The sequence below is a fragment of the Alexandromys fortis genome, unplaced genomic scaffold (genome assembly GCF_014885135.2).
Source record: "Alexandromys fortis isolate MF-2015 unplaced genomic scaffold, M_Fortis_MF-2015_v1.1 scaffold_172, whole genome shotgun sequence".
NCBI classification, from domain to species: Eukaryota; Metazoa; Chordata; class Mammalia; order Rodentia; family Cricetidae; genus Alexandromys; species Alexandromys fortis.
This window is the reverse complement of record NW_026068061.1, coordinates 2,079,541-2,151,479: the sequence shown is the minus strand read 5'-3', so window position 1 is coordinate 2,151,479 and position 71,939 is coordinate 2,079,541. Positions and strand designations below refer to the sequence as shown.

Sequence of the window (71,939 nt, the reverse complement as noted above, 5' to 3'; positions counted from 1 at the left end):
TGCTTCTGAAATCCCCCTGGGTTTTGACAGTGAGAGAGTGAGCTGAGTCTCTGCGCTAAAATAACTGTTTAATGGTAGGATTTTAAAATATTGTTTTCATTGTTCTTCTTTTCTTTTCTTTTTTCCCCTACTCACCCCACCCTTTATAATTAAAACAATCCAGTCTTCCATTTTTGTAGAATCCTGGCTACACACTTCAGTCAAGCTGAGCACCTTCAGAAGGGGTTATTATCATTCCGTTCCCTTTGAAGTACATTCCAGCAAGGGCAGGGGCTGGCTGGTGGGAGGAGCCCTGGGAGCCGCCAACCCAGGGATGCTTTCTACCGCTGTTTACTTTCTTGCCTCTTCTGTTGATTTATTCCACAGGAGAACTGCAGGCCAGTGGGAAAGGAGGCTTGAGGCTCTCTTCCTGAACGCCCTCACTCATCGGGTGTCTTTCATTATCCCCCTCAGTTAGGCCTTACACACACAGCCTCCCAGCCATTTCAAATCCACAAACGATTTTTGTTGTTGTTGTCTCAGGGAACTGACAGATGACCACAAACTCACAGAGATTCCAGAGCCCCTCTTGGACAGAGGTTTTCCATTCCCAACTTTTATGTGGAGAGAGAGAAAAAAAAAAAAAAAGAAAGCTGGTGGTGGGGAGGGGGAAGGGCTGGAGCAGGCCTGCCCTGGCAGCTTTTCAGGACTTTGTGAAACTGGCCTTTAAGATCTGAACTTAAAACTTCTCAAAATGTGGTGTGAATTCCCAGGACTCTAGCCCCACCCATATACATTGAAACGGATCCTAAAGCATTTCCAATGCCATCTTCCTCCCATTCGTGGAGGGAAAACTGCACTCAGTACTGTTGAATAGTCTAGTTCATTAATTTTTTTTTCTTCTAAACAGGCTGAATGAGGTCATGGGGTTGGTATTTCCATTTTATAGCTGGGAAAACAGGATCAGAGAAATGAAGTATCTTGCCCAAGTCTCATGGCCAGGACTAGGTGAAAGGGTCTGAATCCGAGCGCTGCCAACTTCAGCCCTCACTTCCTTCTCTCTGCTACGCTGTGGACGGTCCCAGAATAGACTCAGAAGTCAACCGGCCTGGATGTGGATCCTGGCTCTCTCTGTTGTCAGCTGTAGGGCCCTGGGAAAGTCACTTACTCTCTTTGTCCCCCAGTTTCTTCAGCAGTAAAATAAATTAACTGGGTCCTATGTTCAGGCCTTGCATGTAGAAAGCAAAATGCAAAGTCTGGGCTAACACTGCTGTCTCTCCTCCAGTCTTTCATGCCATCCAACACTCCTTTGAATGCATGTCCACTCTGCTTTTTGATCTTTTCATATTGCCCAACAAGATAGGGTTCATAAAGCATTTTAATGAGCTGTCAGAAATTTAGTTCAGGGACTGGAGAGATTGATTAAGAGCACTGACTGCTTTTCCAAAAAACCCAGAGTTCAAATCCCAGCACCCACATGGTGGTTCGCAACCATCTAGAATCCTAGTTCTTGGGGGGGGGGGGATCCCATGTTCTCCTTTGGACATCTTGGGCATAGCATACACTTTGGTGCATAGACATACATTCGGGGAAAACACACATGCACATAATAATAAATAAGAGAATGTCATCCAAATTTTGATAGCTATATTCTGAACAAACTGGGATTTGAACCCCTGTCATTCTTATTTTAAAGTCAATTCCCCTGCATTGTTCTCCCTCCCTCTCCCTCCCCCCACCCTCTCTCTGCCAAGCTCAGGGCAGCAGATCCAGCAGCATTGAATCCTTACCTACTTCTTGAGAGTTCCGTTGGCCAGTAGCCCAGCGAACTGAGAAGCAGGCAGTACCTTAATTGAACTGGTTACAGACTAGACAGTTCTTTCCCGTGCTGGCCCCAGATCTGTGACTAGAGGGATCTTTTGGGTATTAATAGTTTAAGAGCCATTGTGAGGCTTTGAGTTTTATGATATCCCCACTCTTCCCAGACCTTGTTTTCTCCAGTGGTCACGCCCTGTGTGACTTGGAACCTGCCCCAAAGCCTGATACATACAGGTTGATGGCATGACGGGGGGGGGGGGGGTCGGTTGGAGTACCTACAGAAGTAATGATGACCTGGTACTTGAGATGGCTGTAAGATTGGAGGATAGTAACGTGGGGGTTAGATGAACAACACAAAACCTAGCCATTGTCTGTTCTCTGTGATGGTCTGCCTGCCACTCTTCAGACTTGCGGGAAGATGGGGAAGGGTCTTAGCAACTGTTGCTAAGAATAGTACCGATGTTTTGGGTTTATTTTGGATCACGGGTCCAGGTGATACAGTACAGCTCATCACAGTATGGAAGGCACGGTGGCAGAAGGCACCTGGCCCCATTGTGCCTCGTCAGGAAGCAGAGAGAGATGGATGGAGCACAGCTGGCTTCTCGTCTTCTGTGCAGCTCAGGATCCCAGCCCATGAATTGGTACTGCCCATTTTTAGGGTACATCTCTCCACCTGCCTTAACCTAGATTGTTCTCACAGCCCAGAGGCTAATTTTACATAGGTGATTCTTTACAAGTGTGTCAGAGGCCTGTCTCCAGGGCATTCTAAATCCTGTCCAATTGGCAGTCCCAGTCAGGTTGGATGCTGGAGGGGGGTAATAACATTAGGAGAAACCTGAAGATGCTAGGGGGAGCTGTTCTGAGCCCAGCCAATATTAGGTGTGTGTACTTTTGAGGACCAGAAGCGCAGAGTCTGGGAATGTCTTGACCTGATGCGGCTCTGATGGTCTGGAAGAACATCTGGAACACGGCTGTGTAACATGGCTGTTAAAGCTGAGTAGGATGTGTCTGGAGGAAGAGAGACCTGATACAGAGTTGTGGAGAAATCAAAGGCCTGTCTTAGAGGCCCCGGAAGGTTAGAGGGAAGTAACAGAACTGGTGGGGCCCGTGAGTAGGCCTGCTCCTCTAGAGCGGAAGCAGGAAATAGAAGCCTGCTCCCCTAGAACGGAAGCAGGAAATAAAACAACTGTAGGTTGTAGTGTTGCCCTCAGCTCTCACCAGCTGTCCAACTTGGTTAGTTTGCTTTTCTGCTGTAATGAACCGCGGACCAAAAGCAACTCGAGGGCGAGAGTGTCTTCCCAGCTGCTGCCCATCCTTCAGGGAAGCCATGGCTGGAACTCACGGTAGGAACCTAAGCTCTGCTTGGCTCCGTCAGCTTGCTTTCTTATATAACCCAGGACCACCGACCCAGGGATGGCACTGCCACACCTGTCGTTAATCAAGAAAATGCCCGGAGTGTGTGCCTGTAGGCCAGTCTCGTGGAGGCACTCTCCTCTTCCCAGGTGACTGCGGTTTGTGTCAAGTTGACGTAAGCTGACCGGCACACCTGCTTAGACTAGAGAAGCTGATGATTAGTGCTGAGCGCTTTTCTTGGTCTAGGTAAAGGTGGATGTTTGCCGTGGTGCTTATAGAAGGGTCGTGGGTGTCACGTGACCATCAGGCACACCGATTTAAACTTTAATTTTACGTCTAAATTTATTAAAAGACAACAACAGCAATTAACTACAAAGCTTCAAATCCCCCTGCTTTGATAAGGACAGGCTGGTGACAAGCTGTTTTTAGCCTTTGGTGTTGTATTTGTCCACCCCCAAATTTGTGGGCGGATACCGGGAGATTTATTTTAATTTTCAAAGCGGTAGTGTCTTACTTGGGTTTCTGTTGCTATGATAAAACACCATGCACCAAAAGCAATTTGGGAAGGACGGGGTTTAGTTCATCTTCTGGTGTCCATTGCTGAAGGCAGTCAGGGCAGGAGCCCACAGGCAGGAGCTGGAGGAAGCCTGCTTTCTTGTACAACCTAGGACCATCTGTCTGGGGTAGCATGGCCCCCAGTGAGCTGGGCTCTCCCACATCAATTATTAATCAAGAGAATTCCCTCCAGTCTTACAAGCTGTCTGATGGGGGCATTTTCTCTAGGGAGATTCCTCTTTTCAGATAATTTACCATGCACCAAAGCTGAAAGAAGACCAAAGCACAACACAACAACAGAACACCCAGCAGGTTGTCAATGTAGAACTATTATATTATAAAATGTAACTCTCAACCATTCTATAGTTAAAAGGTCCAAGTTGACTAGAAAGAAATTTCTTTGTGTCAAAGTGAATCACTTCCACACAACAGTGAGGAGATTTTAAAGCTGTCTATGTATTCATTGGTCTTGTGGTCCTGGGGATGGAGCCCGGGGCCTTGGCTTGTTAGGGGACTGTTCTACCGCTTATATGCTTATTTGGACTTTTAACCTGTGCTTTTGAGATCAGTACAGGAACACGTGGTGCAGTGACAGCCGTCTACGCGGCGACTTCTGGAGGAGGCGCTCTTCTGAGCATCTTTGTCATCACGGCCGTCCCTTGCACACGTGGTTTTATTATCCTCACTGGGAGACAGCAGGGCTGGGATTCAGTTCCTAGTATTTGGTGCCCCTGTTTCTGCCACTGGCCGTTCAGTCCTGTTCATTTTGTGTTAGGACACAGGAAGAGGATTCAGGCTAACTAAAGGGAGCATGTGCCTGGCTGGTTAAGTTGCATATAGACTCATTTAAGACAGGCAGTGGTGGCACATGCCTTTAATCCCATTACTCGGGAGGCAGAAGCCGGTGGAACGCTGTGAATTCAAGGCCAGCCTGGTCTGTAGAGCAAGTTTGAGGATAGCTTCCAGGAGTTTCCTGAAAAACAAAAGCAAAAAAGATGTATATAGACTCATTTGAGGTTAAAGGTGTGAATTTTTTTCTTCCTTTTTTTGTTACTAGCATAATTTAAAATGTTTCTATTTGAATATGTACTATTTCTCATTTACTTAGTATTTTTTCTTCGAGTATATACTGCATAGTTAGCGTGGTTACGGGGAGTGGGAATATAGGCGTGAGCGTAGTGACGAAGGTCCCTTCCTTGGTGGAATTTAACATTCTATTGGGGAAGACAAGATAAAACATAAAAGTTGCCGTGAAGAAAATAAATGTGGGTTAAGAGACAAACAGTAGGGACCAAGAGATGGCTCAGCAGTTAGGAGCACTGGCTGCTCTTCCACAGGACCCGGGTTCAATTCCCAGCATCCCCACATGCCAACTCACAACTGTTTGTAACTCCAAGATCCGACACCCTCACACAGACACATTGCAGGCCAAACATTAATGCACATAAAAATAAACAAACAAAGAAAACAAACACATAAATAGGGACTTAGGCGGTGATGGGGTGGGGGTGCGGGTGCTCCTTTAGATGGTGGCAGGGGGATTGTCTCTGAGAAGTAGCATTTGTAGGTTAGTAAGTGAAGGAAATGGGACACTTGGGGAAGGTCTCAGGATTGTGTTCCAGATAGAGGGACCAGTTGTACAGATTCAGGAGGTGGAAGCAACCGCAGAGGCGGATGCTAAGCCTGGGAGGCCATGAGTTGTCAGGCTGGAGTGGTGGGTAGATGCCTGGGCTACAGACATGTGCCTCCATGGTCCATTCTGGTGGAGCTGGGGAGGAAGTAGAAGCCTGCCTTGTATTTGTACTTAGCTGCTCTTTGAAATGATCTCTGACCCAAGAATGATCCTACAGGAATCTTAAACAGGTCATTGTATTGTTAATAATAAATGATCCGATTTATTTTTTAAAGCCATTAGGGTTAAAACACCCCTTGAGGTCTCTTGCATTTTCTGAGTCATTTGAAGGAGGTGGAAAACGTGGTCCCGTGTGCCCCCTACCGGCAGAATGTAGCATTTCCTCTTTTGATGATTTGGAGATTGGCTTCTGTTAGGACGCAGTGCTGGAGCGGGCACTTCTCTTGGATCTGAAATCCAGAGGATAGACGGGAAACGGCAGTGAGCATTTCCCTTAGCATACTACATATCCTTCATTACATAGTCTTTAATTTTGTCCTCGGTTAGTGTACAAAGAAACAGATTTCACTGTGACATTTTCATGCACATATATTGTTATGCTTTTTTCTTATTCACCGGTCACTATCCTCTGCCATCTTTCTTCTTCCCCTTATAATTATCTCTTCCTTCCCTCCAAATAGTTCCCTTTTCTGTTTTTAAAAGCGTTTTACAATTTTTTTTTTTTATTTTTATGTGTGCGCGAGCACACTTGTGCCATGGTGCACACATGGAGGGCAGCTATCAGGAGCTGATTCTCTCCACTGTGCTGAGGTAGAGTTTCTTGATACTTCTGCAGTGCTCCGTGTTTCCGGCAACTCTCCTGTCTCTGCCTCCCATCTTCATCTGCCTTTTTTTTTAAATGTAGGTTTAAAGAAATCATCAGGCTTTTATGAAAGTGTTTGTACCCACAGAGCTGCCTTGCTACCCTCTCCTTTCATGACATATGTTATGAAGATTTTAAAATTTTATTTATATATTCTGTCACAAGCAAGCACATTTTTTCTCTCTTTGAAATAGTCTGTGGGTAAGCAAGTTAAATAAAAATGAACATCTCGTGGAACTGTAAGAAATGCAGTTACCTCAAGCTTCCTCATCCCTGGTTCAGGTTTTCTATGTGAGACTTTGTTGGATAATAAAGTTTCTAGGCATGTCAGAATAACTATAAGAAAAAAAAACTTGATTGTTCTGGATCAATTTAGAAGGTACTTTCAAAACGCCATCTATTTTGTGTGTGTGTGTGTGTTATTGAGTTTTGAAATGCATTAATTAAGGATTCTAATTATTTGCCTCCTCAAAATAAAGAGAAGTGAACTAGAGGTCCTTTTCTTGCCTGGTTATTTTATTTCTGCTCATTAGTAGGGCAGTTTTATTTCTTTTTTCTTAATTTTTTTGAGACAGGTTTTCTCTAACAGTTTCTCTTTCTTTCTTTCTTTCTTTCTTTCTTTCTTTCTTTCTTTCTTTCTTTCTTTCTTTCTTTCTTTCTTTCTTTCTTGCCTTCCTGCCTTCCTGCCTTCCTGCCTTCCTGCCTTCCTGCCTTCCTGCCCCCCCTTCCCCCCCAATCTTTCTTTCCAGGGTTTCTCTGTCTGGCTGTCTTGGAACTCTGTAGAGCAGGCTGGCCTCCCTAGTGTGGGACAAAAGGCAGCATGTGACACATGCCCAGCTCAGTGCAGGTCCCTCCCAGTCAGCCCTCTCAGGGTTGGTCAGAGTCATGCCACCTTTGAGGTAGCAACCACACAGCAAACACAGTAACCGACAGTTTTCCAGGGTCACTGCCCAGACCGCAGTCCTTTGAACCATCACGTGAAGGGCTGAAAGAGATCTAACCAGCATCCTGCAGCTCAGATAGCTGGAATGTTCTGTTTGTCATTGCAGCCATGGTTTAGGGATTTTAAGGCTGTGAGATCAATGACTTCAGCTTGGAAATGAAAAAACCGATAGGCATAAATATGTCCAGGACCCAGCCTTGGTTTTGGATGTAAGCAGAAACATCTGAGTATTCTTCTGGAAATCACCGTCCACTTGAAATGCCTCTGATGCCTGGTCATTTCTGGAGTGTGGAGTGTGTCACTGCAGTCGGGTTCATAACATTTTGTACTTATTCTTCTTGCTATTAATGCTAGCTTAAAAAAATCCATAATCCATCAAACATCTAGTTGTCTGTGGGATTTGGTTTGGAACTCCAATTTCCCTCAGCTGTAGTCAACTCAACATTGTTATGGTTGTGTGTATATGTGAGTGTGTATGATGTCTGTACATAAGTGCAGGCGTGCTTGTGCCAAGACTTGTATCTAGAGGACCATTTTGTGGAGTCAGCTCTCCCCATCCACCCTTATGTGTTACACCCTGGAGATTTAATTCAAGATGCTAGGCTTATGCAGTAAGCACCTTTACCTCAATGAGCCATCTCACTAGCTCTGATACGATATTTATTTATTCTGTACATGTACATCCATGATGAGCATTTAGATGGCGGTCAGAGAACAACTTGTAGAAGTTGGTTCTTTCACTGTGTAGATACTGGGAAAGGAACTTGGGTTGTCAGGCTTGGTGGTAAATGTGTAAAAGCATATACCAACAGAGCATCTATCTATCTATCTATCTATCTATCTATCTATCTATCTATCTATCAGCAAATGGTTTAACTGGTTGTCTTATTCACCTGGTGATTAACAGCAGTTGCTAAGTGTAATTTTATTTAAGGCTCTAAACCTTCCATTCACACTGGCATGTAAACGAGGAGAGACTAGCATGTGTATGCTAGTCCAGGGCTGTCTGGAGAGAAAGAATACTAACCTCCCGATGGCCTTGACCTACTAAAATAGGTACAAAGTTTTTTTGTGTGTGTGTGTGTTTGGTGAACAGTCTTCATATGAATTGTATTACGATGCAACCTTTCGTGGCAACTCACTGACGTCCTTTCCCTCCGACTCTGTAGGAAGCTGCCCTCTGCAGACAGCTCCCTATGGAGGAGACCATGGCCCCCGTCAACCCGCCTGCCATGACCACAGATATGCGGTCCATCACCAACAACAGCTCAGATCCTTTCCTCAATGGGTAAGTTCACACTGGGGACCACTGACTTTTGCTTTCTTACCTATGGTTTAGGCTGTGTGGGGTGTTCATTTGCATGGAGAAGGGGCAGGGTTCTTCAGGGATGGGGAGAGGAGGGAGAGCTGCCAGAAGAAAGAGAAAGGAAGCTTTTAGAAAACATGTCAGTTTCAAAACCTAGTCACATGGCATGGAGTTTATTCAGTCAGTGATTTGCATACGAGGACGAGCTTCAAGTTTAAACAGGACAGCACGATTTGGTAATCACTTGTAAGAGTCTTGATGGTCCTGGGAGGAAGGACGAGGTTAAAAGTATACTGTGGCAAATAGAACAAGAAAATTCAGAGGTACTTATGGGGAAAGGTAAGTAAGGTTTCAAAGTTTAGCTAATAGTGTTAATTTTCTGCTGTGCTGTAAAGGCTAGAAAAGTAGAAAGAAAACTAAGGTACCCGCCACCCAGGCTTGCTGTGTGCCAAGCACTGTTTGAGCCCATCTCTACCACCACTAGGTGTCTTTCTTTCCTCCATTCTCCCCCCAGGCACAGCCACTCCTCGGAAAGTGGTGCGTGGCATCCCAGGGAACTTAGTTATTTTTCAAGAGTCCCCATCCTCTTGAGTGTTGGGACTATAGGTATGGACCACCATGACAGGCTATATACATACTTCTTTTATCATTAATGTGCATCTCTATGAGCGTTATTCAGCACTCTTTTTCTGGGTTTTAAAATTTCACATAAGTAGTATCAGGTAGCATGATCTGAACATAGAACAGGGCTCAAACGGTTATTTCGAGGCAAGGAAATCAACACCCATGTATATGGTGAGTAACCAGTTTTATTTGCATATAATTTTATTTGCATATAATTAATATAATTTGCATACGATCACTTAAGATCAGTTATACATTTCAAAATTAAAAGGCCCAGTAGCATTTGTCCCTCTCATCGCCCGAGTTCTGTGGCTGCGTTCTAGCTGTGATGTTCATTTACTGGACTCATGTTAAGGTCTCCACTTACTTTCCTTTCTCCTCTGCAGAGGGCCCTATCACTCAAGGGAGCAGAGCACGGACAGTGGCCTGGGGCTGGGGTGCTACAGTGTCCCCACAACTCCAGAGGACTTCCTCAGCAACATGGACGAGATGGAAACAGGTGGGCACACAGCCTGCAGATACCATCTTCAGATTGTCTCCTTGGTTATTGCGATCCGAAAAACCAATGGGAAACAAACCTAGAACACAAAATGCCAGCTAAAAGCCCACTCAATCCATAGGCGCTATTGCTATATAGCAGACTTCTAAGAGTTTATGCAAATATGGCTCCATATAGGTGGGCTTTTTAAGCCCACCCCCATCCTTTTGGTATTGTCCTTTCCTCTTTTAAAGATTTATTTATTTATTATGTACACAGTATTCAGCCTCCATATATGCCTGCAGGCCAGAAGAGGGCGCCGGATCACCATGTGGGTTGCTGGGAATTGAACTCAGGACTTCTGGAAGAGCAGTCAGTGCTCCTAACCTCTGAGCCATCTCTCCAGCCCCTTGCCCTCTCTTCTTAACCATTCTGTACTTACCTGGAGTGGGGGTGACTGTGCTGTACCCCCTTTTTAGTTGTAATGAATACTCCACTCTTTCTACTGGAATTTAGACTACTTTTGGTTCTCCGAGCACGCTGATCTTTTCATGTTACTTTCTGGTTTGGGGAAGGATTGACAGTAGGTATGTAACTAAAAGCTCAGAGGGTTCTAATTAATTATCAGCGCCAATTTCTAACATAACTCCCTCGGTCAACAATTGGCAAGAAGACAACCAGGGTGACTTCCTAGACCCAGCGTGTACATCCTATAAATTCGTCCGAACTCTTGACATTGTCGTCTGCTAACTTGACATTTGAGAACTGCATGATTGAGGGGGAAAAAACTGGAGGGCTGGAGAGGTGTCTTAGTGGCTAAAGCACTGGGTGCTCTTCCACGGTTCAATTCCCAGCACCCACATAGCAGTTCACAGTCGCCTGCAACTCCAGTTCCAGGGGATTCAACAGCCTCACTCAGACACGCATGCAGGCAAAACCCCAATACACATAAAGTCAAAATAAATAAATAGTTTACACTTCAGTGTTGAGACACATAGTATTTAGCTTTTCTTTTCTTTTAATTTTTAGGCAGGGTCTCTATGTTCTCTGGCTGTCCCGGACCGTGAAATGTAGACCAGACTGACCTTGAACTTTGCCTCTGCCTCCCAAGTGCAACAGTAATAGCAATTAAAGGGGTGCACCCCCATCACCAGCTCACATATATATATAGCTCCTTTGTGTCTTGCTAGCCAAGCCCAAAAGAAATGACAGCATACACATATGCTCTGTGTAGATGACTTTGCCGTTTCTCTTCTATTATTCGCGACAGAGAAGCCGTTGTTGGACTGGAGAGATGGTTCAGCACCAGATATGCTGGCGTTCCACATGCATTTATATGTGCAGAAGCACTCACGCACATGTACGGCTGCCGTGTGCTGCTTGCTGGGAGTCTAAACTGTTGCTCTGAACGTCTGGCTCATAGGCAGGTTTGGAGTGCAGTGCTGCAGAAGGGCGGGATGCTGGCGCAGCACCTGCAGGTCTTGCAGACCTACAGCAGTAGATAGAGGCCATAGTAGAGTTGTCCTGTGAGCTGTTACATAGTGTTTTGCACTGTTGCCATATTCGGTTTATTATGTCACTTCTCCTCCCCGTCCCTTTCATCTTTTCACACGCCTGTGTGTCTGTGTAATTTATTTTGCTTCCCTGAAATAGCCTCATGAGGTGGCTCCTTCCTCTGCTGTTTACTTTTATCTTTTAAACTCTGGGAATCCCGTAAAAAGGGTAAAAAGCAAAATTAAATAAGGAGAGAGGGTGGGCACCTCAGGAGACATTAAAAGGATACATTCTCTCCTGTAGGTTTGTAAAATGATGTCCACTGGGTAAATGGGGGAGTGCTTTTGAAGCCATAACACACAATTAAATGGTGTCTTGAAAAGAACAGTGGCAACGTTCAGCCTGAGTTGAATCTTTGTTTCTCAGTCCCTGGTAACAGTGTTCCCTAGGGATGCTCTGTGGGCCTCAGCCTCTCACCAGTGAAATGAGAATAGTGTGGCCACCTCTGCTCCTCCACTGAAGGATACCGATGAAGTGGATTTGATAAACACTGTGTTCCTATTAATCTGGTTGACTGAGCGTCATCTCATTGAGTTCAGGGTCACTCCTGCGAGGTGTTTGGAAGAAATGGGCATACATTGCTAAAGAGAGACAGTCTTGTAATATTTAGTAATACTTAGTCATTAGCTGAGGAGGGGCTGAGGGCAGGCAGAGCTGGCTGTTGGCTAGAAAAGATAGTTCAGTCTGCTAAGCACATTGACCACTTGCCAGGAGCAAGCTGGCTGAGCACACACACAGCTGGACTTGTGTGGAGATGGAACCAAGGGATATTAACATGATAAGTAAAGGCTACTCAGTCATTCCTCCTTCCAGAATGTTCCGTGAAAATCACATCCCTGGAAGAATTGATCCCCCCACCCCCTTAATCCTTAAGTAGCTTAAGTGGTGAACTTCAGTAGCTAAATGACAAAGGCTAAAAAGACCACAAGGACATTGTAGAGCTACTGTCAAAAGAAATGCTTTGAGATTGTTAACCTCGATGAAGAAGCGTCAACTCATGCTTTCATTTCTGGTGAGAAAGAATTTGAAGAATTCTTTTTTTTTTTAAAAAAGAGAGATTTTGTTTGGCTAAAATATGTATTTTCAAGAATTAAAAGATCGTAATGATATTTTGAACTTCTAAATTTTTGTGCCTGTGTGTGCCAGTGTACACGTGAGCAGGAGTCTTGAGGCCAGAGGCTATCGGATTTTTTGAAGTTGAAGTTACAGGGGTTTGTGGGCCACAGTGTGGGTGCTGGGACTTGAGCTCAGGACCTCTGCTGGCCGACCACTGAGCCATCCCTCCAGCATCTGTAATGATAACTTTAGTAAACAGATGGCATAGCCTTGGATATGGCAACTCTGTTGCTTCTTCCCAACGTGTGCAGGAGACCCAAAAGGTCAAATGAGAGCGAGACAAATTAAGCAAGCCTACGGTCATATAGTAAAGGACCTGTCGAGTGATATCAGGTCTCCGTGTAGTTCCCATAATACTGTTACGTAAAGCACACATTCTCAGTCAAATTCCAGAGGCTTAGCATTTTCCTCCACCATGTCCTGCTGAACTCTAGCCTTACTGGGGTAAACAGTCTTCCAAAACAGGTTGAGGTCGCTAATGTGGCGTCCGTGGGCATGAAATTGTGGGTTATGTTAGTACTTGGAACTATTCTGCCCCCTTCTCAAGAACTTAGAAGAAAAGGCTGGAGAGATGGCTCTGTGCTTACGAGCCCTGGCTGCTCCTCTAGAGGACAAAGGCTCGAGTCCCACTGCCTACGTGGTGGCTCATCACCATCTGTTTCTCTAGTCCCGTGGATACATTTATTCTCTCTCCTGGACTCTCCAGGCACACACGTGTTGCACGGACGAAACATGCAGACACAATACCCATATAAAATAAAATGTAGCCAGGCATAGTGGCGCACACCTTTAATCCCAGTACTCAGGAGGCAGAGGCAGGTAGATTTCTGTGAGTATGAGACCAGCGTGGTCTACATAGTGAGTTCCAGGAAAGCCAGAGCTACATAGTGAGACCCTGTCTCAAAAATAGCAACAAAGAAACAAACAAAATTTTAAAAATTTAAGAAGGCAATAACAACTGTCCTTCTATTACAGGAGAAAATGCAGGTCAGACACCGATGGCCGTCAATCCCCAGCAGACCCGCTTCCCTGATTTCCTTGACTGCCTTCCAGGAACCAACGTTGACCTAGGGACTTTGGAGTCTGAAGATCTGATCCCCCTCTTCAATGACGTCGAGTCCGCGCTGAACAAAAGCGAGCCCTTTCTAACCTGGCTGTGATGGCTCCCATGGTAACGTGTGGCAGCTGTGACCTGACCTTTCCTGGGCCTCGTGGAACAAGCGCTGGAGCCAAGCAGGTCCACAGGTGTACTGCTCCCGGCCTCCGTACCCACACTCCTGGTCCATGCAGCCAGCCAATCATTGCCTGGGCTTGACTTCCAAGAACTTAAGTGACACATAAATAAACGTTCTCTTCATTTTCCGCCAGCCTGCATTTCCGTGACAGATAGTGCAGAATTGATTATGCAGAATAACTCCTTAAAAATCCCCGCTACCCCATGGCTTAGCTTTATAGGCATTAGCTAAAATTCATATGTCAATTGATTCTAAGCCATAAAAGCTGACCCCAGGCAGTGAATTCTGACTGGCAGCTTGGTCCAAGAAACGTGCACGAAGACCCAATTTGCAGTTTCAAAAACTGTACTGATAACCCTAGTAACAAATGGTTTAAAACTTATTTAACTTGATCTTTAAAAAAAAATATCATTGTATAGATAGTAAATTTCTGTTGTGTGGAATACGACACGGTTTGGAATCCATGCTGGCTCTGATGTCTGCTCTCATTTTGCATTTACAAAGGCACAGAGTCCTAATGTCACCCTTCCTTGCCATTTGACTGCGGAGCACCCAGCGGCTCGGTCCTGCATGCAGAAGGGCCGCTGCGGTATTTGTTGCAGGTTTTGCATGACAGGTCGTATGAAAGAGACCAGTTTGGTACTGAGATGAACAATTATGAAGCCAAACTACTTTTTTTTTTAATTGCAACCTGTATTCTTTGCAAAATGCAGCTTGGAATCTGTTTGTTTTATGGAACACTGTCATTTTGTGGCTATGACAAAGGGCCGCTGAATGTTTTTTGATGAATCAGTGGCAACTATTTTTGTCTTTTGACAAAATGTTCGGAAAACATCAGGCCAGCGTAGATCTCAGCCTGACGACACGCAAATTAGCTGTTGCATTTTGTACTCTGAGGCATTTTCAGTTCTGCTTTCGAGGTTTCAAGCGCTTAAAAATGATCCTGTCTGTAGAAGTGTTTGAAGAACGAAACAGGTGCCTGACTGTGTATACAGAAAGGCCTTGACAGGGCGTGTCGTCCAGATTTGTGCTTCTGAGCGGAGTAAGATTGATTCCTAAGTATGTTATCCTAACCCTTTTGCTAAGTTGGTACAAAAAAGGCATAAGATATGTACTCAATACCTCTTATGTAACCAACTTTTTTTTTTTTATTATCTCTTAAGGACTGAGAGCATCGTGTTCATTTAGCAGGGGGTCTGTCCGCGCTAGCAATGAAGTCCTTAGCTCTTTATTATTTTGAACTGACATTATTTATAGTGTATGAATTTAATCTCCTTTTTTATTTTTATTTTTTGAAAGACATCAAGAATCCGAGAGGAAACTTTCAGTGTCCATGAGGGTGAGGGCTTTGTTGTTCCGGATCTTTAATAAGATCCCTTCGGTTTATTGAAATATAGATGCACAGAGTACATTTGGTCGTGGTGGGAAGAGGCAAGTGAAAGGTCAGAGACAAAGCTGTGGAATATGCCAGAAAGGCCAGTCGATGGGAAATGAGCCAGACTCATCAGAACCCCTCAAAAGCGAGGCAAGCAAGACGGGCGAAAAGTGCCCTCGAAGAACAAAGCAGCAATTTTCTCTCAGCCTTCATACCAAAAGACCCTGCTGTCAGAGAGAAGAGGGTTAGGGTGCACTTTACCGGGGAGGGGCAGAGAGGAGGAAGGGGCAGGGCTGTGGCACTCTGATGCTCTCTGTCTCTGTGCTTGCTAAACACGTCAGCAGACAAGAGCATGGGCCACTGTTGCATCCAGCACTCTGAAATGATTTCTCTTTCCTTGGAAGAGCCCCAATTAACGCCCAGTTAACTCCTTGAGCACTCTGAGAGAGGCGAGTTGGTATTTATGTTGCTACTAGGTTGAAAGGGAGCACTCTTTCTTTTTCTCTTTTGTTAGCAAAAATTGCAAAAAGAGTTGTACATTCTTTCTGAGGAAAATCAAAAACAAACCAAAACACAAGGGACCTAACAAAACTCGACAGTGTTACTGTATTTAAAAATATTTTTATACATGCATTTCAGGCTATTAAATGTAAAAAAAGATACTCTTTTTTTTAAAAAAACATAGTTAAATCATTGATGGTTTATGTTGCCAGGTTTTAGAAGCCATTTTATAATAAGCTTGTGGCATTATGAAATATTAGAATAATTTTTTAGTAAATTAGTTTAAACCTTTTTAATGAATATTGTATTTTTCTAGAATAAAATATGGCCCCTGACTGTTTACTAATAGATAAAGCCAGTTATAATTTCTGTTGTTTTTAAGACTATAAAATATGGCTTTTTAAAGAGAGCTAAACCTAGAAATCAGAAGCCAGACCTTTTTTGCTTTCTAGTTCTGATTGAACTCAAGACTTCATGTGTGTTAGGCAAGTGCCTTGCCGCTGAGTTCCACCCCCAGCCCTAAGAACAATCTCAGTGGTTCTCTAGTATTACTGTAAGTATTAATACTCTCTAAGAATTCATAATAAGGTGCTATTCATATACTATCTCATACTCTAAGACGACTTGTCAGACTAGCTAGTCTTTCTTCGTCCTAAATCAATACATTTTTTTTTTACCATATCATCTCCAAATTTTGTCATAGAATAGGCAACTTTAAAAGTTGCATTTAAGAAGAAGAAGAAGAAGCTTTTCCCGATAAGATACACTTTAGTGAAGCATTTCGATAGGGAAAGCATTCTGCTCTTTTGTTAGCATCGGGGATTTCTTTTTTCTAGGCAGCGTTTCAGTGTAGTATCTAGGATGTAAGATGTATTTCTTTCAGTGATTTCCCAGTGTGTGAGAAGCACATAAAACAGAACTAGCTTTAGCCCCCTGGGCACTGCTCAGCCGAAAGGAGCTTGCAGGAGGTGACATGAAGTGGCTGACGAGTCACCGAGTGCTGTGTTCTTACAATGTAATTAGAAGCAACTTCTGAAAGGACAACTTTTGGGAAAAAATGGGGGAGGGGGGAAACAAGCCATTTAAAAAAAAAGAAAAAAGGAAAGCTATAGATTAATTTGATGGGAAAAGGGTGATTGACAGCGACCATTTCCCTGATACTGTATTATACACGTGCTAATACTTTAACTTAATTTTTTTTTTTTTTTTACTTCTACATTTTATCAAATGAGACCTGTGTTGTTGATTTCCAATCCAGTGTGTTCTGCATATGGGAAACATGCAGCCAAATCCACCAAATCAAGCCATTTTATATGGAGTTTGTTACAGGTTTTAATTCTCAATTCTGTATAAAAAAAATAAATACAATTGAACTTCCACTTGGGCCTTTGTCTCTGTCACGTGGTGTGGTTGTTTACTGGGGGCTTGGGGTAGAAGCAGAGAGGCTTCCCTAACCCCTGGCAGTCAGTGAGAGAGGCAGGAAGACGGATTCTGTAGGCAAATATTCTTTTAAAGGTGTGTATTTAAAAAACGGCCAAACCCTCCCCAGCCTTTCAATACCCTCAGCTGGATTATGTTTTTAACAACAGGGTGTGCCTCTCCCCGCTGTTAGAAGTAAACACACTGTCAGTATCTCGCTTTGCTTCCTGTGGATACTGTGGTTTCCCCCACCTACCTGCTCGCCTTACTGGGGGAGGGGGGGGGAGACCCAGCTAACATGCCATCGTCCCAGAACTGGTCTTACGTGCCAGTTTTAAACAGAGCTTTACAGCCATGTTTCTTCAGCATGTTTTCCGTGCTGTGCCGAGGATGAAGTCAGAGTCTTGCACGTGCTAGGTAGATGGTCTACCACCAGGCTGTACCCTCCAGCCCTCTTACTCACTTCTAAGGTTAGAAGGCCTTTTTTTTTTTTTAAAAAAAAAAAAAAACAAAAACAGTTCCATTTATTTTGCTTAGCATTACCATGGCTAATGCGTATTGAGCATGCGCGGCACACTGACCGTTTGCTAAGCACTAAAGCGGATTGTCCAGTGCCGTCTACGTCCCTTTCCAGCAATGCCACTGTCCTCACCTGGCTGCAGATGACGGTGTCACTGTACGACGCTGTTAATTCACACAGGGTCGTGCAGTACACAGCCAGTGTCTGGGGAGCGGCTCTTCCTGCCGTGCTTTGGTATTTTAAACTGTGAATAAGGTATTTCTGTAGGGGTGTCCCTCATTGTTTTCTGTGCTGCAGTGTGAACTGTCAGCTTGTGGCCAGGAGAAAGCTCCTGAGACGGAATCCTTCTTCAAAATATATGTGCCATTGATAGATTCTACTGTTTTTCTTAAAAATGGCTGCCAGTCTACAGCACCCTACAACATGCATGCAAAAACTCTTGTCATTGTGGGGAGGTGGTGGCTCATACCTTTAATCCCACCACACGGGAGGCAGAGGCAAGTAGATTTCTGTGAGTTCAAGGCCAGCCTGGTTTACAAATTGAATGTCAGAACAGTCAGGATTGTTACACAGAGAAACTGTCTTGTACAAACAAACAAACCCAAAACCCTTGTCACCATAGCTAGTGTAGAATTTGGCATTGTGTACCTCTTAAATCTTTGCAGATATGATGGATGCAAAGTATTTTACCCACATGCAGTGCATTTCTTGTATTACTGCTGACAACAGGCTACATACTATTTCTTTAGTGTATGATGTCAGTTCCCAGCTCACCTCAAATCCTGTCTTAGCCTCTCCCCAAGTTCATTTGACCCCTCTCACAAGCAGAGAGCTAGAAATGCCCTTAGCTGCTAACAGGATGTCTGACTCCTATGCAGAGTTCATTGGGGATCCAGCAAAGCCCTCCTTTGGACTTCTGCCTGAGAGCATGCCCTGGCTTTGTTTCTTCCTGTGATAGTTACTTTCTGTTGCTGGGTTAAAACAGCATGACCAATGCAACTTATAGAAGTTTACTGTTTTTACATTTGGGTTTCCTGTTCGAGAAGCATGAATCCGGCTGTCTTAGCAGGAAGGCATGGCATCAGGCATGCTGCTGACAGGAGCAGGAAGCTGAGGGCACACATCTTGAATCACATCTTGTTCTCAGGGCCACACTTAAACTTTCCAAACCGCACCATTAATCGGGGGCCACGTATTTAAATGCCCTAGACTATGGGGACACAGCCTCAAACCACGTGATCCCCTTTGCTGCATTTCCTACCGTCTTACCCATCTGCCTTACCCGCTGTATTAACTTTCCTTGCTGTGACAAAGTGACAGAGATCTGTGTGTAAACGCATGCATACTTAGTTTAGCAGCGTACCTTGGAATCATTTAGGCAGAAATGACACCTTTATCCTACTGAACAATAGTCGAAGAACAGAGAAACAAAACTCCCGAAACCTTTTACTTGAAGTCAGGCACCAAGGCTATTTCAATGAAAAATAAAATAAAAAGTGGGTCTATAACTGTCACCTCTAGAATCCGCTTAACTCTTTGGGAGGGGGGGTCTCATTTCTTATTCTCATAACTTACAAAGCACGTATTTTCCCCCAGAAATGAAATCTGCTTGTAAGTTGTCTTGGTGAGCGTGTTAGTAGATTTTCTGTATCTGGGATATGGGGCATTTTATACACTCAATTCCTTACAACCCTTTAGTCGGTCTCATGGTTGTGACAGATTGAAGGTTGAGAACATGGTATTGTTTTATCTTTGTGTGTGTATGTGTGAGTTGTGTGCCGTTGTGCACATGTGGATGTTAGAGGACAAGCTCAGGTTTTGGGCCTTGTTTGATACAAGGTCCCTTGTTTGCGGTGCATGCGCTAATCTAGCTGGCACAAGAGCTTCTGGGGACTGCCCTGTCTTCACCTCTCATCTCACTCTGTGGATACTGGGATGCTGGGATTGCTCAGAAGAGAAGTGATTGATTGACAGGTGGTCAATACACACCCTCTTTCCTTTCGTCCCAGGCCAGATGCTTACTTTGAGGCTTTTTTTTTTTTTTTAAATGTTTCTTCATAGGAAACTATTGGAGAAAAGTTGAACTCTGCAGGAAGGTAACCAAACCCTCCCTGCCTGGAAAAAAATTGGATGAGCCAAATTGCCACTAGAGGGCAGCAGATGGTTTGGGTGTGATGACAGCTCTAGCTTAGAGCACAGGCTAGGGCATCATAAAAGGGGAAAAGGAAAAGGTGTGTGGGACAGACATTCCGGCTTGCATCCTTTGATGGAGAGATCTGTGGGTTTTTAGTAATAACAAGGTTATTAAAGACAAACTAGGTAGGACTAAAGTTATTCTAACAGCGGCTATAGCAGAGCGAATGGCTGGTCCACTGTAGACATATTAATTTGTTAGCCTAGAAGCTTAGACGTTCTCAGACTTCCTGACTCTACAGGAGGCTGAGGGCTGGGAATCTGCACGGAGTCAGCAAGCCAGAACGCCCTCGTGTTTGAGAACCACGACCCTTGCTGAGGCCAGAAGTGCGTATGTTTGTTTGCCTATTGTTTAGTTTATAATAACTTATATACAACCATGGCCGTTCTAAATGTCAGAGTTCATTATAAAACATTCATAAACAGGAATTAAAATCATAATCACCATATTAAAGTTACAAGGCAACTTTCCATACTGATCTGGCGGACAGTGGCCAGAACAAATATCAATGCTATCTAAGTGGTCCTCCGTTCCTCTGGTGTCAGGATTTTGGTTTTCCAGTAGGCTGTAGGAGGCAGCATGAGCCTCTGTAGAAGTTTTGTTTTTGCTTCAATAACAATGTCATGAATTCTCTTTCTCTCTCCTCTGTTTTCCTGCCATCTTACAATGTTAGCTTTTTAAAGATTTACTTTTGTTTTATGTGTATGGCTGTTTTGTCTAGACGTGTGTCTGTGCACTGTGTGCATGCCTGGTGTCCTTAGAGGCCGGAAGAGGGCATTGGATCTTCTGGAACTGGAGTTACAAATGGTTGTGAAGCTGTCATGTGGGTGCTGGGAACTGAATCAAGGTTGTCTTGAACAGTGGTCTCAACCACCAAGTTATCTCTCGAGTTCCCCATTATTAAGTTTAATGCTTGTTAAATGTCATATTTACTGCATATGATCTTGAATACCCCCCTCCCCCTGCAAACCCATGTATTAAGGACTTTCTTTTTCTCCTGAGCAGGACATATTCTTTAGTGACCACTTACTGTGTGCCTGGCCCAGTGCACAAAAGAAGCACACGTACTGTTGAGATCAAGTCTCTGAGCTCAAGGAGACGAATATAAGAATATAAGAAAGGAAGACGAATATAAGAGTTCTGGGGTCACCAAAGTTTCTACCCAGATTTCAAAGGAAAGGGTGGAGGGCCAGGACATGTGTGATAGGTTCAGAGTCCTTGCAGGCAGTGTACAAACTATGAGAGTTTAGCAAAGACGTTGTGGGGAGAAGCCAGGAATGTGGCATGTCTGTTGAAGAAGAATGCAGGCAGTGGCCACAGCCAACCGAAACAGAGAAGCCATGTGAGCCATAAATGTCAGTATCACAGGAAGCAGGAAAGGAAAGAAGTTTTAGGAGCTGTGACGGTGACCTATACAGGGTGTCATGGGGGACTATAATGGAACTGGCAATGGATATAGAGGTTGAGAAACCCTGGCCTAGATTGAGAAGCAACACAAAGGGCTGGTGAGATGGCTCAGCAGGTTGAGGTGCTTGTTGCCGAGTTTGATCCACACGATAGATAAAGAGAACCAATTCTCAAAGCGGTTCTCCGACCTCTACACACGAACATCCTGACATGCTTAATAACTAAAAGTCATTTTTTAAAAAAGAAATAGCTGATGTAGAGACATAAGAAAACTAAAAACCTCCTTCTTCCTTCAAGTTTGGCATAGCGGCTTTGTAATGTGTAGGAAGCTTGGCCCAGCGGATGACATCCCTTCGTGCCCCCTTGCTGTGTTTCCTGTGATAAGGCTTCCCAGAACGGATCCTTGTGAGTTCTGATGGGCAGGAGGAAAGCAGCAGCTGCCCCGGAGTGCCTGTGCACACTTGCTGATCCTTGGTCTTACCTCCCTGATGCACAAACTGACTGCATCCCTCCGCTACCCCCAGGGTTCCCCTTAGCACCTCTGACTTTGGCTCGGGAGGTACACCATCCTCATGGGCTCCAGCTCGTGCTTGTGGGTTTCAAATTTATCTCCTTCTGTCAGATTTTTACATCCTCATCGGACTGTCTTACTGACGGCTTACAGTGAATACTTCAAGCCCCCAGCGTTAGACATGAAGGGAGCAAGCTGACTGCTTATTGGGTGTTGGTAGTTAACTTATCACTAGTGAAGTTGCTGGAAGAAGTGTGTGTATGTCTACACATACCTAAGTATTTTAGAAGGGTTATGGTTTGTGTTCTGAGAATTCGGGGGCCACTTTGTAGTCAACAGATGATGCTAGGGAAACCACAGCCCCTTCTGCAGGGCTCTCTGACAGGCCCAAGCATAGCAAGCATGGCACCGACAGGTTTTGCCCTCCCCCCCTTCTCTCTCCTTTGCTAAAAGAACATAAGACTACATTCCTAAAGCTAGCCACCGATGTCTGTCCCCTTACTTGGCCACTGTATCATTCCTGAGACAAAATATCATTGGTCAAAATCCATTATTTGGCTAACATGTCCGATCAGAACTTACCAACTCACCCTAGTACAGATAACTCCTTTTTCTCCTTAAAACCCCACTCTGGAAAAAACAAACAAACAAACAAACAGAAAAACAAAACACCTGCTGTTACTGCTGCTGCTTGCTGTCTGCCTTTGACCAATCCAGAGGCAGCCATTCCCTACCCTCATCCCCTCCCTGTCCTGCTCTCTGAGATCACTCCAGCCCTATGCTTAATTGTGAGAAGGATACTTAATCCCCGTCTATCCTTTCTACTCATCTGTGGGGTTCCTCTTCATGTTACGTTAGGGTCACAGTTTCCACCTCACAAGGAATGTGAAAGAATGCACAGCTGGAACTCTGCACCCCTGCTCATGAAGTCATCCTCTCCATTGTGTCAAGACCCCACGGTGGCCTCTCAAGCATGTGTTTGTCAGATGCTGTCCTTGCCTCTGTGGTGGCTTGAAGGAGAATGGCCATTATAGGCTCATGAACTTGAATATATGGTCCCCTACCCATTGAACTGCTTGGGAAGCATTAGGAAGAGTGGCGTGTCACTGGGGGTGGGCTTTGAGTTTTCAAAAGCCACACCTTTCCTGGTATATCCCCCCCCCCCCCCCGCCTACCTACAGATGTCTGTTTGGCTGTTTCCAGGTGCCAATATGACTCTAACCCTCTGCAACTGTGAGTCTAAATTCAACATTATTTTCTAAAAGATGCCTTGGTCATGATTTTTTGTCAGGGCAATGGAAAAATACCTAGGACAGTCTCCGCTTGAACACTAAGTGTAGCAGACTCAGGCACTTGAGTAAGCAACACTAAGTTTGCTGCTACAAGAAGGAAAGTTTCTGGAGTCTCTGAACATCCCTCCATGCCCCCCCCCCCTTAAAGAGCCAGAGACAGAGGGAGGAAGGGAAGGCGCGAGGGAGAAAGGGAGGGTCAGAAACAGGTACACGCGTGTATGGAGAGGGATCTCTCCAGGGACAATGCCTCTCAGCATCTTCTAGCTCCCCCTTCTAAGTCTACTTATCTGATCTTGTGGAGACAGGAATGGAAGCATGTCCTAGGTGAGAGTTTGTCAACTTTGATACTTGTTTCAGTTCTTCATGTGTAAAGCAATGAGACCAGATATGATGATGACGATGGAGAGTCAGTGAAAAGCCCTACATAACTGGTCCTTGGATGCCCGTTCCCATTTCTCTATCAAAGACCTTGTGAATTTGCTATGATGGACAGGCGCTGTCCTGAGCGCTGCCATCGGACCGGGCTGATGGGCATGAGCTCCAAGCAGGTGGAGCTCCTAGGAGCGCATATTTGACCTGATGGCACTTCATCCTGATTGACAGGCTATCATCTAAGACAATGGTGGTGCAACATGGTTGGTCCCAGCATCATCTGAGTGTTCAACTTAAGTAGGGTTTGGAAACATGCAATTATAGACGATTTCCTGGGTACATTTGATATTCAGCCACCTTTCAGAACCAGTGGTATTAACTAATTGAAGTGTGTGTGTGTGTGTGTGTGTGTGTGTATGTGTGTGTGTTAAAATCTCCCAGAAGACCCCAAGGACCCATCTGCCTGGCCAAATGGGCCATATTCCTGCTGTCAACTGAATTTCAGGTCTTGGATATAATCACTTTGCTCACAGTTTATTGCAATACTATGATAAGAGCAACAATAGCACATGGTACTTTGCATCCTCAGTGCCCGATCGTTAGGTGGCTAGCACACAATAGGGGTGTTCTGGTTGGTTCTGTGTCAGTTAACATAAGCTAGAGTCATTAGAGAGGAAGGAGCCTTAGTAGAGGAATCGCCTCCATGAGATCCAGCTGTCAGGCATTTTCTCAATTAGAGGAGGGCCCAGGCCATTGTGGGTGATGCCATCCCTGGGCTGGTGGTCCTGGGTTCTTTAAGAAAGCAGGCTCAGCAAGCCAGGGGAAGCAAATCAGTAAGCAGCACCCTTTCATGGCTTCTGCATCAGTTCCTGGATCCTGCCTTCTTTGAGTTCCTGTCCTGACTTCCTTTAATGATGAACAACAATATGGAAGTGTAAGCCAAATTAAACTCTCTTCTCCCCAACTTGACTTTCGGTTGTGGTGTTTGGTCGCAGCAATAGAAACCCTGGCTAAGAAGGTGGTGAGTGAGTACCTAACCCATGCAGTGCCGTCCACTTGGTTGGTGGCTATGGAGGTGGGACGGGATGGTGATTCCCTCTGAGTTCCTCTGCTTGGTGCACAAATTACACTGACAGTATTGCCCTTGTTTCAAACTTAACTTCAGATTACCCCAGATGAATGTGCTTCAACACTCCTTTAACAGATAGGGAAACTGAGGCTTACAAATCCACTTTCAGGGCCCTCTAAGCTGGTGTGTTGAAGAAGTGAAATTAGAAGCCAAATGAATTTGCTTTCACATCAGTGTCTGACCAATGAAACCAAAATTAACCTATTAGCATCACAGCGCATGGAATTAGCATGACCTCTTAAATCAGTCTTGCCGAATAGGCTGAGAAAATATTATCCAATCAGCTTCTTATGACTTTTTAAATGCTGGAGCAAACAACGTAGTTGGCCAGGCATGGTGGCATATGCTTGTAATGCCCGCCCTGAGAGAGTAGGTGTGGGAAGGTCATGATTTCTCTAGCAACTTAGGTTACATAGCAAGTCTTTAAAAGCCAGAAAAAAAAAAAGCTGAAAAAGTCAAACAAAAAGCAAAGAAGGAATGGAAAAATGAAAAAAAAAAGAGAGTGAGAGAATGCATTTATAAAAAGAGGAAGGACAAGCAGAAGCCAGGTAATGGTGGCATACATCTTTAATCCCAGCACTCAGGAGGCAGAGGCAGGCAGATCTCTGTGAGTTCAAAGTCTACGGAGCCAGTTCTAGTACAGCTAGGGCTGTTACACAGAGAAGTCCTGTCCCAGAAAAAAAAAAAAGACCCAAAACAAAACAACCCCCCCCCAAAAAAAGAAAAAAAGAAAGGACAAACAGGTATGATTCTCTCTTTCTTCTTCTTCCCTGGTATACACACCATGTTTATTGTTTTAATTCTGAATTTAAATAATTTAATATACACGTGGAAACCCTGGCTAGTGATGACAGCCTCATAAAACTAGTCACAAGCAGTCCAGACAAGTTAGCCAAAACGGGCTTCCCATAAAAATGATGTATCATACAGCAATTACTCCTTATCCATGCATCCCGGAAAACTGGTTTTCACTTTAATGTTTTTTCCCTTTGTGTTTTGCAGATCTTCCTAAAATAGGAACATCTTTATATACAAAGAAGCAACGCGGTAGGAGAAATGACTTCGTTCTGGTTACATTGTTTAGAGGAAGTCATGAAAAATCTGCTCTTAACTTCTTCTGGATTTCTAAAAGGGGGGCTAATTTGTAAAGTTACCCAATTATTATTAATGTTTTTTTTGAAAAAACAAAACAACCCACCCAATTTCTAGGTTGAGCAAAGTTATGCGGAGAGAGAAAAGGATCCCTCCTGCCTCCCAAGCTCTGCCTGGGAGGAAGCAGACAAGAATTAGCGAGGCTGGGGCTGGGGCATGTTCTAGGTGTGTCCATGGCACGCCCGTCTTCCCGTCTTCCCACAGGAAGTGCTGTAAGGTTGGAGCAGCTTGCCACACCTGTTAGACTGTTCCATTGCCCTAGAGGGGAGGAAAAGAAAATTAAGTAAGACGCTTGCTTTGTTTCTCATCTGTCTCCTTGCTCTTTATCTAACCCTCCCCTAACGTCTTCCTTTTGACTTCTCTTGTCCATGCGTGGGTTTCCTACTAAATGCTTTCTTCAGCTGTTGACTTAAGTTTCAGACTTTAATCTGTGACTTATTTGTTTTCAGTTAATGGCATGGAAACTTCTTTTTTTTTTAAATTATTATTATTGATTAGTAAAGCCACTTGTGGTGAAAGAAGTGTTTCTTTTGAAAGCTACAATGAAGCCAGAACCCATGCAGTGAGCCTATGCCATACGGTGAGGAAACAATTCCAGGCACCATTTGCTGAATCTCATGAGTGTGCAAAAATCGATGTGTAACCATTACCCTGTAGTAGGCCCTGAGCCTGTAATACTAGCAGCGGAGCTAATGCTTGCACTTCATAGGTAAACAACTCAGGGCACCTGGCCACTCGTGGGCCACCCACCCAGTTCTCACAGCCTGGATATTAAGGAGCCTTCCCGTCTGTCACTTTAAGAACCACGCCAGACTCAGGAGGCTCTCAGCTTGCATGGACAGAAGCTGACCTGCACACCTTTACATAAGCCACAGGCCGCTGGGACAACAGGATGCTGAGAAATTAATCAACTTGCTCACATGTCATGACTAGCAGATGTGGAAGTGGACTCTTTCTGAACCATTTTACTGGAGTCTTCACATATATTTTCACACACATATATATAGCGTATTTGAAATGTAAAAAAGTTACTATTTTGTTCATGTTTCAATCTGCTTATAATAAATGCGTGTGGATACATAGTTGCCTGATCTGATTTGGTTAGGTGTTGAAGGCATCAGACTCTTTTATTACCTATAGATTTGTTTTTACTTTTTGTATTTTTTTGTTTGTTTTTGTTTTTGTTTTTCTTGAGACAGGGTTTCTCTGTAGCTTTGGAGCCTATCCTGGAACTAGCTCTTGTAGACCAGGCTGGCCTCGAACTCACAGAGATCCTCCTGCCTCTGTCTCCCAGGTGTTCGTTAAATTGAAGGCGTGTGCCACCATCACCCGGCTACTTTTTGTATTTTGTTGTTGATATTTTATGGTGGACTTTGAAAAGTCATCTTGACTAATTTCCCTCCTTTCTCTTCTTGTATCAGAAACTGTCTAGGCTTTGCCCTGATCCTCTTCCTCGTAGGCAGTGAGAATTCTCGGCCAGATGGGATGTATTGTTGCTAGCAACGTGCCCATCTGGCAAACACGTCCTGAAGCCCTTCCATGAATGCTATAGTTCTATATCTCCATGTGTAGCTGGCTGTGGGGCTGGGGAGTGTGGTCAGCTTCAGTCTGGGCACACTGCTCACTACATACACAGTAAGACAACGGTGCTGTCCGTATGAGCTGGTCGGAACCCTCGAGTGGCAACCATACTCACTGCGGTCATCTCATGGTGATGGCGGTCTAACCTGGCCTCCTTTGCTCTGAGAAGAAAGGGCAGAATCCTAACTTACCCCGCAGCAGCCACAGCACTGGCAGTCTCCACAGAGGGTCCCCAGGAGGCCATTGACCACCTGGATGGCACAGAGAACCATCTGGATGCCTCCAATGACCAGCAGAATGGAGAAGAGGGTCAGATTCCAGGGGACCACGTCCTGGGGCTCTGTGCACTTGCTCCACAAGGCTTGGTCATTAAGATAATCACTGCGGGTGATAGGGAAACGGGCAGGAAGGCGACATTTGTCAAATGTGTGTGATCGCCTACTCTAGCGAGTAGCCATTACCATTTCTTTTGTGCAAAACAAGCCCTATAACGAAACACCCGGTAATATCAGTGAAAAGAACCCAAGCACATCTCCCCAGGTACTTCTCCTTCTCCCATGCGGGTTGTCGTCCCAGACATTTCATGTCTTCATCCGTCGATTCCACACAGAAACCCACGGCTCTTTCCTTTCTGCTCGGCAAACAAGGATGCTGAGGCCCAGAGACTTTATGTGCTTTGTCCCAGTCATAAACTACTAAGTGACAGAGAGGTTTTTGTGGGCTGGCCAAGAGGACAAATAAGCACACAGACATTTATAAAGAAGGGGAAACTGAGGCTGCACACATGTCGATGGCCTTCATCCTAGTTATCATTGTTAGAGACCAGTTTGATTGTCACAACTTATCAAGTGGCCACCCACAACCACATAAAATAGATCATGTCACATGACGAAAAAGAAGTGTGTCAGCCACATGTGATCACTGACATCTGTAATCTCAGCACTTGGGAGGCTGAGGCAGGAGGGATGCCTTTAGTTCAAGGCAAGCCCAAAGGTATAGTGTGATAGCCTGTCCTAAAACCAAACAAACAGCACGAGACTGCTTCCTGAGCAGAATACCAACAGCACAGGCACTAAGATGGAACATTGCTAAATGGGACCTCATGAAACCCAAAAAGCATCTGTAAATCGAAGGACACTATCAATAAGACAAAACAGCACTTCACAAAATGGGAAAAGATTTTCACAACTCCCACATCTAACAGAAGGCTCATGTCCAAAATATATAAAGAATTCAAGAAACTAGAAAAAAAAAACCCAAATAATCCAATTTAAAAATGAGGTATAGATCTAAACAGAGAATTCTCAATAAAGGAATCTCAAATGGTCAAGAAACACTTAAAGAACTGTTCAACATCCTTAGTCAAGGATACCACAAGAAAACCCACAGAATCAACTGACCTAGGCTTATAGGGGCTCACAGAGACTAAACTGACAACCAGGGAGCTTGCATGGGACAAGCTGGAATCTTAGAGGCCAGCTTGGTAACATTTGCTTTTTCTCTTCACTGCTAATCCTGGGTAATTTCGTATTGTACAGTGAACAGAGATGGGAGAATTCATGAAATCTTGATCCGTCCAATAAGGTTGACTCTATGCTGTTTTTACTGTGACGCTATTGGTAGATGAGTGGTCACTGTGAGGAACAGATAGAGAGATATAAGATGGGGGCATGCGTGAGAGTAACACACCAGAAGCAGCTGTGAGGGGAACAGGCCTCATCCGAGGCCCGAGTACACAGCGCTCTGAAGCACGGTTTTCTGCTTTCCGGCTTTTACCTTACTCAGCATTTCTGGTGTTATCTACAGGTGCAGTGGTCACTCTCCTGACCTCGGCCTTTGATTCCATGCCATCCCAAGCAGGGCGTGAGCTTACCTATTCCAGGGGAGTGTGAGAGGCCTTTCCCATCACAACCACTGGCTGTTGTATTGCTTTGGAGCGGTACAGCCTCTATTGTGTTCCCTTCCCTCTCCCTCCTTTGTTTTTGACACAGCATTTAGGCTAATTGACGTTAAGTCATGGAAGGCAATGTTTGTCACACAGCAGAACACAATAGTAAGCCATAGCTAACACTACACGGATGCTGTTGATGGAAAGAATATCAGAAGGGTCCTTCAAAAAGACATTACCCACTGATTTCCTGACTCCTGCCGTGGGAGAAACTGAACCACCGACAGAACATCTCTAGAGAAGACTCAGTGTGCTGGTGTCTGAATTCTATGTTCCTCAATCTAACCCCATGGTGATGGAGCCTCAACAGTTCACTGCAAGGTATGAAAGAAACATCTTGGAGTCACTCCATATGATGTGAAGATGACAGATCTATGCTTGCGTAGTTGTGAGAATAGGGTTGGGGTACTTGGTGCCTGTGAACACACCAAGATCATCAGATCAGAGCCAGTGCCTCCCACCTTCCCAGTCTGAAGACAGTTCTTGAAGTTTCTAAGGATCTTATTGTAAATGAACAATCAGTAGTTTGAGTTAGTACAGCCATCCCTCTGCATGTTCAGGTACCACATATGTAAATTTGATCATAAATAACTGGTACAATGCATCTGTAATGAACATGTCATTGTTCTCTAAGCAAAACAGTGTATCAGCTGTTTGCATAGCATTTCCATTGCGTCAAGTATTATAAGCAATATGGAAACACTGTTGCAAGTCCGTGCAGGGTACTTGTGCGTCAATAACTACGGTTGTCCTGGAGCCTCCGTGGATGCGGAAGGACAACTGTTTATTAGTAAGCTATTTAGTCCTTTTTTAACGGACCCATTCTCTATGTGCTAGAAGATCCAACAGCCATACTTTCTGATCTCCAAGGATGTTCAGCCACTGTGCAAAATAGAGGGTCTGAGATAATGAGCAAATGAGAAATGGTCCAAGCTTCTCGGAGGAGAGAGTGTAGTTATCTAATAGAGCATCTACTACAATGGAAATGTTCTATATTTTCGCTATTCAGCACAGTAGCTACAAGCTGCAAGCAGCTAGTGAGTACTTGAAATATGGCTAGTGAAATTGTGGAATTAATTAAATACTGTAGAATTCATTTATTCAGCTGGGACTGTCGCTATGGTGTTCTATGTGGCAGGCAGATTCTGCTCATGTTACTGAAGACTAGGAATCATCTAGAGGTTCTGCACTCTGGTCCTAGGTATACCCTTTGAGGACAAAAATATTAACTACAATCTGCTAATGTTTGGATGTGAGCTGTGGCACAGCAAATTTTCTCTGGACAACTAAGGCATCCTCTTCTAGTTGTTTCTCTCGTGTTTGTCAAAAATGACCTAGAAGTGAGGTCTATGCAACTTCTCCTAACCACAGAGTCAGCTTTACCTTGAGCGGCGACATTTTGAGAGTACATAATGAAGGGGCCGTGACATTATGTTCGTTGTACAGTGGAGCCTTACCCGCTGTGAAAGGGGTATCCCCATGTATTATTGGACATCAAGCATTTGGGCCCCTTGTTGATGGAGACAGCTGAGATGACGAATGAGTACCCGGCACCCAGGAATCCAATCGCAGCAAACAATGTGGAGGTGAACATCTGAAAGGGAGGAGAGACAAGAGAGTTCTTAGACCGTGCGGAGATTATTCATGCTCAGTTACACCACCCAGCAAGCCTGCCCAGCCTGATGCTAAACATGACGACCATAGGATAGCAGTCATTTGTAATTACAGATGGGACCTACAGCTCTCTCAGATGGAGCTTTGTGACTCACATTCCCTTTATTACTCCTGTCTTTTCACTTATTCAGTGGTTGAGGAACACAACACTGTATTTTCAGACACACACATATATTATATATATTCATCTGAATCTATATAAATATATGTCTGAATATGTATAAAAGGCTGAATATATAGGTTTGAATGTATATGTGTATTTACACACACACACACACACACACACACACACACACACACACACTTTCCAGGTGGTGGTGGTGCATGCCTTTAACCCCAGCATTCAGGAGTCAGGGGCCGGTAGATCTCTGTAAGTTCAAGGCCAGTTTGGTCTACAGAGCAAGGTATAGGACTGGCTGCATAGCTGCTGGGAAACCCTGTTTCAAAAAAAAAAAATAAAAGAAAAAGGAATAAAATCTACAGGACCAATATGTAAGGCCAATCTGTTACATCTTGGGTTAATTTTTCTGGCCAAGTACACTATGCGGCACACAGATCCCGCTTATGCTGCTGGAGACTAGAAGTTGAGAGGATCTCCACTTTGGTTCTAGGTACACTCCCTGTGGACAAAAAGATGTAAAACTATCTTCCTTATAATATCTGAAGATCGACTTGACAGCTCTTCACCTGTTGGAAGCTTTCTCTTTTATACTAAACAATCTCAACAATTCCAGCTCAAGATTTTTTTGTTTGTTTGTGTTTTTCGAGACAGGGTTTCTCTGTACCTTTGGAGTCTGTCCAGGAACTTGCCCTTGTAGACCAGGCTGGCCTGAAACTCACAGAGATCTGCCTGCCTCTCGACTGCTGGGATTAAAAGCATGCACTTTAATTTAAGAACCATTGCCCAGCTTCAAGATTTTTTTATGTGAAGAGATTAATTGGTAGTATAGATTGGATAAGATGATTTTTTTTAGTAGTAATATCAAAATCGAATTTAGAAGGCAAATGCCAGAAGCCATCCTGGAGACCATTCAGGCTAACTCCTGTTTACAGACAAAATGTTTAGGATTAGAAATTTGTAGAACTCTACAATCTCTATTCCAAATAGTAATTAGAAATAGCATGGGCTGAGTGTGGGGGTCACACCTTTAATCTCAGCACTCAAGGCAGAGGCAGACAGATCTTTGGGAGTTCAAGACCAGCCTGGTCTGTGCTGTCAGCTTCGGGTCATCCAGAGCTACACAGAGAAGCCCTCTTTCAAAATAAAGGGAAGTATGTGTGTCCAAACTGACATGAAAGAGACTTTAATCTCTTAGTGGTGCAGAGTACATATAGCAACTAAACCACTAATACCGAAGAAACACGAGTACATTCGAAAATCAGTGGCTGGGATAAACATTCCAGATAAAAGGTTGTTAAATTTATTTTCTACAACATGATGTATATATACATGTGTTAACTGTGTGTCTATAAGTGCGTGTTTGTGCATTAATGGTTTTGTTGGAGGCTTTGTTCTAGTTTTGGGGGAAAATAAGAGGTAATTCTGTACTCAGTTTTCCTCTTTCTTGAGATAGTTATGAGTTATGAATCCTGTGATTTTTTTTTTAATGTGTGAACTCCTATGAGAACATGTTGGGTACTTAACATGCACTTATTTAAGCGGCTTATTTTCTGATTTTGCAGCATCTCCTCGCCACCTCCAGCAAGGTCACCGTTCAGTTTGCACACAGCTAGTTCTAGGAATGGGCAGCATGCTCAGCATGGGGAGGTAAATCTTACCTTCAGGGCAGGTTTTTCTTATGCTGTCTCTTTCTCTTATAGAGAAAGTCATGGGATGGTCTGGAAAACCTTCCTGACAGATGCTAGATTTCACTTTCTTCACTTAGACCGGATTCTCGCCCAGAAAAATAGATTCTATGATATAGTGCCCCTCACATCTTCAGACTAGCTGAGAGCCTTCAGAAACTAGAATTTCTCCTACAAGCATGGCTAAGTTACGTTTTAATAATATTGAAGAACTCAAATGCCACTTGGTGCGGCCATTTCAATTCCACCTAGTAAAACTGGCTCAACTTGATGAGAGCCTTATGCAGAGGTGTGTGTAATGTTTATCCTTTCAAAAACCTGTGGCATGGCTAGTATCATCTATACTTCCCCCACAATAAACCAATAAATATCAAGACAATAGATAAAAACCAAGACAGTAAGTGTTAAAGTAGTAGCCTTGTCTCATTATTATATTTTTTGACAAGGTCTCCTGTAGCTCAGGATTTCCTTAACTAGCTGGTGGCAGAGGGTGACCTTGAACTTCCAGTCCTCCTGCCTCCACCTCCAAGTACTGAGCCCAGTCATAGTCAAGTCACACATTTATAAAGTGGCAGAGCTACATTGAGGATCCAAGTTTCCTTCCTCCTAGCCCAGAACCTTCCACCTACTACCCGTGTAGTAATGTGAATGTGTACCACACTCACGCCCTGGCACCTCCACACCCCATGACCACCAACACCGAACAGTGTGTTATTTTCAAGTTTTCTTGTGAATAAAATTGGTTTTCTCACAGACATGAGATAAAATGAAAATGAAAATAGCTCTCTGCTTGCTTGATCTCCCTGTATTGGCCTATTCTAGACAGAAGTCATTAAACTATTACTGATTGAACATATAGGGGGTCTTTGAATTGTATTTTTAAAAAAAGGGTCCCTTTTCCAGGAAAGGAAATCGGTCTCTTAGGAGACCTGGTTGATGCACCCTCAGCAGCTCTGGACCAAACAAGAATAGACGGCTTCAAGATCTAGTAGGCCCCTTACGCTAAAATAGGTGGTAGTGAAAGGAAAAATTCAACTCATACTATTCCTCTCGAGAGATCTGGGTAAAGGAGTTTGGGTACCAATTCTAAACATTTTACCATGTTTGATCATGCACAAGGTAAGACTGTACTGATGATGTTGTCAGCAGTAGGATGTCACCCTTCCCTTCAAGATGGGGACTTCAGTCCTATAGATCTTATCACATTATAGCTTTGCAACCATTAGCCACTGCCTGTCACTAATCTGAAATTCTGATAGACTTGCTACCACATCTTATTATTAAATGTGTTAGCAAGTAAAGAAGCACTTCTATTAACATTTCATGCACTGGCTGTTTTAATATTTTGTTTTTGAATCTTCTAATATAATGAATTTCCTTTAAAATCCAGTGAATGCTATTCTACATATTTTTGAAAACTGGGCACAATGAGGCATGCCTATAATTCATGCTCCTGAAAGTGGCGGCAGGAGGCTCAGAAATGAAAAGTTTTACTTGGCTATATGTCAAGTTTAAACCAGCCTGAGATACAGGAGACCCTGACTAGAAAAAAAGGAGATAAAAGTTATTTTGAGAGGGTGTTCATATATAATTTTCACCTAGAGTGTGAGAGGATTGTGACAAAGAGTGAACACAGAGTAAACACATCTCCATTTAGGCAAATGAGAAACCAGGTTAACAAAAACCTTCAACAAGGGGATAGTGTTCCCTTTTATCAAAACATATCATTTGAGCTTCTCTTAGACCACCTCTGTCTATAAAGATAATCTCATATATAATGCAAATGTTCTAGCTTAAAGGAAGATACAGAAGATATTAACTTTATCAGTGTATTTTGTTTAATTTTACATATTTAATATGTTATCATTTCAACATGTAATCAGAATAAAATATATGTCTTTTTGTATCAGTTCTTTGGAATATGGTCCTATTTTGAATAGACCAGGTCCTTTCCACTTCCTCAGTAGCCACACGGGACGGCCATGTTGAACACTCTTCATGTAGGTCATTTGAAATTTTTGGTGGGAAAAAATTTTTAAAATTTATGGATCTAGTGTTCATGGAAATGTTTCCTCTCAAAAAGGGAAGACATGTGATAAAGAGAGGAATGTGGTCATTCTTAAGCGAATAGAAAGTGCTTTGTTTGCTCTACAGTGTATCTGAATAGGAGTGGGGCATTGGATTCCAGCTTTGGAGAGCTGTAAGTGGTACGTTGTACTTTTGAGTTCCAGTATGAAATACCCCACCTTAAAGGAAATTTTAGAAACCACCCTAATTTTCACAATCTTACAGAACAGGTGAATCACATAAAACAACTTTACATCACATTATTTTAATTCACATCACATAAAGAGTCCTAAATGTTAGTCAAGTGGGGTACACGGTCTTTTTTATTGTTTTGCTAGAGGGTCTTACTATGTAGACAAGGCTGGTCTAGAACTCACAGAGATCCATTTGCATCTACTTCTCTGTGCTGGGATCAAAAAGCTAGTGTCCCCACACCCAGCCAGATATGATCTGTCTTAAAACCAGCATGGGTTAAGTCCCATTTATCATAGGTTTTATAATAAAACTTCTTTTATTCAATGGGAGTTTACTGAGGTCAAATTAAGTATGTTGGCATAACCCCTCCCTAAAGTGATAGTATTTAAAGTGAATAGGCAAAAGATCTGGGACAGCATCCAAGGTAGCGCCTCTTGAGAGCGGGCGCTGCCTGCCAGGTTTTGGAGTCCAGAGTGGGAACAGTCATCCTAGCTTTGGTCAAGCTTTATCACCCTGAAAGGAATAAATAGAAAAGAGGAACACTAATGTATCATGGTCACGGGTATGAATTACAGGGAGTAGGAGCTGGGTCTAAGTTCTGGCTCCTCCCGCATGACCTTGAGAAGTTAATCATTCTGCCTCGGTTCCTCTTCCATAAAAAGAGGCTCAATAACAATAATTAATGAGTAAGAGAACCTGTTCAGTAGTGACTAGTGACCCTTCTAGAAGAGCCAGACATTTCTCAGGGTGGGGATGAATTATTAAATAATGCCCAGCATGCCACACACTGATAAGACGTCAGGGATCTTTTGTTCTTATTCTCAGGAAAATTTCCATGACACCATAATGCACTCAATACATGAGCGCTTAACAATATATTACTATTGTGCTGCAATATTTTTATTGTTGAACCCTCACCTTCCTTTCTACAAATGCAAAAGTCTGGGGAGAAAAACAAAAGTAAATGAATTTTCTCTTAGATGGTTGTTCCAGAAACACATTCTGCAGCCAAATACTCTACCGTTGAGCTACCCCCGCAAACACATTCTGTTCAACTGCATGCGTTGAATGCTGTGAAAGTTTCCCTTGAAACAGATGATAAGAAAATCCTGTGTCAGATGCCTTCTAACTCACCTCCTGACCACCTTATGACCTCCCTAGCCAGGTCCTGTGATAACTGAGCCCAGGACGGTCATTGCTCTGACAAATGACTGTGTCTTTGGCCATTTATTTTATGCTGATCTTATGGCAAGGACGATGGGGCCAAAAGGGGAGAAAAAACATGTGGCCTGAGGATATAGTATTTACAGGGTTGGGCAATGGCCATGTGAGTAAAGAAGATACCTCTGGTGGCACTGCCCTTCCTACTTGACAAACATTCTAAGAGACCAATGGGGGCTCCCTGAAGTCAGTCTTCTCTCGGTCTGTCCTTCCCACCTTTTTCTCGAGGCTTCTCCGAGTGCAGGGATTCCAGCATACCAACAAACCCACCTGTTTTCTCCTAAAACAGTAGCGTCCCATATTTTCTGTCTTGGCTCAGCTTGAGAAAGCTATGAGGGCTCCAACCAAGAACTGAATGTTCAACCTGAGTTTCTTCACTTGTAAAATGAGGACTTGATTGTGTAGCTTAAAGGGCTTTGGTGAGGGGTAAGCCTGAGAAAGTGTAGACATCACCTGCCACCTCCCGGTACTCCTTACTTTATTTGCCTGGTGTGGATTTCTCCAGGTTTTATGTCTTTGATACCGAACACGTACCTGGGACTTCCTTTCCTTCTCTTTACACTAACGTTGCAACGTCTTTCCCAAATTCTGGTAATATCTTTCCGAAAGTTAAAAAAATGCGTTGCCAAAACTCATTTTACAAGAGGGCATTTTACGTTTTTGTTTTGTTTTCTTCAAATTTTTGGTAGGCTGGAGATTAACCTAGTAGCATACACATGGTAGGTAATCATTTTGCTACAGAGTGTCATTCCTAGCCAAAGAATATGGGTTTTTGAAGATAAGAGTGAAAAGAAGGAAATCCACACTTTAACTTCTTACTTTATGATCACGCATCCTTGAAAAGCATTGCCTAAGTTTCCCCCAATCTGTCACTGGAAGGAATAAAGAACGAGATATCCAGGATCTGTCTGTAGGGGGCAATAGTGAGCTGAGCACAAGAAGAAATACAGACTCAATTGCCTACAGATCGCCTTATGATGAGACCAAGATCTTTCTCCAAAAAGTTGACCGCATTGCCCTGCCTGGAGTGTGGATGTTGCGATTTATTACCCGATACTGTTAACAGAAATACCTGCCTTGCCCCCCCGCCCCTTTATCAATCTACTTTATACCGTATTATTAAAGACCCTCAACTTTGAGTCAAGTCCAAGGTTTCTAAATAGACCTTTGCTAAAGTGAATGAGTTGATCAAATTGGTTGTCCCACTGGGCCCTGAGAGACCAACATTTTCCAGGTATTAAAGAGAGTACAGGGGGCAATGACCAAACAGACAAACAGTTAGAAGTCACTGAGACTCTCAGGCATGGGAAGAGGAGGTTGGGACCTAAAAAACGAACCTAGGTCAGGGCTTCAAAGGCCACCCTGCAAGTACCTACCCTTGCTGTTTTTCCTGGCTCACGTCAGCCTAATCTATCTCAGAGTTCTGACCTTCGGGCTGAGCTTCAGTCTCCTCCCCTCACAGGGGCCTGTATGGGATCAGAGATCACACACACACACACACACACACACACACACACACACACACACACAGATAAAGACCACCTAACTCATTTTCTCAGGCTTCACAATGAAACTATGAGTTAGGAAATTTCAAGGTTGGTTACTGGTCACGAGCTCACTTTATCTCCACGCCTTCTAATTCCTGCTTTTTTTTTTTTAATAACCGAAGGACAAGAATGATGTAAGTTCAGTTAACATTTGGGGAATGTTCTAGAAAAACATAACAATGCCAGTGGAGGTGAGGGAAACTGCTACTCTGGCTTCTGCTCTGTTTGCTTATAGATCTTTCTACTGGCAGGGCTTCTCCGAGCTCCACAGACAACTGGTGTGGTGTTCATTTGTAAGGAAATGCCTTAAGCATTTACGAAAATAGCTCAGAGGGTCACTATGTAGTATGCAGCTTTGTGTATGGTGTGTTTGTATCATGAGCGTGTGTGTGTGTGTGTGTGTGTGTGTGTGTGTGTCTTGGAGGGGGGCGGGGACACTACCAGGTTCCACAAAGCAGCATGTATGGAGCCTTAGAGCCATGCCAGGAGAGGCCATACCAACATAGGACAGGCCAAGGTTGTGCTGAGGCCAGCGATACTAGGTTCATTTCTTGTGGTTTGAAAAGAAGTAAGATATACAGGTGCATTTTGTGTACTGATCTTTGATTAAAACACAACCCCACCCATACCAAGAAACCCAGGTGCTGACTGTTCAGCACGGTGCCCCTCTCTAGTAGCTGAGGCCTAAAGCCTTGGTTTCCCGTCTGCACAGCTGGAGGTAGGATGCAGCCATTCCCAACCCACTCCAAGGGCAGATCCAAGGGAGGCCTCAGGAGCCCTGGGAGATGATACGTATTGACCAGGGCAAATATTCTAGAACGTGTTTCTCAACTGTACTGGGAACAACATGAATTTCTTGATGCACTCTTTGCTTCATTTAAAATCTAATGAAATTAAAGTTTTGTAAAATACTTTGAACATGGTTGTTCTTCTCACTCTAGTTATAGAGAAACCTAGAAAGGCACAAGCACGCCTGCACCCCTGCCTGCCTGCCTGCCTGTTATGTGGCACTCAGTCATTGTCTAGTTCTGCCCGGCACCAGAAATGCTATGACTAATTTCTAAGATACAGTTTTTCCTTATTTTCATTCAAATTCCTTAATTGCTGTTTTTTTTCAAACTGTCATCTTCAACCTATCTTCCAAAGCTGACAAGTTTTAAATGATCTGACGGGAACATGAATTACATAGCTCTTCCTTTCCTTCATAGCCAATCATAGGGAAATATTATCAAGTACATAGAACCTATGACACAATTACATCAAATGAATTGTTGCCGTTTCTTATATTCTTTGTAAATGATGATTTTAAATGCTGAAAGAACAATTTCCAGTATTTACGGTGAGTTTTAGAAGTGATGTTCTAATGAATGATACGATGTCACACAAAACCTCCAGTGTTTTGTACACAGAGCACAGCGGGCTTTTTTGTGCACTTGGTAAATGCCTTCTTCCTTGAGTAAATGGACAGATGATGGTGAGAAAGAAATGTCAAGGCAGTTCTGCTTCAGAATGGGCAGAGAGACATTCAAGAATCTGAAGCTGGCTCAGGTGTCTCCTTGAGGGGAACTTGGACCCTAGGACGCTGGAGCAGGAGCATCCTTTACCCATCAAACCCAGGGTCTGCCTCCGTCATATTTTTGCCACATCATATAACCAAATGCTTAATGGTTTTTAAGTCAAGCATTTTATTCATTTATATCACTATTTTGTAAGAGAAACTGAAATGGTTAGCAAACAGTGTTATTAAGTTTTGGTCCACCTAATGTCGCCTGTGTTCCTAGAGTCTTAGATTCTTCCTTTGTTAGAAGGGGGGTTTGAAGATTTAGAAACAGCAAAGACTTATCCCCATAAAAACAAGGAGTTCCTCCCTTTCTAGAATGAGAACAACTGGAGGACGAGTGAAAGGAAACTGTCTTTGTCGTCTGGACACACGTATCTACGCAGCAGGGTTTGACCATATCTAGGGAATTCTGCTCCAAGCCAACTTGTTTATCTTAAGTTGGTGACTTGCCCAGATGCAGAAGTGGGACCTGACCTGCATGCCAGCATTCCTTCTGTGCCCCCGTCCCCTGGGAACATCAATGCCTCCTCAGTTTCCAGCTCTCCAACTAAAAGATGGAGAGGAAGCTGAACTCCTAAGGCTGATTCTGGGTGGCAGTGGGAATTGCTGGGCCTCCAGAAATAGTGCCCTTGGCTGTGGTAAAGGAGGCAGCTTAGTGGGCTATTAGGGAGGGGAGATAGCATCTTTTATCTTGCCCCAGGCAGGTCTCCTTAAATGAAGAGGCAATTCAGAGCCAGAAGAAAGTTAGGATTTGTTTAAGTTCTCCTAGCTTCTTAGTGGCAAAGGGAAGTCTGGGGCCCCACCTCAGTCTTCTCTGTGCGTCCCTCCAGTTCTGAAGCTCTGACGTCACTGATTGCTTGTAAAACTTGTGTCTCTATACCTCGAAGTATGAAGGTTGTAGAATTTGATACATTTATCCTTATTCTTCTGTACTAGTCAGAATCAGAGCTTAATCATGTACCAGGTGTCCCAAGAGTCTGAGTTGGGGCTGGTTCGGCACACCCCTAGTGCCCAGCACAAACCAGCAGTGGACCCCAGAGTCGTTCCGGCCGTCAACCCGGTCAACTCACCGCAAATCGCTTCCCGCAGCCCGCATTGCCACAGCAACCACAGCAGTCATTGTTCTTCAGGCCCAGGAACACCAGTGCAGGGAAGATCATCTGCCGGCAAGAAAAGGGCTCAGCGTGCGTGCGAAGGGAAGCCTGCGTTTTCTCTCCGGCCAGTGAAGACCTCAGGTCTCAGTGGCTTAAGGAGGCAGGCAAGACTTAACAGCAAACAAGGCTCGTGGGTAGATAGGCGGTTTTGAGTATGGGGGTTCCGTTTGGCCTGACTGACCAACTTCTGTGAGGAGGTTTTAAGAGCTGGCACCCCGAGTTTTCATTTAAAGGGAGATTTAGAGCAAGGGAAAGAGACTTGGTATCATGCTACAACCTGGAGGTCCCACCTATATCCGAAACGCAGGGCCAAAGAAACCGAACGAGAGCTTCCGGACCTCTGCGTTCTAACTCGTTCATTTGTAGAAAGCACTGGGCTTTGCTTATAATTCTTATTGGCACAATTTTACTGGAATAAAGCAATCAAGTGGCTGTTAGCTTGATTCTCTGGGCTCAAATGTCCTCTGCTCATTCCAGCCCAAGCTTGGGGGAATGAACCACTTAGTAACCCAAGATGTCCCCAGCCGCTGATAGGAAGGGGGAGTATATCAAGGCCCTACTTTTCAGTACGTAAAGGTCGTTAGTTTCAGAATGGCATCCCAAGTACTACGCACGGGGTAAAAAAGGATGTGAGCAGGGGAATTCTCTGTTATGGGAATATTAAGATTTCTCTACTCACCAAGACGCCGCTTCCCGCTATTCCTCCGAAATACCAGACCTCTTCCGAAAGGTGGCTGTTGTCATCCACCACCTTTCCTCCAGGGAAGAACAACAGGATATTCGCCAGGAGGCCAAACACAGCCAGGGGAATGAGGGTGCCCCCCAGGCACTTGGCACAGCCCCCGGTGCACATGCTGGGTGGCGCAGGAAAGCACAGAGATCAAAGGCTCCTCACCACCTGCTTCGCGGGTCTCCTCCGCGAGTTTGGCAGCGGGGGTTCCCGCAGCTGTACTCAGTTCCGTAAGAAATTTGGGGGCCAAGGGTCAGAGCTTTCTGAACTGTTTCCTTGGAGTCGGTTCACTCCTCCACTACAGCAGGCCCTCAGTGGTGATGGGCATTTATATCCCTGACCCTATGTCTTTTTTTTTTGCACCCCCATAAATGAGATTACGTTCTGTGCAATCGGTCAATTGTTTTGCCATGGTGACCAATAACCTCTGTTAATAATCCACCAGCACAGACAAGACACTCAAGTTGGTGCAGCCGAAGAGAAGGCTGGGGCAGGCAGTGTGTGGGACTGTCCCTTTAAATTCTCCCGGTCCCTGCCCAAATAAAGAAATATTCCCCCAGGCACTACATAAATCCCTCTCTGAACACACTAATGTCCTGATTAACGTTGTGCCTCCCAACCCTGAGTGATCGGCCTGGCTCTTCTTCGGCCTTGTTCACAGAAAGCCTGAAACACAGGCTGTTCCAGAAGGGCTTGTTTCCCTTAATACAAAAGTAATTTGAGGGCCTAATTGAATAACGCTGAATTCAGGCCTGGGTTCTTTTAAAGGATAAAATCGGAACAGCTACTTACTTTATTGCCCAACTGCTGTATTTCTTTATGTGTTTACTCAGGTAATTAAATTCTGTCTCCTTCCCAACACACCATGGAATTAGCAAAGGCAGTTTTCCTAATCAGGTTGTTCAGTTACTTTGTACAGGACTAGAAACCTGTGTCTAAGAGCAAGTGAGCTCTAGAGGAAGAAAGATGTGGACAGCAGAGGCAGAGGCGCCGTGAGGGAAGGGCAGTTACGTTGTGGGGGCACAGTAGAACACATCCATACTGGAAGTTTCATTAGCTTCGGGCCCCACAATTCAGTTATCAGCTTGCTCTGCCTCACTGGCGATGTCTTAGCCACACTCCGACCAGCTCTGCTTGCTGCTTTCATTGCGTTGCTCAGTGTGATGGAGCGGTCGAGGAACTGCAGGTGGGGAAGGGATTCTTTCCAGCTCCACACTGGCAGTCTAGGGACCAAACTTCAGGGACTGCCGGCTAGGGAAGCTGGCCATGGGAAGGACCGTGGAAAGGCAGGCACTGAGGTTCCCTCCGAAGAGTCCAGGAAATGGGCCTCGGTTGTTCTGTGTACACACTGAGAGAACTCAGGGTCAGTGTGAGATAAAAAACAAAACAAAAACAAAAGCAAGTGTCAATTGAAGACCCACAAAAGCTCAGGTACAAATGAATGGGTTCGGTGCTGCCTACTACACAGACTATAGTGCTCCCTACTACACAGACTATAGTGCTCCCTACTACCCAGCCTACAGTGCTCCCTACTATCCAGACTACTAACTCAAACAGGCTTTGGGAATTCTTTAAAGTCATCTCAGTGTGTGTGTGTGTGTGTGTGTGTGTGTGTGTGTGTGTGTGTGTAAAGAGCACATAAAATTGGGAGGGGAAATATCTGTGGGTGAAAGGAGGGATAGGATTAGGAGAGAGATTGGAGAGGAGAAATGAGAGGTGGATTTGATCAAAATAAATGTGGGTGTATAACATTCCCAAACAATTAAAATAAAACCCTTTAATAGCTGATATGTTGGGAGAATTCAATAATCCAGAGCTCTGAGTGGCAGACGAGTTTAGGGTTTTAGCTTGATTTGGAAATGTAGAATCCAGTGCCGGTCAGACTTTAATGCCCATTGAACCCTTCTGTTATAGCACAGCTCACCTGATCAGAATTCCTATGCATGCTACTAAGACAACTCGGAGCTTGCTTATTTCCCAAGGGCTCATGTTATAGGCCGTGCTGGCAGAGAGAAGGAAAATGAACGATGATAAAGGGCGAGATGGGTTGAGTGTGATTTGTTGAGCGCGTGGCGCTGGATGCACGTGTAAGGCCGGAACTGGGAGCAGGGGTGGGAACCATCTTGCTTCCTCTGACCGGAAGAATAATAAACCAGCTATTCTTTTTTTTTTCAGCTATTCTTTTTTTGTTTTGTTTTGTTTTTGAGACAAAGTAGCTTTGGGTCCTGTCCTGAAACTAGCTCTTGTAGATCAGGCTGGCCTCGAACTCACCGAGATCCGCCTGCCTCTGCCTCCTGAGTGCTGGGATTAAAGGTGTGCACCACCACTGCTGGGCTAAACCAGCTATTCTCTTAAGTGGAGCAATGGACTCTGACAGGCATGGCTAGTCTTTGCGTGCTCAGGTCATTTAAATATGAAAATTACTACAAGAGCCCCTGGTCTGGGCTAGACTGGACTACAAAGGGACCAGGTGGTTTGGGGAACTGGAGGACAGAGCCTTGTCTCTAGCCTTCTCCATCTCAGAGTCTGGAGTCACTGCAGGTATCACAGGCTGCGTCTTAGTCACTGTCCCATTGCTGTGAAGAGACAGCGTGACGAAGGCAACTCTGATAAAAGAAAGCATTTAATTGGGGCTGGCTTACAGTTTCAGAGGGTGTGTCCATTCTCATCACGGCAGGGAACGTGGTGGCAAGGGCGGCACTGGAACAGTAGCAAAGAGCTACGCCCTGATCTGCAAGCAGAGAGACTGGGTTTTGCATGGGCATTTGAAGCCATAGACTAGGGCATCGTTTAGTTTGAATCAGAGAAGCTTCCTTTGCAGGAGGTGGCTATTAATAGATCAACAACTAGTCAACAGGCAGGGACAGGAGACTGGGAAGTGCTCTGCTCTCAGTGGGAGCTCCACTCCCAGTGACACACTTTCTTCCACAAAGACACACCTTATTCTCTAATCCTATCAGAGAGTTCCACTCCCTAGTGACTAAGGACTCAAATATGGGAGCCTATGAGGGCGATTCTTATTCAAACCACCACAGACTCCATAGAGCGTACTGCCTGTCACACATTAGCCTCACAGCTCAGGGTGTTCACTCATTCTTTCTGAGTAGTTCTAGAAGGCAGCCTTTTTTTTTTTTTTTTTTTTTTTTTTTTTTTTTTTTTGGTTTTTTTCGAGACAGGGTTTCTCTGTGGTTTTGGAGCCTGTCCTGGAACTAGCTCTTGTAGAGAAGGCAGCCTTAAAGTCTATGGCAGCCTTAAAGTCTAGCAGGGACAGCATGTATCCAAAGTCACCATGCCGGTTGGTCTCAAATTCTGAACCCGTGAATGCAAGGTTGATCCTACCTCGTGACTCACAGGGGTGTTGTGTGGCCATCTCTAGCACTGATCTTAGTACAGAAGGGCATAGTTGTGACCTCTCACACAGGGGTGAGCATTGGCTAAAAAATATGTCCTGAGCAACCTGCCCAGATATTGATTTATTTTAGCCTGCTCCCATGTTGCCATGGTTACAGGTGAAAGTTATGCTCAACAGGAACTCATCTCTCTTCTACTGTCTGAGGTGAAGTACAGCAGTCACCTAAGGACCTCATCTCTCTTCAAAACTCAATACACATGAGGATTTTAAAGGAAACTAAGCTTATAATTTCATATTAAGAGTTTGAAAGGATTTATTTTTTTACTCCTCCACACAGGAACACTGACCATCCCTCCCAACTCAATGCAAGAAAACTTTGATATTGCATTTCTCTTAGCCTATAAATCTGACTACATGCTCCAACACTCTTTCAGTCTGTGCCTTTGTACAGATATCTGGCCATTTTTTTTTGTTTCTTTTTGTTGTTGTTTTGAGACAGACTCTCACTCTGCAGTCCTGGGATCCTTCTGCCTCAGCTTTCTGAGTGCTGAATTATAGGGCGTTCACCGCTATGTACAAATTTCCCCAATGAAAAAGAAAAGCTTATTTTCCCCAATGCCAAGCAATTCACAGACACATTTAAAAGAAATAACAAAATAAACAGGCATAAGAAATGTGCTAAAAATTATGCCATAAGCTGCTGGTTTAAGGTACGCCAGCTAACCTCTGCAGGTCCAGTTTTAGCTCTCACACCTCTATATTTCTCAGAATATTTATTGAGAATTCATATGCTTAGTACTACAGACACTTGAAAATAGATGGTGCTTCTAAGAAAGGAAGATAAATTTTAACAATACACATAATAGGAAATGCATCTTATACTTTTAAATGCTACCTAAGTTTGAATGTGTTCCTTGGTAGGTAACAACTTGGAAACCCAGTCCTCAAGTTGACATGCCAATGGTATTTTGAAGCTGAATACTTGGTGATAATGAGGATTAGTTGGGCTCACGAAAGTGAGCTGCCCATGACCATATTACTGAATTTGAAAAAGAGGAATGAGTATGTGAGCTAGGGAGATCTGTCCATGTGAAAGGTTTTTCCTTGGCATGCTCTTTCTCCACGATGTTTCTGCTTAGTTAGGACCAGACACCGTGGATCAAAACTCCAAACCATGGGTTAAAATGAATCTTTTCTCTCTTGAGTTATTTTCTTCAGGCATTTGTTGTATTTGTTATATCCCATCAGTCAAAGGAAACTCTGGCTACATATACTGCCTTTATGAGCTGATCCTCAGTTGCAAGATAGCTAAGAAAAGGGAGTCAAAATCACTGGTCAAGATAAAATCTGTTGTGGGAAAATGATAAAACCAAATTTCAAGAGGGAGTGAGTTGACATAGTAGCCAGGTATAACATCTGACTCCTTTCTGGAACAATTGCGCCATTTCTGTTGATAACAAACGGTAGAATTGGAAAGCCAAGACTAAGTGGTGAACATCACTGATTTCAGGTCTGTTCTTATTCACAGAGACCTGAAGCTACGGTGAACTTCATAGGCTCTCAGGACTGATCTACTAACACAAGCATCTTCTTCTGGCAATAATCATCATGATAAAGGCTGGAGAGCAGAAAAAACACTTGCATGGATGCCCAATAATCTTTTTGTAGCAGTGGCTATCCCGGAACTCGATAGATCAGGCTAGTGCTGAGATGAAAGGCATATGCCACCACACCCTGCTTAGTTTTCCCCTTGGTTTGTTCTTTGTCAGTTTCACTTTGTACACAAAGCATACTGGCCGCTCTCATGACACTCTGTCTCATCTTGTTACTATCTCCTATCATCCCCCTTTTCTTTTCTTTCTCATAGAAATGTCTATTGCTTTGTGGTGTTTTTTTCCCCCCCCTTTGAGCTTAACAAGGTCCATCTGTGTGACCGTGGCTTTGGAGCTGTCGGTTGGTGCCTGGTGGGCTAAGAAGTAGGCATCCAAGTGAAGACAATGATTCCTTCTCATTCAGAGTCTATTGATAGCCAACACTTCAGCATTAGGAGCTTCTTCTCTTGTGCAGGCCCAGTGCAGGTAACCATAATGGTGAGTTTGCAATTGTAATGGCTGTGTCAAGTCTAGAAGATGGCGCTTTGCAGCCTCCTACTCTATCTTGTGGATCTTGCATAACTCCTGTATCCCTATTCTAGAATTTCCCTTGAGCCTTGTTTAGGATGGAACACGTATTCTCGACATCTTTGCTGCCAATGTCTGTATTTAATGCTGGTCACTGTCAAGAGAAGCTTCTCTGATTAAAGCTGAAAATTGCTTTTGTATACGGACATAAACTTAGATTGTTTAGAAGGCATTTTGATGCTGTGTTGATTTAGTTTGACAAGAGTAGTTAGTTGAGCCTCTTATCTCCCAAGGCATAGGACATTAACTGTTTCTTTCCTGGGGAATTATTACTCCCCATTTCCTATAATTTTGAGGCTTGCTTTATGTCCCAATATGTGCTCTGTTTTACAGACACTTCCATGACCTGCTGAGAAGTACATGCATTATTTTTAAAGTAAATATTTACTTTATTTTGTGTGTATGTTTGTGTGCCTGGATGTATGTATATGTACCTTGTGCATGAAGAAACCCACAGAGATCAAGCAGGGTATTAGGTTCCCGGTATCCACAGTTACAGGTGACTGTGAGCTGCTATGTGGGTGCTGAGAGTGGATTCTCCTCAATAATTGTAAGCTTTCTTCACTGTAGAGCCTTCTATCCAGCCAGCTTCATATGTGTGCTACTTAGTGCTTGGCTGGGATATTCTGTAATTGTCTGTTATGTCTATTTGATTTATAGTGCTCCTGACTTCCAAAGTCTCTCTGTTTTATGTCAGAATGACCTGGCTTGGAGAGGAGGGTAGGTATTGAAATCTCTCTATAAATGTCTTGAGGTTAGCATTCAGGATTACTATTGAAATACACATATATGTTAATTCTTTTCCTTTACTAATTTTTCTGGTGTTTTCTTAGATTTCTTTTGATTAACTGTACTAGTATTGTTCACTTATACTCTATGGTCTTTTGTATGTTAATCTTTTGTTTCAGTCCAGAATACTTCCTTTAGTATCCTCTGTAGAGCTATCTTAGTGGCTGTATACTCCTTTAGTCTTTTTCTTCTATGTAAATAATTCATAGATTAGGTCTTTTCATGGTGTCTCAAGCTCCCTGCATATTCTATTTGTGAGTTTTAAACAATGTCTGATTTTCTTTGATCAAGCCATGCAGTGCCTCTACTTTGTATTCAAGTCCTAATATTCTATTCTCTTTCTCTGACGTGGTCTCATCACACAGCTAGGTTTAACCTGGAACTCATTTTATAGACAAGGCTTTCCTTGAACTCACAGAGATAAGCTTGCCTCTGCCTCCTGAGTGCTGGGCACCACCACACCTGACAACTATTTGTTTCTTTATTGAATTCAGTTTTCACATTCTGAGTTGTTGTTTTTTCATTCAGCCATCTGTGCTATTTTGAATGTTAATTATTGTATTTCTGTCCTTTTCAAGTTCAGCCAGGTGTATTTTTGTGTCCTCTTTGTTTTGAGTTCAATGAGTATGTTTGTAATTCTTCTTCAAAATTCGGTGTCTTGAATTTCGTCTAAATCATTCTTCTTGGGGGAATATTACTAAGGAATCGGTGGCTTGGGGAAAGGGTGTTGTTGTGGCTTATCATATTGTTTGCGTGTTTGTGATGAGACCCAGCACCTGGAGCTAGAACACTGACTGTCTTTTGATATCAGTACAGTCCATTGGCCTAATCCTAAAGCGCAGCAGTGGGTAGGGCAGTTTGGGGGAAGTCCCTGAGCTGAGGTTGAATGGGTTGGGCTGAGGCTGCACTTCTCACGCAATCCACAGCAACTTTGTGGTCGCTGCTGTGAACCAATCCAGAGGCAAATGTGGACATGGTCCTGAGTGGGAATTGTGTCTCTTATTTGGTCTTCAATAGTTTGAGATTGAAATTGTGGTAGTTTGAAATTGTCCCCTACAGGCTCACATTCCTTGAAAGTATTAGGATGTCTGGCCTTGTTGGAGTAGCTGTAGCCTTGTTGGAGGAAGTATGCCACTAAGGGTGGGCTTTGAGGTTTCAGAAGCTCAAGCCAAGTCCAATGGCTTACTCTCTCTCTTTCTGATGCCTGCTGATCTGGATGTAGAACTCTTGGCTTCTTCTCCAGCACCATGTCTGCCTGGGTACCACCATGCTTTCATCACAATGATAACGGATTAAACCTTGGAACCTGTAAGCAAGCCCCAATTGAATGTTTTCCTTTATAAGAGTTGTTGTAATCATGGTGTCTCTTCACAGCAATACAATCCCTAACTAAGACAGAGATGAACAATTCTGTGATTCCCTGTAGTTCCACAAACATGTCTGACAGTTATTAATAAGGACTTCTCAATTGGACTGTGTTTGAATCACCATAGTCTGAATCTTGAAGGACCTGTGAGTCAAAGGTGCCATTGGGAAGGGAGGGGTTGACCATTTTATAACGTGGGAGTTAACGGGAGGTTTCACATCACCAAGGGGTCATGTTCTTAAAGGAGATTATTGAGCCTCTGCCCATTCTTCTCTTTTGCCATGTACCCGTCATGAAGTGAGCAGCTTTAGCCCACCACATACATCCATCCCTATCATATGTGCCATCTTGCCATTGACCTCAAAGCAACAAGACCAACTAAGGGTGACTAAAACTTCCAAAGTGTACCTCAAAAATAAACCCATTCTTTCATTAAGCTGATTAATATTTGTTATAGTGACAGAACACTGAGTAAAAAAAAATGAGTCATATGGAATGAATCATTTAAATTAAGACTCAGACTTGGAAGGTCTAAGGTGAGTCCTGAGAATACATTTCTAACAGGCTTCTTAAAGGCAATCTTTGGACCACAGGATGATGCTGTACATGTTTATTGTTGTACTTATTTGGGGGTCTGATGAATGTCATCTCCCCCCCAAAAATTCTCACTTTGTTCTTTGTGGGTATCTCAGGTGTCTACCCATTCCTTTTGAGTTCCCACTGTGGGCATTTCAGATGTGACATCCCTAAGTTTCCACTTTGCTCTTTGTGGGTATTATAGATGTCTCCCCCAACTCTGAGACCCCACTTTGTGACTTGAGAGTGCCACTGCTTGCTCTAGGACCCTCTGTACACTGTCGGACTCTTCACACTTCTGTCCTCCGACAGCCACTTCTAACTTGATGATCTCAGAAGGCTCAGGTATTGGGAGAGAGCTGCCATCACTACCTCTTTGCTTGCAGGATTCTTTTGGGGGATGACTCTTACAGTGTGAGCCCTTTAGACCCTTTAGTCACTTTCGTGGTGGCTTCACTGTACAGACTGTGTCCCTGATCAGCAGGTTTGTGTTCATCACTGTCATTCTATCCCTTCTCACATTCTTCAAACTCCTCCCCAAGTTACAGGTTCTCCTCCCTCTTCCCTGAAGTGGAGGCTTGGACCATCTCTTCTGCTTTCCTTTTCATTTCACAGATTTTTTTGTTTTAATATTTTTTATGGTTTATTTAACTTTACTTTTTTTTTGTTTTTGTTTTTTTGTTTTCCGAGACAGGGTTTCTCTGTGGCTTTGGAGCCTGTCCTGGAACTAGCTCTGTAGACCAGGCTGGTCTCGAACTCACAGAGATCCGCCTGCCTCTGCCTCCCGAGTGCTGGGATTAAAGGCGTGCGCCACCACCGCCCGGCTTTACTTTATGTGCATTGGTGTGAAGGTGTCGATCCCCTGCAACTGGATCTTCAGACAGTTGTGAGCTGCCATGTGGGTGCTGGGAATTGAACCCCGGGCCCTCTGGAAGAGCAGTTAGTGCTCTTAACCATTGAGCTATTTCTCCAGCCCTCATTTTACAGATTTTTTTTTGTTTCCTTGCCTTCCTCTTTAGTATTTTATTCTTACTTCCATCCATTTTTGTGTGTGTGTGTTTCTTATGTCATAAATTCTCTTGTTCTCAGTGTTCCACACCCGAGGACAATGCCAGCAACTGCTGCTATTCTTTCCAATACATTTCATATTCTCCTGTAATTCATCCCTTTACCTTCTTCTCACATGCTCAGTTTTTGCCTTGATTTTCCTAGTCTAATGTTAAGGGAATAAAAATATATCTGTCAAATAGAAAGATCTATATAATGAATCACCATTTACACACCAACAACTTAAGTAATTGTCAAAATGTGTCATTTTGGAATTCCTATTTTTTTGGGGACGTCTTCCTTTGGTTTTGCTCTGTCCCTCAACTGCCACTTCATGGTTTGGTCTCCTCTTGTGGTCAAGCCCCTCCTCCTTTCTCCTGGCTCACTCTGCTTTCTATCTGGTCTCACTACAATGCATTTTATTGCATTCGTCAGCACCACTATGGACTGATTCCAGCGGCTGTTTCTCAGAGTTTATTTTTCTTAGACCTCTCTGAAACAGTCCAGTGTTTCCCAGGCTCTGGTCTCTGAGCATCTGCAATTAACTTCTTTCCATGAAGGACTTTGGAAGTGAGCACTTTGAAACTTGTTCAGGGGTTTCCAGGGCTATATTTGTTTTCAAAACTTATCACCCTGTCAAAACCTTTAATCTTACCTCTGCCCCGATGATGAAAATGAGACACTCATTAAATTCTATGACGTTGTCTTCCATAAAGGTAAAGTCCTTGATAGACATAATGAAGACATCATAAAATATTAATTGGTAATAGCAATGATGGTGATAGAAGCTATCATTCACGCAAGAGTATAAAACTAAGCTGTGGAGAACACAAGATCCAGCTATTTATCTGCTTCTGGACTTCTCATCGTTGAACTCTTTTTTAGAGTCACTGTGCATCTAATTACCTAGAAGTGACTATACCGAATGCCTACATTCTTGTAGTATTAATTAGTATCCATTAAGAAGTCATGGAATCAGCTAGAATCAGCTTCCAATTTTTAAAAAATGAAATGAAATGGAAAATATTGGGAGCAAAAATATTGGGGAAGAATACTTGAGGTGGATAAGCTCCCCTCATGTGTGTGCAGGTAATGCATTTTGTAAAGTTGAAAACTCCATTGAGAGAGCTGGTGTAGATATCCGGATGAAGTGAGTGTTGATTGACATGTAGAACTGGTTCCTGCTTTACACAAGTAAAATGTTGGATGATTACCAAGATGAACTTGTTTCGGGAGTATTTGACTGCATAGAACTAGCTAGTTCTTTATGTTTTTGAACATTTATCCTTTTCATTAGTTCAAATATGAATTCATTTTTATTCTTTAGGAAAAGATTTAAGGAAGTTTATAAATACCTGAAGAGAGTACAGTCAAACACACATGCCAGCGAATGTTGATGAAAAATAACTCCACAAGAAACTTAAGCCAGAGACGTCAAATAGAACCGGTAGTGAAGGTGGCAGTCATTTACATTGTACTGGTGTGAAAGATGCAGGGTTGAAGGGTTTGTGGAGTCTTAAACCACAATTCCAGAGAGCTGCTGAGGCCAGGAAGGTTGTGGTAGGGTCAGGACTCCTGCAAACATGTCCGGAGTTGCAGTTGCATGAAGCTGAAGGTGGAGTTTAAGTTGCAGTGGACATTGTAAATGGGGAATCCACCAAAGAAAGGTACAGGTATGGAGTTCAGTTGGTCCAAGAAAGAGATTGCATGTGCTGCAGACAGAACTGAAGGGCTGAAGCTTCTCAAACCCACGAAGCCCAGATGATCCCATAAGGATCTTCAGATGTCAGATATGGAGCCGCTGGGTTTCGTGGTTGTCCTGGTAAATTTCTGTCTTACTTTGACCCAATCATTCCTTGATATATCCTTATTCCTCTTTTTAAGGATGGGAATATTTACTCTGTGCCATTGCACAGTACTGTGCAACTTGCTTTTGATTTAATATGCACTCACAGCAAAGAGATTGTCTTGAGGTTCAGATAAGACTTAAATTCTGGACATTAAAGCTGGGACTTTTTTAGAATACGGGGACTTCTAAAGTTTTACTGAGTGCATGTTGCATTATGAGATGGTGTGTTGGTAGGTTTTTTATTTTTTTGTCACCTAGATCCAAGGTAAGGTCATCTGAGAAGAGGGAACCTCTCCTGAGAAAATGTCTCCATCAGATTAGCTTGTAAGAAAGTCTGTAGGGCATTTCCTTGATTGATGATTGATGTGGTAGGGCCCAGGCCACTGTGGCCAATAACCATTCTTAGGCATGTAGTCTCAGGCTGCATAAGAAAGCAAACTGAGCAAGTCATGGGGAGCAAGCCAGTTAAGCAGCACTCCTCAGTGGCCTCTGAATTCAGTTCTTTTCTGTAGTGATATTTCATTTGCATCTTAATATATAAAGCCTGAAGATCAGAGAGTAAAATAGCTGCACTGGTCAGCCTTACAGACCAGGCAGTGGTGACACACACCTTTAAACCCCAGGAGCCACACTAGTTTGCCCTAGAGACCAGGTGGTAGTGGTGCACGCCTTTAATCCCAATCCTAGAAGAATTATAAAACGGGAGGAGACAGCTCTCAGTCTCAGTCTCATTCGGAGGTTCCTGGAGGCAGGGTAGCCATTTCTGACTGAGGTAGAAGTAAGAGCCATAAAGAAAAACGTTAGTAAAAAGTTTCTTGGAGGGGCTGGAGAAATGGTTCAGCAGTTAAGATACTTGCTGCTCTTCCAGGGGACCTAAGTTTGGTTCCTAGTACCCACACCATGGGCTCACAAGCACCTGCAACTGCTCTAGGAGATTTGATGCCTCTGGCCTCTGCAGGCACCTACACTCCTGTCCGCATACCCATATAGAGACGGGTATCCACATGCACATAACGTGAAACAATAAAACATAAAAATAAATCTTTAAAAAATTCTCAGAATCCAAATTGCTCATTTGTGTTTCCAATTTAGGGGACATGGAAACTAAATCAGGCTGTATCCAAATATGCGGAGAAACAGGATGCCAGACTTCAGATTCCAGAGTGTGGAATTTAGGGAAGATTCCAGAGAGGGTGTGGAAGTGAGGCTGAACAGGTTTTTGGAAGCTGTTCTAGGAGGGTAGAGGCACTTCAGGGAGAGTTTTAGCCAAGTGGATGTTGCGCCTGAAATATTCACCTAAACAAACATTAGTCAGTCGGAAAGGAATTTGAGATGAAGGTGTCCAGGAATGATGTGTGGGAGTAGAAACCTGGAAACATTCTTTCAGATCCCAGCATGGCTGAGGTCATACCTGCTGCTGTAGAACAGGCACGTAAAGAACAGACACATACTGCTTGAGCCACAGAGGCAAACCGTTCTCTCTTCTTAATTTGAACATGAAGAGTTCTAAGGTCTGATTCTTGGAAATTAAACACATGACTATAAAAATAAAATTATTATTTTTATGAAATTGTTCTGGTGAGAAAGAATATTTTTATTCTTTAGGGTAATACACATGCTGAGGATGATTGGACCCTAACTATGTAGCGTTTTAAAGTTTGCCCAGGAAACTAGAAACCAATCTTATCTCATGAATGTCAAATCACAAACTGAGGTGTGCATTGAAAGAGTACAAGTCCTCATTAAAGCATGAGACTTATGCTAGTGGGAAGAATTATCTAAGTATGTGGCACTCATTCAAAGCTCTGATTATTAGAAACCAAAGGAAAGAAAGATTGAAAGAAAATTAGAACAGGCAGTGATCTGATTGGTCCAAAGCCTTTTTTTCTCCTCATAATTTGGCTTTTTTAAGTATTTAATTTTATTTTTTTATTAATTCTTTTCATTGTTTTACTTACCCACTAGTTTCCCCTCCCCTCTTCCCATTCCCATCTCCCACCTCCTGTCTGCCTCCCCTGCATCCACTCTTCCTCTGTTCAGAAAGGGGCAGGCCTGCCATCGGAGTCAACATAGCATGACATATTAAGTTGAGGCGAGACCAAGCTCCTCCCCTGCATCAAAGCTGGGCAAGGCATTCCAGCATGGGGAACAGGTTCCAAAAAGCCAACTCATGTGCCAAGAACAGGTTCTGGTCCCACTGCTAGGGGCCCCACAAATAGACCAAGCTACACAATTGTTACCCACATGCAGAGGGCCTAGGTGAGTCCCATAGAGGCTCCCTAACTTTCTGTCCAGAGTTTATGAGCTCCCACAAGCTCAGATCAGCTGTCTCTGTGTGTTTCCCCATCATGATCTTGACCACCCTTGATCTTCCAATTCCTCCTTCCTCTCCTCAGCTGGACTCCCAGAGCTCAGCCCGTGTTTGGCTATGGATCTCTGCATCTGCTTCCGCCAGTTACTGGGTGAAGGCTCTCTGATGTCAATTAGGGTAGTCACCAATCTGATTATAGGAGAAAACCAGTTCAGACACCCTCTCCACTACTGCTAGGAGTCTCAGCTGGGGTCATCCTTGTGGATTTCTGGGAGTTTCCCTGGTACCAGGTTACTCTCTAACCCCCAAATGGCCCCTCTATCAAGATATCTCTTTCTTTAAATCCCACCCCCAACTCAATAAACTTAATCTCTCACCTTCCTGTTCCCCCTTCCCTTCCCCTCCAGCCCCACCTCCAGTTTACCCAGGAGATCTCATCTGTTTCCTCTTCCTAGGGAGATCTATGTTTCTCTCTTAGGTCCCTCCTTGTTACCTAGCTTCTCTGGGGTTGTGGATCGTAGCCTGGTAATCCTTTGTTTTGCATCTAATATCCACTTGTGGGTGAGTACACACCATGTTTGTCTTTCTGGGTCTGAGTTTCCTCACCCAGAATGATTTTTTTCTAGATCCATCCATTTGCCAAGGTCTTGATTTTAACTTTGTGTACAGAACAATAAATTCCTGTCACAGAGGACGGAAACTCTAGGTCAGGTTCCAAGGGGACAAAGCCAAGAGGAAGACATTTCAATCTTATGTAGATATTTGCCCTTCAGGAAGCATTTCCAGTGTCAGGAAAAAGAAGCCTCTCTCCACAAAAAGAAAGGTAGGAAATAGAATTTGTCACGACCAGTTCCCTGTCTATGCACACATACATTCCATTACCTGTGAAGAAGCAGGATCCATCCCTGTTCTCCTTAAACCTGAGATGGTCTGTTGCTGGGTTGGTTTTTGTGGTGGTTTAAACAGGAATAGCCCCATAGACTCATGTGTTTGAATGCTTGGCGCAATGGGAGTGGCACTATTAGGAAGTGTTGCCTTGCTGGAGTAGGTGTGGCCTTGTTGGAGGAGAAAGTGTGTCACTGTTGGGGCAGGCCTTGTGGTCTCAGATGCTCAAGCTAGGCCTAATGCAGCGTTCACTTCCGCTGCCTGCAGATCAAAATGTAGAACTCTAGGCTCCTTCTCCTGTACCATGTCTGCCTACATGCCACCATGCTTCCCACCATGATGGTAATGAACCAAACCTCTGAAACTATAAGCCAGCCCCAATCAAATGTTTTTCCTTTTTAAGAGTTGTTGTGGTCGTGGGGTCTCTTCACAGCAATAGAAACTTTAGGACAACTTTCTACATATAGCAGAAGAGACCCTGGATCCTTCTTAGTCTCAAGCTCTGTGATCCCTGACAGTTTCCGTCTCTGCTATGTTGGGGCTTCTGGCCACCAACAAGAAGTCTAGACGGCTTTCTTGAAGAGAAGTGGCATGTCAGGAGAGCTGAGGCGTTGGGAGAGTATATGAAGATGCTGCCATAAGCAGCGTCCCGCCAGCCCCAGTGAACCCGCAGAACCACGAGAGTCAATCCTGCACCGTTGTTCAAAGATGGCATGTTTTGGGGGTGACTTAAGTAATGGAATCGTCAACTCTAGGATCTATCAGGTATGATGTTTGATTTCCCACAACAAACGCTTGTTAACAAGCTGCATTGTAGCTGCACTGACCTTTTTTTGTAGAACACACCAGATCTATTCAATTTCACTGCGAACTTAGACAGTATAAAGTGATAGTAGGTAAAGGAAGGCTGATGTTTATTAAGTTTCCACTATGAGCTAAGGACAATGTCACATAACTGTGTATGTACCATTTTGTTTAATTCCCCAAACAATGATACAAAGAAGTGATATTTCCATGATAGAGGCAAGAAAGCTGAGGTCACAAATTCACTAAGGAATGAAGCCCACTTGTTGGATGCTTGGGTGCCAAGTACCTGGCCTAAAATGTACATCCTTGTCTGGAAGAAATCCCATACAAGTCTCCTGGGAAGCTACTCAAAAGTTCCCATGATGCTATGGGAGACTTTTTGGAGTCTAACTTGCTTCTGCTATTCCCTTTTCTTAGTGTGATGTGGGGTCACATAATGGCTATCCTGAATTCCCATGCTCCCTTGGCTAAACTCGGGGCTCTGGCTCCTCCCTGCCAGCCACAGCAACCACCCCTGACAATCTGCTCCACATAGGGTAGAGCCGTGGGAGGCTCCAGCAGAACTGCAAAAGCCTTGACTACTCCCAGATGCTGGAGCAGATTAAAAGAAACAGTTACGAGGAAAGGAGGAAGGAAAACACCAGCACAAAACTGGCCGGTCACATGCTTTCAGCCCTCCAAGCTGGCAGAGAACTGCATTCCCCAAATCCTACTCCCAATCCCCACAGGTAATACACATTCCGCCCTGTGGTTTCCATGGAGATGTGAACCCTCAGCACTCCAGGTCTCACGGCAGTCTGTTTCCCCAACTAAGACATCGTTTGTGCCATGTCTACCTTTAATACAGGGATGGGTGACTGTCTAAGACAGAGGCCTGCACAGGCTTTGCATGGGGTATACTTAAGACTACCTCAGAGTAACCCCTACCCTGCAGTAGTTTTGTTTTTGTTTTTGTTTCTGAGGACTGACATCCCTCTTTCCCACTTTTAACTGTGTCTTTTCCATTGGGAGAATCTCAAAGAGCTCAACGTTTGTTGACTCAAATAACTTTAGATATATGTGCAAGATTGTTTACCTGGATCTTGAGATAGATTGATTGCCAATTTTCTGAGAAATCACCATACTGATTTCCAAACTGGCTGTATTTTATTGAGTATTTTCACATCCATGTTCCTAAGAGAGACTGGCCTGTAATTCTTTTTTTGTTGCATCTTTGTGTGGTTTGGGTATCAGGGTAACTGTGGTCTCATAAAAAGAATTTGGAAATTTTTCTTCTATTTCTACTGTGTGGAACAATTTGAGAAGTATTAGTATTAGCTCTTCTTTAAAATTCTGATAGAATTCTGCACTGAAACCATCTGGTCCTGGACATTTTTTGGTTGGGAGTCTTTTAATGACTGCTTCAATTCTTATGGGTTATAGGTCTATTTAAATTGTTTATTTGGTCTTGATTTAATTTTACTATGTGGTACCTATCAAGAAATTTGCTGAGCTGGGTGGTGGTAGTGAACATCTTTAATCCCAGCACTGAGAGGGAGAGGCAGGTGGATCTCTGTGAGTTCGAGGCCAGCCTGGTCTACAAGCGTTAGTTCCAGTACAGATTCCAAAGCTACAGAGAAATCCTCTCTCCAAAACAAAACAAAACAAAACAAAACAAAACAAAACAAACAAAAAGGAAAAGAGAAAAAGAAAACAAAGAAAACTGCCCATTTCTTTTATATTTTCTAATTTTGTGGGGTACAGGTTTTAAAGTATGGCCTGTTGATATCTAGATTTATTCGGTGTGGTAACATAAAATATGAGGGCGTTATTTTGATTTTTCTCTCTTTGCCGAGTCTTGCTGCATTATCCAAATGGGTGATCAATTTTGGAGACATTTTCATGACCTACTCAGAAGAATGTGTACTCTTTAAGTGCTTGGATGGAACATTCAGTAACTGCATGTTACTTACAGTGTCATTTAGCTCCAATGTTTCTCTGTGTGTTTTATGTGCAGGTGACCTATCTACTAGTGAGAATGGAGTGTTGAAGTCACTATCACTATCACTGTGTTGGGATTAACCTGTGACTTTGAATCTGGTGACAATTGTTTTTATGAAGTCAGCTGCATCTATTTTAAAGATTGTTTGAGTTGTTCCCTTGATGAGTATGAAGCTATTTTAATTGTCTCTTCCAGTTTTAGTTTGAAGTTTATTTTTCTAGAGATTAGAATAGCTACACCTGCTTGTTAGCTCCATTTGCTTGAAGCATCCCGTTTGGTCCTTTCATCCTAAATGTGGTGAGTTGTCTTTCACAGCAGGAGGCTCTACTTTTCATCTTCCTATGGGGATCTTTTTCTGTTCTGTTACCCCTGCCTCTCTGTGTAAACTGCTATCTCAAGGGGTGGAGCTCCTTATGTGCCCTGGGTCAGCTCAGGTCTCTTCTGGGGCCTACTCCATTTTCTCTCAAATCATCTTTTTATCACCTAATTGTAAAGACATTATATATTTAAGGTAGAAGTCAAATGCATATCCATACATATGTGTACACTCGCATACACATGCACATACACATGTGTATATGCACACACATATAGATACATATATATGTACATATATACATACATATACACATATACATACATTTACACACGCACATGCACACACATACACATATATATGCACATATACACATACATACACACACACACATTTTGAGATCATCTGACAATTACTACTGCTAAGACTGAAGGCCCTGCCCAGCCTACTGCTATGTGTTTCTTCCCAAGCTTGCTATAGCTTAGCTGTAAGCCCCAAGGGGAAGGACTCAGTCTAAAGTGAGTGGAAGGCACCTTTGTGCTGCTAACTCAGCCACAGGCCATCTTTGGAGGCCTTCCACCAACTCTATTGCTGACTCCTGGATTTTTATCAGGAACATTGTCTCTATGACACAGTGTCCTCTTTCGTCAAGCAGCAGTATCAAGCTCAATGGTCCAAAGCACGATTGAATGAATGTGTCTGAAATTGTTGAGCCAGCCAGTTCACAGGAGCACTCAGATAGTTCTGCTTATGCGGCTCTGCTTTTTATTTCTTGTTAGATACCATTACACCATAGGGCATTTTGTAGTTTTATAAAATCATTGCAGCTGTCTTAGTCATCCTTTGGGAAAAAAACCACTAGGAAGAATAATATGGTAGGGAAGGGGTGGGCGAGAGTGGTAGACAAGAGGCAGGGAGGGGCTCCATGAACTATTTGACTTAGGTAAGTCAGGATTCAAGGGGAGGTCACACTCCACCCATGCACTGTGGTCTTCTCTGCAGGAATNTACCACACACTCACACACATATCACACAAACATACCACATACACCACACTCATACACACATATCACACACACACACACACACACACACACACACACACATATATATATATATATATATGCTTGCTGATACCACCATAAATGGTGTGAGTAAGAAAGTCTGGCTCTTCAAGTCATTTCTTGGTTAGAGTAGGAGACGTGGAAGTAACGTCCACTCCTGGATCATGGCACACAACGCTGCTCTGCTACGAAGAACCGCTGGATAAAGCGCTAATTTCCCCCACTCTCTCTGTGTGTTCTAATCTAATCTAATCTAATCTAATCTAATCCTGGTTGCTCACAGACCTTCTCTAAGAGGCTCCTCCCTGACTCCTGTCTTCCTAGACAGACCCACTTGACACCTATTCCATGACACTTACTATCCCCCTGCAGGCTACGGAGTTATCTGTGCTCTTCAAACAGGTACTTGTGTGGACGTGGTCATCACAAATATTTGTCCTTCCACATAATAGCGACTTGAGCTGATTTGGTTCTTAATTAAGACTCAGTCATTATTCCTCAGGCTTCCACTGAGTCATATCATTTGGTTCCCATAACAACCCCATGCTGTCCACGATAGTATTGTGCCTTGTAAGCAGAGGGAGGAAGTGTAAGCACAGGAAACAACCCGAGATCGCCCTTTGAGAAGTAGTGGGCTGACATTCAGCCCCAGGTCTGTTTGTAGGGTTTCTGATGCTGTATTTCTCTATCTTGTGAGCCACTATGTAATCCTTATCAGATTTAGTTAACCTGTGAGAATTGAATTAAATTTTCACAGTGTACCTTTGGTAACCACTGCCTAGCTTCATCTTGGGGTGAATGCAGGAAATGTCTGACCAAAAAAAAAAAAAAAAAACATGTAGGAAAAAGACTGAAAGTTAGAAATACCCAACAGCAGAAAACTTCAGGTGAAGAATCTGATGCTTGTTTTAAATTTCATCCACAATAGTTGGCAGTTTAGAGTCCTTGAATACACAGCTTGGGCCTCTCTATCCTCAGTGTCCCCATCTGTTGGTTAAGTTGAAATAAGGCCATGTGCACATGTTTGATAAACTGTCATCTAAGGTATTATATAATGATTTACTTAAAAAGAAAATCATAGGAACTGTACATTAAAATTACCAAGCAAGCTAGACTGAAGAAAAAAATGCTATATCTTTCTTGGTTGAAATATAGCTTCACTGAGCATAGTGACTGTGGGTCTTCCCTAGGTCTTGCACTTTTATGTGTCAAACCTGGCAATTTCCCACTTAGTACCAGATGTAGAGTTAGTTCAACAGATTTCTTTCAGCGGGGCTGTCTGACAAGGAGGAAGTTTTAGTTTTGATATGCTAAGTATCCATCACATTTAAACAAAACATGCAGCAAATTTCAACTGTTTGCTCAACTCTATCTTGAAGTCATTCCGTTTGTCTATGGATTTCAGGAAGAACTTTTCTCCATTAGGGAGCAGAGGGATGAACTGGACTTTAAAATATTTAGCACACCTCTGCCAAAGATCTACTAGAACGTTAGATCATTTTCTTTTTCAACTTGTTCACTCTACCATGGTAGTGATAGATCCCTTCAGGAACTGGAGGGGTCAAAGGAAAGGTGTATTAGGGCTCTCACAAAGTCATAGGACAAGCCATCTGAGGTGTGTAGTTACTGTCCTTATCACATGTCAACTTCAAGTTAAAATAGTGTGTGTGTGTGTGTGTGTGTCTTCTTAATGTGAAGACCATAGCCTCTTACCTCATGTAGTTCATAGAGATATTCTCAGATCAGCTGGTAGCCCTGCAAGCATCTAAACAAGGGCCCATCATGCCTGCCAGAGTTGAGCTGAATTCCCACTGGAACCTAGGAAGGACCCTATAGAAAGCTGCCACAGTCTCCCCAGGGACAGACCAAGAGCTTTCTCTTTCTCCCTTTAAGTGTCTTCCAGGCTTACTACCAAACTTCTCCGGTGAGGCTTTCTGAACTAAAGCTCTGGTTTGTATGTTTGAACGTTGAGATTATGGGTTGAGTGATATTCCAGTTTAGGGCATCAGTCATGTCATGGTTCTTCTTTGACCTCAGTATCTCATCAAGACTTACCCTCCTTGAACCTCCAGGCAGTGTTCTCAACAGCTAATAACTAGGAAAGAGATCCCTGGACACGTCAGACCTAAGCAGGGGCTTGGTCAAGGCTGGGAGTTTACCCTCTAATGATAGGAGATCTGCTGCGCCTGGAGCAAAGCTATCTCGCTGCTGGTTAGTCACCACCAAGCAGCCCTTCTTGGAGCCCGGAATGATAATTAAGTGCCTTAATATCACAACATGCTTCCTGTGACCCTTGGTCTGTTCTTGACATTTATAACAGGCTTTCCTTTCTATCTTTATCTTTTTCTTTTCTTTTTTTTTAATTGAGAAGCACCTATGACAGGTAAACTTGTAAGCAAAGTTCTTTTCGAAGAGAACATTTCAGTGTCCTCATTAAGAGGAACTAATTACCAAAGGAGGGGAGCTAAGCACTAGATAGGTGGATCAGTGGGTGAAGGCATTTGCTGCCAAGGCCGATGACCTGAGTTTGATCCCTGCGGCCCATGTAGTGGACGGAGAGTATTGATGCCGGCAGGTTGTCCTCAGTCCTTTACAGGGGTCTTGTAGCCCCCTTACTTCAAACAAATAAATGTAATTTAAAAAAAGTTAGAAAGAGGGAGTTAAAAAGGAGCCATGTCTTTCTACCTGGATTTAAATGTTGAAGTGAGAGGTTTGGCAAGCGTCTGAATAACTCACTGCCAGCACAGAGTCAGGGACTCTCAGTGTCTGACAAGGCAAGAGACATTGGTGTACTGGGCAGTAAGGCATGGACTCAGACCCGGAGAAGACAGTCGGGGAAACTTGACATCTTCAAAGTCTGCATTGCATAGTTCACTCACATCTATTTAGAAGAAAACAACACATGAACAAAAACAAACAAACAAAACAAAACCCATCCCCATTTTCCCAGGTGCCCCAAACAGACATCCAGGCTATTTTTCCCAGAGCCCCATAACGCCCCAACCACTCGGTTGTCCTAATGTTCTTGCCCTGGACTTATCTCTATGTGGAAAATACCTCAAGCCCCAGTCAGGCCTGTGAGTGCACAGAAAGTTACAGTGGGGCAAGAGATGGCCTGCTTTATTGTTGCTAAAAATAAATGGTGAAAGCCACGCCTCTTGATGATTGGGAGCCAGAGAGCCTAATCACGCCAATGCCCTCTAATAAAAACTAATGACTTCCTTCTCTCTAATCGCTCCCTGAATTTTACAGTCTTGGTGTATTCCTGAGGAATACTCTCAAGAAGCTTAGCTGATAGAAGGTGCCCCACAGTTTAAATGAAACAATCTCCCTCATAAAGATCTATGAGAAAAATGTGTCGGAGGCATGGGGAGGCACAGCTGTCCATCCTTGGAAGAAAGGAAGGAAGAGTGCCCAAAAGAAGTATAAATAGCTCATTGGCTCTGGGGATAAATGCAAATTCAAGTGCCAATAAGATACATTTTCAGTGGTTAAATTCGTCATAGTAAGACAAATAATGCTCAATTTCGATTAATTTTGTGAGCAGTCATTAATCATAAACCAGGTTGGGAAGGATAAGTCTGTTTCGCCTCGGAAGTTGTCTGGCAATGTATCACCTAAGGTTTTAAATGTCTAACCCACACTATGCGGATATGGGGCCCCTTTAAGGAATTATTATGTCGATGGTAGCACCCTGCTTTTGTGGTCTCTGTGTTTGGGAGACTGGCGTAGAAGGACAGTGAGTTTGAGGATAGCCTGGGGCACATGACTATGAGGTTTTTTTTTTAATATGTTTTCAAAAAAAATAGAAATATAAACACACACATGCGAACAACCAGCTCTAGTTTTCAGGTGCAATCACTGTAGCGGAAGCAAAAAAGAGGCATTTTTATGTCTGAGAGCTGTATATCAGAGGGCTGGGGAGGTGGCTCATTGCAGAAAGTATGTGTGCACATGCCCAAGGACCTGAGCTGGATGCCCAGCCCCTGCCTACCCGCTATATGTGTAGTGCGCATCTGTATCCCAGTGCTGGGCTGATCCTGGCCTGCCAATCAAGCCCAGATGCTGAGTTCTGGGCTCAGTGAGAGACTCTGCTCAAAACGAGGTGGAGAGTGAGAGAAGAAGGAACCCAATGCCAACCTTGGGTCTCCGCCTGTGCACTTACGCGTGCACATACCCACACTGCATCACACATGCACAAGCATCCTCTACCACACATACGCAGGAGGAGACAAGAATTATGTACTTGATGTGTCTATAGTGCTGTTTAGTGTTGGGGATTGGATAAGCCGCATGTGGCTTGGGTGGAAAGGGACGATCTCTTTACTGAGGTTGGGAAATGAGGACACGGGGACTCAACCCATGACCTTCACTTTCCACGTGTGTAAAATATTCACAGCCTTTAAGTTCAACTTTTCTTCAGTTAGGGACTATAGCCTAATGAAGCTATCGGAACACGTATAGTTAGATGCATAAAGATAATTTCCGTATGTCCTCAGGATCACCTACGATTCTGCAGTTCACACACCTACGTAACTATGCATCCTACTGTTATCAAGGCTGAAAACAAAAGCCTGTGCTCACAGATAAGTTCTCCTGACCCCTGCCGACCTCAGCTATGGCGTATCAGCACCCTGTGACCTGCCATCTTGGCTTCCTAGCAGTGAGAATCACCCTGCCTCCCATGCTTCCAGTCTGTTCATATTTCTGCTTCAGAACCCAGACCAATGACTCTACACTGTATACTCTCACAGCACTTGGTGCCTTCCTCTGTATACATGTCTCAATTCTGTTTAAGTAATAAATTATATAATTAGTTTCTCAATGACCTCTACTCTCTTCCTCCTTCCTATATCTTCCAAGAGTCTCAAATGTAGTAGGAGCTCTGTAAATATAGGCTGGGCTCAACAGCCAATGCAAATATTATAAACTCAGTTCAACTAAACTCCATTATTGACTGACGTCTCTTCCTTGGCCAAGTTTCTAAACGTTAAGATTGGTGGGCTGTGAGCTGAGAGGGTATGGTGTTTCCTGTTCTTTTCCCTTTAGACCTCTGGTGCTAACCGTGTCTTAGAACCACCTGGCTCTCCCCTTTCCCACATGAGACAATTCCGCCACAAAACTTCCCCAGATGGCTTTGATCTTCACTTCGTCACCAGAACCTCCCTGCAGCTGAGGCTTGTGAAGCAGTGAATGCCTTAGAGAGTCCAGCAGTCAGGAGTGGAAAACAAACCTCCGGGCTGCTCGGCGAGAGTCTGGCTTTCGCTGCAATTACTCGGGAATGAATGTTCTAGTCGTGTTCTCCCATCCTCTGGTCTACGGTAATGGCGTCAACAAATGTTAATCAAGGGGATGCATCCCTGTAATTGGTAATGAATGGGACTTTGCTGTGGCCTGTGTTATGTCAGTTTCCAGAGCCCAGGAGCTACTTCCTGCCTCGCTCACTTTCAGGATGTAGGCAATGAAAGCAGTTAAGACAACCCACCAGTCTTTTCTAATGTCACCGCAGTTTGGCGGCTCCAGGCAGAAAACGAAGACTGGAGGATACAGCTATTGGGAGAACGTTGGTCACTGATGGGCAGGAACAGTCACTGAGGGACCGTGTCCGTTCGTTCTTAAGGAAGTAGCCCAGCATGCTCATCGGTCCGCATCTTCTTCTGTAGACATTTGTAGATGACGGCCGCACATGTATTATCTTGTTCTCCACCCCTTACCCTTTTCCTTAGGGTTGCCCTTCACCAACTTGCAAGACTTGGCTTTGTTTTTAGTCTTCAAGACTGAATTTCAGTTCACCTCCGGGGTTACCCCCGTTGTTCCTTCACGGGTGAGCTATGCACGTCGGTCATCTGCTTCCTTTCTGTTCTAAATCCATCTTTAGTTACTGTGACCACAGTAGGGTCTAGCAAGGGAAAAGGAAAGTTTTTTTTTCCATTGCAACTTTACAGGAGAACTTTTTAATCTGTTATTCAGACTAGACCAGAAATTAGAAGGTTTACTTACTTCTGAATACACCAAGATTTGAACTTATGACTTGCTAGGACTTTTCAGTGAGACACTATATAAACGAAGACCCTAGACAAGGTTACCATAAAGACCCCAAGGTACTTTTAAAGACCTCCCAAACAGGATGTCCATAATTTGTTTAGAAGAACTGACCTAGGGTTACACCTAAGGGAATGTTCATAGACAAAAGGATGTTCTCAAATGTAAAGCAGATTTCCGTGTAACAAGCGATAACACTAGCATTCATTCATTCATTCATTCGTTCACTAAGCAGTGATTACTAAATGGAGCTGGGTTCTGAATGTCAGGTGATGGCAAAACCAAACTAAAAACCCAGTTTCTGCCCCCTGTCACAAAAACATTCTCTTCTTAAAAGATAAGTGTTTGTGGCAGATTAAAGATACTTCCTTTTGAAAATCCATCATTGGTATTTCTACACTTACAGGGATATGGAATGAGTCTTTCTGTTCAGTTCCCAAATAATGAATGATACAGAGTCTTTTCATTAAATGAAAGCTGGCCCTTTAGTTTGGGCGTGTCTCTTATAACTTACATTAACTCATTTATATTAATCTGCATTCTGCCACACGGTGTTACCTCTCTTCTACCTTGCACCTTGCGCTTCCTCCAAATCTCCTGGTGCCTCCCTCATGCCCTGCTTCCTCCTCCTCCTTCCTCTTTCTCCTCAGAAATCTCACCAATACCTCCTACCAAGCTATTGGCCGTTCAGTATTTTATTACACCAATCACGGCAATACACATTCACATGGTGTACAAATATCCCACAACAAGGATAAATAAGTACATAGAGGAAAAAAAAACTCAAACCAAAACAAAACAAAGCTGTTAGAAAGCTAATCCAAGAAGCAGATTTCTGTACCGGCAATGTTTTGGGAAGGCAATGATTTTAATGAGTGTACCACAAGATTGGCACTTTCTGTGTGTGAGCATGTTTCTATGTAGCCATGCTTTCTGTGTGCGAGCATGTTTCTAGGTGGCTATGCCTTTTGATTAGTTGTTTTGCTAGCTGAAAAATGGAGATGCACATTCTTGGGAGGAGCATTGCACCATGCATATTGGTTTGGGACTGAGTGGTGTGGAAGATAAATAAAATAAATAAAATAAAGCCAGTATTTGTAAGGGGACAGAATGAGAGGGACAAGAGGTGGCTAGTTTGGGGTAGCCCCTCCCTCTATCTTTAGCGTTTTCTTTGTTGAACTAATAGCTCAGCTGTACCTCTACTGGTCATGGTTGTTATAGTTGTAATCATATGCCATGATCAAAAAGCAAGTTGGGGAGAAAGGGTTCGTTTACACTTCCATATTGCTGTTCACCATCAAAGGAAGTCAGGACAGGAACTCAGACAGGGCAGGATCCTGGAGGTAGGAGCTGTTGTAGAGGCCATGGAGAGGTGCTGCTTACTGACGTGCTCCCCATGGCTTGCTCAGCTTGCTTTCCTAAAAGAATACTGGACCACCAGCCCAGGGATGGCACCACCCACAATGGACTGAACCCTCCTGCATCAGTCACTAATTAAAAAAAATGTCTTACAACAAGATCTTATGGAGGCATTTTCTCAGCTGAGGTTTCCTGCTTTCAGATGACTCTACTTGTGTCAAGTTGACATAACACAGGCCAGCACAGAGCCTTTGTGTAGGTATGGATTTACCGATTATCTGAGATCAAGGAGAAGATACCATTACTTTTCTCCCTGGAGTTCAAGATACCTCCTGGGACTCCAGATGAGAGGTTTATTAAGTCCAAGTCCGCCTGCCCACCAGTTCCCCCACTCCCCAAGTAGGGTTTCTTTGTAGTTTTGGAACTTGCTTTGTAGACCAGGCTGGCCTCGAACTCACTGCCTGCCTCTGCCCCCCGAGTGCGGGGCTTAAAGACATGTACCACCACTGCCCCACCAGATGTTGATAAGAGTCTGCACTGACTGCCAGGAGAAATTACAAGTCTCCATTGGTGCAAAGAAGAACCAGAGCAATGAGGAGGGCCAACGTGGACAGCACATTCTCAACGGCTGTCTTCACTCTGAAGGCAAAATTGTCTTCGTAGCTCACTCCTGACTATATGTGGAGGAGATGCAGTGGGTGTCTGTGCTGTGCCTTGCTCTGTCCTAGGTGCTCAGATGCCGGCGGCTGAGACACTTGTCCTCCCCTTGTGGATCATCCATTCCAGGCAAGGGCATGAAGTAGGGCCAGTCAGTGAATGCTGACAGGATGCAAAGTCACGGAGCTACTGAAGACTCGGGAGGCTTTAGGCAAAGCAGGTGACAAACGCCATGATGGCAGCATTTGTGGGGACCTCCAGGAACGGAAATGCGTTTTACCACCTAGTTTTGTTTTCCAGGAGGAGCCACATATTGTCTCGTGCCTCTTATTTCCATTTTCTAGATCCTGAAAACAAGATAATCAGAAAGTGTATGTTTTTATGCACTTAAAACTTCAACAGCTGACACAGGAAAGAATAAATATTCTTTTAACTTCCAATACCATTTTCACTTTTTTTGTAAGTGCTTCAGTGGGTAGCTTGGTCATGTTTTCAGTTTCTTATGATAAAAAGGCTCACAGGGATGACAAGAAATAATAATTACGTTATTGCTTTATTTTAGTTCCATTAAAGAATCAAAGTGTCTGTATATAACGAGTCTCTAGAAGGCTGGTGGTTGTAAGGCTTTTAAAAAATTTTTATATAATTGTTTTTATTACTGAGCTATACATTTCTCTCCATTTTCCTCCCTTCTTCCCCTCTTTCCTTCTACCCTCACCCATGACCCCCATGGTTCCATTTTATTCAGGAGATCTTGTCTTTTTCTCCTTCCTATGTAGATTCCTGTATGTCTCTCTTATGGCCCTCTTTGTTGTCTAGAGTTGTGGACTGAAGGCTGGTTTTTCTTTGCTTTATGTCTAAAAGCCTCTTATGAGTAAGTACATATTATATTTGTCTCTCTGGATCTGGGTTACCTCACTCAAGTAGTAGTGGAATTGTATCATATTAAGCCAAGATGGAGGTTCTGTGGAGGACTAGCCAATTGTTGAACATGTAACTAAACACTCCGCATGTATGTTGTCACGTGACTTTCTCCAAAGTCTTACAAGACAGAGCAGCCCCGTTCTCTAGAGACAGGGACTGAGACTTAGAGAGAGACAAGTCCCTGGCTGCACTGCCATCGTCTCAGGAAGGACAAAGGGCGTTCCGGCCACAAAGCCTGGAGTCACTCCTCACCACTAGGCATGTGGCTCTTCCCACAAGTTCATCCATGGGTTGGACTTCTGACGGGAAAACCTCGAGCTCACCTGCTGCCCAGTTCTCAATAATGGGCATTCCCTAAGATTTATTTATTTATTTATTATGTATGCAACATTCTACATCCATGTATGTCCAAACACGCCAGAGGGTGCCAGCTCTCATTACAGATGGTTATGAGCCACCATGTGGTTGCTGGGAATTGAACTCAGAACCTCTGGAAGAACAGCCAGTGCTCTTAACCACTGAGCCATCTCTCCAGCCTGGGCATTCCCTAAGGAAACATAGCCTCCCCAGGTATCAGTGAAATGCCATCCACCTGTCAGAATGAAACACTCGGCTTGAGAAAATGTTGAAGTTGGTCATGATTTTAATGCTGGTGATGATGGTGGTGTCTGATGATGTTTAAAACATGTAGTCAAGGGGCCGAAGAGAAGGCTCGGTGGTTAAGGACGTGTACTGCTCTTCTAGAGGACCCAAGTTAAAGTCCCGGCGCCCTGTCAGGTAGCTTTCAACTACTTGCAACTTCAGCTCCAGGAGGCGCTAATTCCTCTGGCATCTTTCATGCGTACATACTCACATACAGACACATAATTAAAAATCATGGAAAGAAATCTTTATAAAAAATCTAATCACCGAAAACACCCCAAAAAGGAACACACACACAAACACAGAAACAACACACACACACACACACACAAACACACACACACAAATATTTGCAGCTGTTGTCATTCATGACTTTTTAATATCTGTACTGTAACAGAGGCCTGGCTATTCCTAGAAAAATTTTACTAAAAAATACTATCAAAGTGGAGGGTAAACATAAATGTTTTATATTGAAATGATTTATAAAATCATGATTGTCACCACGATTTCACAAAATATGTGAACATTTCTCATCAGGAACATAAATAATCAAAACCAAATGAGATGGATAACGTTGAACACAATCTAGGAAATGCAAATTAAAGCCTACAGACCTGTACCCTGTTTTCCCTCTCAAATTGGTGGTGGTGGAAATACTGATGATATCACACAGGGGGGTGTGCTAAATGACTCATGTACTTTTAATGAAAAATTATTGTTTTTCTAGAGAGTACTCCACAAGCCCTACAAATGGAACATCTATGTAAGGGTTATGGAGCACTAAGGTATTATTTTAAAATACTATTTAATGACATAAAAATGGCACAAAGTGAAAAAAGACATGATGAAATCATATTTTTTTTTTCTGTGATGAAAATATCTTACCCCCGGCCGGGTGGTGGTGGCACACGCCTTTAATCCCAGCACTCGGGAGGCAGAGGCAGGTGGATCTCTGGGAGTTCGAGGCCAGCCTGGTCTACAAGAGCTAGNAAAAAAAAAAAAAAAAAAGAAAAAAGAAAAAAAAGGAAAATACCTTACCCCCATGCCTGGTTATAAGGCCCCACTTGCTGATTTTGTATTTGACTGAGCTCTATTTTCTTTGCCACGACAAAAGCTTTATGGTAATTATCTGTCTGCTTCACTACATGTTGATGGCTGTGTCTTAATAACATGGAATGACTTTCTTTCTTTTTTTTTTTTCTTATTCCCCAGCCTACAGATACTGGGCTTCCTCCCTAAGAAGCCAACTGTTGATAGCTCTTCAGCTGGTAACTGGAACTCATGAAGCCTTTCCTACTCCATGTTTGAATGTTGACTAGGTTATCTAGCATGCATATCACTTATAAGAACCATTCTACTTTAATACTCAAAGGTTCATGGTCATCTTATAATGCAAAATACCTTTTATTTGTCTGTAAGAGTTCCAAAAATCTTAGCAGTCCCCCAAGTCTTAACAAAATATAACAGTTCAAAAGCCCGAAGTCTCTTCTGAGACTGAAGGCAAGCTCTTAACTGTGAACTCCTAATTTTTAAGTTACATTTTTTCAATATATCATGATAGGTAGACGAGACATTCTTAATCCAAATGGGAAGAATGAGAGACTATCAAAGGAAAGATAGACCAAGGCAACACTGAAATCAGGGCAAACATCAAACTGTACAGTTCTGGGTCCAGCACTTAGATGCTTGGGGTGTCACCATATGGGCTCCACCAGATTTAGATAACTGTGCTCATCCAGTTTTGCACCCTGTTAGAAGATCCACCTTCTCAGTGTGTCCTCATATGGCCTTTCTTCTTTTTTCATTTATTTTATTTATTTTTTAATTTATTTATTAATTAAAGATATCTGTCTCTTCCCCGCCACCGCCTCCCATTTCCCTCCCCCTCCCCCACCTTTCTTCTTTGTGTATGTAAAGGGAGCTCTCTCTAGCTAGTGTTCTTTCCTTCTTCTTAAGGACACTAGTCCTATGGAATTAGAGCCCCACCCTTATGACCTCACTTAACCCTAAATTACCATTCTCATTAGTGACGTCATCTCTAAAGGCAGTGATAGTGGGAGTCAAGGTTTAACCCATGAAGTCCACGGGGACACAATTCAGTCCTTATCTTAGTAGACTTTCTGTTTCTTTGACAAAACACCATGACCAAAGGAACTCATAAATGAAAACATTAATGAGATTCTAGAGGGTTAATCCATAACTGTCATGTCTGGGAGCATGGTAGCAGGTAGGCAGGCAAGGCACTGGAGCAGTATCTGAGAGCTTACATCTGAGCCAGAAGCATGAGGCAGAGAAGGAAGGAGGGAAGGAGAGAGGGAGGGAGGGACAGAGGGAGAGAGAGAGAAAGAGGAGGGAGGGAGGGAGAGAGGGACGAAGGAGAGAGATATTCTGGGAATGGTGTGAATTCTTGAACCCTCAAAGCCCACATCTAGTAACATGCCTCCTCTAATAAGGGAACACCTCCTAATTTCCCAGTCCTTGCCTAAAAGGTCTATCAACTGGGACCAAGCATTCATACATGCCTATCAGGGCCATTCTCATTCAAACCACACAGTCCTTGAGAGTCAGTAGTTTGTAGACGTCACTGTTCATGAAGATCACTGGAAGGTTTGTTAAGACAAGGGTTTAAAAAGGAGGGTCAGGAGGAGCTCAGTGGGTAAAGTGCTTGTTGCACAAGGATGAACCAGGAAATAAGCTTTCATTGTTCCCTTTTATACTTTTAAATACAAATCATGCAAAAAAAAGTCACTTTGGAAATTTAAAATATCATAGATACTCCAGAATTTTTGATAAAAAATGCTAAACCACTCATTTGACAGTTAACTTGTGTATATGTGTGTAATATATAAGCATATAACATGTGCACACACACATATATATGTGTATATATAGTTACTTTCCCCAGAAACTAGGCATATCATTTGTGCAAATAGTAGGTTTCAAAACTGCAGAGAGGGGCTGGAGAGATGGCTCAGAGGTT

At 43.5% G+C, this 71,939-nt stretch overlaps 2 protein-coding genes across 2 annotated transcripts in view; one reads left to right on the top strand and one right to left on the bottom strand.

Annotated features, from left to right (window-relative positions):
- The window catches only part of Wwtr1 (WW domain containing transcription regulator 1), a 110,742-nt gene extending 94,031 nt beyond the window's left edge, over positions 1–16,711 (top strand). Inside the window, exons 5-7 of the mRNA XM_050120194.1 lie at positions 8,313–8,431; positions 9,460–9,572; positions 13,197–16,711. Coding sequence (XP_049976151.1) covers positions 8,313–8,431; positions 9,460–9,572; positions 13,197–13,381 — 417 coding nt within the window. The 3' untranslated portion in view covers positions 13,382–16,711. The remainder of the gene's footprint in view (positions 1–8,312; positions 8,432–9,459; positions 9,573–13,196) is intronic.
- Positions 16,712–24,725: 8,014 nt separating this feature from the next.
- Tm4sf4 (transmembrane 4 L six family member 4) lies at positions 24,726–41,170 on the bottom strand. The gene is made up of 5 exons (XM_050120231.1): positions 40,762–41,170; positions 39,999–40,088; positions 30,315–30,451; positions 27,101–27,290; positions 24,726–25,586 (listed from the first exon to the last, which is right to left on the bottom strand). Exons 1-5 carry the CDS (start codon positions 40,933–40,935, stop codon positions 25,569–25,571), a joined length of 609 nt encoding a protein of 202 aa, XP_049976188.1. The 5' UTR covers positions 40,936–41,170; the 3' UTR covers positions 24,726–25,568.
- Positions 41,171–71,939: the final 30,769 nt, after the last annotated feature.

Bases quoted from the DNA above. Each gene is read 5' to 3' on its own strand.
- Tm4sf4 (XM_050120231.1), bottom strand. From the start codon at position 40,935: ATGTGCACCGGGGGCTGTGCCAAGTGCCTGGGGGGCACCCTCATTCCC. The intron at 40,089-40,761 runs GTGAGTAGAGAA...TCTTGCCGGCAG, and splicing joins TAGCGGGAAGCGGCGTCTTG to ATGATCTTCCCTGCACTGGT. The intron at 27,291-30,314 runs GTAAGGCTCCAC...TATCACCCGCAG, and splicing joins GGATACCCCTTTCACAGCGG to TGATTATCTTAATGACCAAG.